Source organism: Zingiber officinale, chromosome 5B, assembly GCF_018446385.1.
Source record: "Zingiber officinale cultivar Zhangliang chromosome 5B, Zo_v1.1, whole genome shotgun sequence".
Lineage (NCBI taxonomy): Eukaryota > Viridiplantae > Streptophyta > Magnoliopsida > Zingiberales > Zingiberaceae > Zingiber > Zingiber officinale.
Genome location: NC_055995.1, coordinates 118,597,197 through 118,669,285, shown reverse-complemented (window position 1 = coordinate 118,669,285; position 72,089 = coordinate 118,597,197). Strand labels below are relative to the sequence as shown.

At 39.3% G+C, this 72,089-nt stretch overlaps 2 protein-coding genes and 1 pseudogene across 2 annotated transcripts; 1 reads left to right on the top strand and 2 right to left on the bottom strand.

Annotated features, from left to right (window-relative positions):
- Positions 1 to 44,839: 44,839 nt before the first annotated feature.
- On the top strand, positions 44,840 to 50,090 carry LOC121986973 (annotated as a pseudogene).
- A 675-nt stretch (positions 50,091 to 50,765) lies between these two features.
- On the bottom strand, positions 50,766 to 51,690 carry LOC121987782. Its single transcript, XM_042541509.1, has 2 exons — positions 51,110 to 51,690; positions 50,766 to 51,001 (listed from the first exon to the last, which is right to left on the bottom strand). Exons 1-2 carry the CDS (start codon positions 51,609 to 51,611, stop codon positions 50,922 to 50,924), a joined length of 582 nt encoding a protein of 193 aa, XP_042397443.1. The 5' UTR covers positions 51,612 to 51,690; the 3' UTR covers positions 50,766 to 50,921.
- An 8,462-nt stretch (positions 51,691 to 60,152) lies between these two features.
- Positions 60,153 to 61,314, bottom strand: LOC121987781 (protein TIFY 3-like). The gene is made up of 5 exons (XM_042541508.1): positions 61,130 to 61,314; positions 60,931 to 61,039; positions 60,665 to 60,845; positions 60,499 to 60,556; positions 60,153 to 60,408 (listed from the first exon to the last, which is right to left on the bottom strand). The coding sequence occupies exons 1-5, from the start codon at positions 61,180 to 61,182 to the stop codon at positions 60,324 to 60,326; spliced, it is 486 nt and encodes a 161-aa protein (XP_042397442.1). The 5' UTR covers positions 61,183 to 61,314; the 3' UTR covers positions 60,153 to 60,323.
- Between the last annotated feature and the right edge of the window lie 10,775 nt (positions 61,315 to 72,089).

Sequence of the window (72,089 nt, the reverse complement as noted above, 5' to 3'; positions counted from 1 at the left end):
CGGTTAGTCGGGGACAGACCCATCAGACTCCTAGAGATCAGGGACGTCAGCCTCAGGAGATCCCTTCAGTCATACCATCTGGTAGAAATCGGGAATTTCAGCCTCAGGGGATTCCCTTCGGGATACCATCAGCATTTCCTACTCCTGCTACTACTGACTGGATGAGGGATAGAGCGCGTATACCACTGTTGGCAAGGTCCGTCAAGGACAGGGTTACTCTATACCAGGGCGGAGCAGACCCCTGGGCTGCTCGTAGCTGGTTGAAGAATTTGGAAATCACTTTCGGATACATGAGTTGTTCAGATAAAGAGAAAGTGGAATTGGTTGTGTATCATCTCCGGGATCAGGCAGTCACATGGTGGGAGATGCAGAAGACAATCTTTGGGGAACAGCGCATCACATGGGTGATGTTCCGGGATGCTTTTGAGCGGCAGTATTTTCCAGCCACATTCTGTTTAGCTCGGCACCAGGAATTCCTGAATCTCAAGCAGGGCGATCGATCGGTGATGGAGTACAATGCTGAATTCTGTAGATTGGCTGAGTTTTGCCCTCATTTGGTGGCACAGGATTATGACCGGATGCAGCAGTTCACCCAGGGTTTAGCAGCATATATTCGGCTCAGGATGTCAGGATTTCCAGGTAGCTCCTACCGAGAAGTTTTGGATCGTGCACTGTTTATCGAGATGACTCAGCAGCAGGTAAATCAGGAGAAAGGCCATGATAAGCAGTTGTCACAAAAGAGAGGGAACAAAGGTCAGAGTTCACAGGCTACCACGGGAGGATCTTCTCGGCCGCAGAAGTCAGGATGGACATCTGATGGAACATCTCGTCCTCCTCAGCATGGTTGGAAGAAAGATAGAACGGGATCCAGATGTTACCAGTGTGGCTCCAAGAGCCATACCAAATTTCATTGCCCCTTGGATCATCCCATCTGTTATTATTGCAAACAACCAGGGCATGAAAGTCGGGATTGTACGTTGAAGGCACAGTTGGAGGCTACTAAGGGTACATCACAGGGGGGACAGCCCTCACAGACACGACCACAGAAAGGATCACAGAAGAGTCAGGGTGCTCCACGTCAACAGCGACCACCGTCTTCTCAGGGACAGATATATCATATTCAGGGTCAGGAACCAGCGACTACACAGTATTCTGCTGCGACGTCTTCTCATCAGGCCCTTCCAGTACAGCCAGATTTTCATCCACCTCAGCTTTATCCAGCATATCAGCCTCAGACTCAGTATTAGCAGTCGGTTCCCGCACCTACGATGCCAGCGCAGACCACTTCAGGGATACCACAGCCGAGCTCAAAGGTGGGTCGTGTTTATGCTGTTACACGGGAAGAGGCACAGCGAGCTAAGGGATCGGTTTTCCGAGGTACTATTTTAGTTTATACATTTACTGTAGATTTGTTGATAGATATTGGTAGTTCCCATTCATTCATATCTCGGGTATTTCTGGGTAAAATCGGAAGATTGCCTAGTCGTCGGACACACGGGCTGACAGTATCTCTACCATCTGGTGAGGTACTAAGTATTAGTCTGGAAGTCAAAGGATGTCCTTTTAGACTTCAATGGTCAGACTATTATGGTGGATCTGCAGGTATTAGAGATGGTGGAGTTTGATATTATAATAGGCATGGATTGGTTGGCCATGAACCATGCCACCGTCGATTGCGGAGCTAGAGTGGTCACTTTCCGACCTCCCGGTCTACCATCTTGGGTATTCTTTGGAACCAGAAGTGATGGGATAGCAGTCATATCAGCAATGCAAGCGAGGAGATTGTTGGCACAGGGTTGTCAGGGATATTTGCTGTCCATGGTTAAAGCTGGTTCAGATGCATTACCACAGCTCTCGGATGTTGCTATCGTCCGAGAATTTCCAGATGTGTTCCCTGACGAACTCCCCGGTTTGCCTCCTAAAAGGTAAGTCGAGTTTACGATTGAGTTGGTTCCGGGAATCGCACCGGTATCCAAGACCCCCTATCGCATAGCACCAAAGGAGTTAGAGGAGCTGAAGACTCAATTGTAGGAGCTGTTGGACAGAGGATTTATCCGTCCCAGTGTTTCTCCGTGGGGAGCACCAGTACTCTTCGTTAAGAAGAAAGACGGATCACTGAGATTATGTATTGATTACCGACAGCTGAATGCGGTCACTGTCAAGAACAAGTATCCATTGCCACGTATAGAGGATTTATTTGATCAGCTGAAGGATACCTGTGTATATTCAAAGATTGATTTGCGCTCAGGTTATCATCAACTCAGGGTTGGAGATGCAGATATTCCGAAGACAGCATTTCGCACTCGTTATGGTCATTACGAGTTCTTGGTAATGCCATTTGGGCTTACCAATGCCCCAGTAGTGTTCATGGATCTGATGAACAGAGTATTCCTCGAGTACTTGGATCAGTTCGTTATTGTGTTTATCGACGATATTCTGATATATTCCCGATCTGAGGAGGAACACAGGCGACATCTTCGCATAGTTTTGGAGACGCTACGGCGAGAACACCTCTATGCGAAGTTTAGTAAATGCGCCTTTTGGCTACCTTCGGTGGGATTTCTTGGACACGTTGTCTCCAACAGAGGGATATCTGTAGATCCACAGAAGATTGAGGCCATCACTAGTTGGGGGCAGCCGAAGACAGTACAGGAGATTCGTAGCTTCTTGGGATTAGCTAGGTATTATCGGAGATTTGTTGAGGGCTTTTCCAGCATAGCCTTGCCATTGACACGATTGACCCGGAAGGGAGAGAAGTTTAGCTGGACAGAATCTTGTGAGCAGAGCTTCCAGGAGCTCAAGTGGAGGCTTGTTACTGCACCAGTGTTAGTACTTCCCTCTGGCATGGATGGATTTGTACTTTTCACGGATGCATCATATCAGGGATTGGGGGCTGTACTTATGCAGCGCGATCGTGTGGTGTCATATGCCTCACGTCAGCTGAAGGATCATGAGAGGAACTATCCAGTTCATGATCTGGAATTGGCAGCTATCATCTTCGCACTGAAGATTTGGCGACATCATTTATATGGGATCACCTTTGAGATTTATACAGATCATAAAAGTCTCAAGTATTTGTTTACCCAGAAGGAACTTAACCTGTGTCAGAGAAGATGGATGGAATTCTTAAAAGACTATGATTGCACGATTAACTATCACCCGGGGAAAGCCAACGTAGTGGTCGATGCATTGAGCAGGAAATCTCGTGGAGTTTTGGCTTGTCACCGAGTGATGGTTACAGAGTTGATGCAGAGCTTCTCTGAGTTGGGGTTGATGGAGCAAGCACAGACAGAGCGAGGCTTGCTAGTCACCATGGTTGCTCAGTCACCTATAGTGGAGCGTATCAAAGAGGCTCAGGCTACGGATCAGCATCTGCAGTTTTTACGTAGCAGAGTTACCTCAGGACAGCAGACAGAGTTTACCTGTGATGATAGGGGAATTTTGTATTTCTGCGGCAGATTATGTGTCCCTGAGTCACATCCTGTTCAAGAGGACTTATTACGGGAAGCACATCGATCTAGATTTGCGATTCATCCGGGAGGTACTCGCATGTACAGGGATCTGAAACGATCATACTGGTGGAATAGTATGAAGAAGGATATTGCGGTATTTGTGGCGCAGTGTTTAGTTTGTTAGCAGATTAAGGCAGAGCATCGGAGACCAGCTAGGTTACTGCAGAAGATAGAAATACCAGAATGGAAATGGGAGCATATCACGATGGACTTTGTGGTAGGACTACCCCGGACCCGAAAGGGTCATGATGCGATTTGGGTAATCGTTGATCGGTTAACCAAATCTGCACACTTCTTACCGATCCGTCGGACGGATTCGTTGGATTGATTGTCAGAGTTATACTGTAGAGAGATCACCAGATTTCATGGTATACCTCTGAGTATTATATTAGATAGAGATCCACGATTTACCTCTCGATTTTGGCGGAGTCTCCAGCAGGCCATGGGTACGGAACTCCGTTTTAGTACTGCATTTCACCCTCAGACGGATGGGCAGTCGGAGCGAACTATCCAGACATTGGAGGATCTATTGAGATCTTGTGTCATGGACTTCGGCAGTAGCTGGGAGGATCATTTGCACTTGGTGGAGTTTGCATACAATAACAGTTACCACTCGGCGATTCAGATGGCACCATTCGAGGCATTATATGGCAGAGCATGTAGATCCCCTACTTTATGGGATGAGGTTGGAGAATCGTCAGTCTTGGGCCCCCAGCATATTCAGCGAGATGCAGAGTTGGTTGGCACCATCAGACGCAGAATATCAGAAGCCCAGGACCGACAGAAAAGCTATGCGGATCGGAGACGGAGACCTTTAGAGTTTTCTATGGACGATCATGTGTTCCTGCGAGTGTCTCCTACCAAGGGAGTGAGGAGGTTTGGATTAAAAGGGAAGTTAGCTCCTCGTTACATCGGACCCTTTCAGATACTTGAGAGGATCGGTGAGGTAGCATATCGACTGGCGCTGCCTCCTTCACTTGTCGGGGTGCATGATGTATTTCACGTATCTATGTTGAGGAAATATGTACCACACCCTACGCATATTTTGACAGATGTCTCGATCACCCTTCAGCCAGATGTAACATATGAGGAGGTTCCAGTGCGGATATTGGATCGCAAGGAACGCCAGCTGCGGAATAAGACCATCCGACTGGTCAAGGTTGGATGGGAGCATCATTCCGATGACGAGGCAACCTGGGAGCTGGAGGATGAGATCCGAGCACGGTACCCACGGTTGTTTGATGAAGGTATGTAAGTTATTTCATTTAATGATTGACTTCGCATGTCGTTGGTCGTTTATTGTATTTATGTCATAAATTTGGGGACCAAATTCTTATTAGAAGGGGAGAATGTGAGATATGACAAAATAAAATAACCTATAATGATTTATGGGAATTTTAGGTATTTTCCGGAATTATTTGGAGGTTGGATGGAGGAGTTTAAGGGGATAAATTATCGAGCTTAAGATGGTAATGAAAATCATCATTAGAGGAGGGTTAAGGGGTGTTTAGGATGTAACCTAACCTAACCCTATAAGTAGCTACAGTGCTTAAAGCCCTAAAAACGTCGTTTCCTCCTCTTGTTCGCCCCTTCTACGATTTCCTCCGACCCAACGCCGCGACGACACTTCGCACCCGAGCTCACGGCGTTGCGGAGCTCGGCGAAGCCTCGCCGAAGCCTCCAGTCCTCTACTCCGGTTCTCTACCCTTTCCTCTCTTCAGTTTGCTGCCTCGTGCTAGGACCGTCGGGCAGGAGGAGCATAGCTGAAGATCGGAGACGCTGAGGGTCGAATCGCCGGAACCCCGAGCTCGATCCTAGCTGAGGGTGCGTTCCAAACAGTGGTCACGACGTTCCCTAGCCCTAACGCCAAGCTGATTTGTCGGATTTCGCCTCGCCGCTGGCTGTCAATGTGGTATTGGAGGTAAGGATTGTTTCAATTAGGGTTTGGTAGCTAGGGGATCTACGATTGGTGGCCAGGATAGGAGTTTGGACTAACTAGGAGTTGATTCTAGCATAAACACACGGTGAGGAGCTCGGCCAAGCTTCTCCAGCAGCAATCCAACACTGGCGGACATCCCCAGCAGATGATTTCCGGCCGTGAGTCATTGGGTAAGCCATTTTCAGCTTTGAATGTAGATCTACAGTTCTGGTTGTTAGGTTTCGGTTGGGGTTATGTGTTGATTGGGTGTGATTGTGTTGTTGGTAGCCCTGTGAGAGCTCAAATCTGTGAATCTGTAGCATCGGGTAGCATCGGTGTGCTAGCGCCGGCGATCTCACCTTCCGGCAGAGAGTCAACAGTGGGGAGCTCACCGTGAGGTAAAGCTTTAGATTTTTCGAATACGTATTTATGTATTGGGGATGAAATGCATGATCTGGGAATTCTAATTGACATAGTTTCGGCTGGGAAATGTTTAATCTGAAGACATAAACTAGGGCTTTTGTTTAGGTTGTGCAAATTAGTGCGGATTCATTTGGTTAATGAATGGAACTCGGATTAAAGTCGTTTGTCTTGTACAGTAGTGTAGTTAATTAGTTCCATATGTATTCAGTTAAAATTGATACGTTGACACAGGACTTTGATCGGGACGAGCGTCGTGACAAGATTGGCGTTGGATTCAGCCTACACTTAGAGGCGGGTACTTTTACTTGTTTCTTTAGTTATTGTTCTTGGTGCATGAGTAGCCCAGATAAAGTAGAGTTTATCTTGACTCCACTCATTTTATTTCTTGTGCTTGACACTTTATCCACTCAATCTTTGAGATGTTCACTTCCGTATCTATACAGTCTCCCGTTGTTATTTTTGATAACTAGCAGATACTATATGCCATGTTTACCTGTTTGATTACTGGTTATTTATGCTTAGTATTGAGCATGCATATTCATGTAGCATACCTGATTTTTTGTATATATGATGACTGTTGCATTATTCGCATCATGTCATGCATGCATCGCTGATGACCTTGGCTCCCTTGTGGTTGAGACGGTCATTAGCCAAAGCCGCACGCTCGGCCACTCATGGGTAGTGGCGGCTGGAGCGTACCGCGTGTCCTGTCGCTCTGCACTCGGTCACTCATGGGTAGTGGCGGCTGGAGTTGTGAGCCGCAGGGACCCTGTTGCTATGTAGCTATTTAGCTACTATGTAAACTGTCCACTCGGTCACTCGAGAGTAGTGGCGGCTGGAGTGTTGTACAGTTGTCATCGATCCGGCCTCTCGACCATACAGGGGTCGTGGTGCAGAGAGGTAGGCGGGGTGACCATCCGTGCATACGTCGTTTCTATTATACCTGTTTCTGCTGTTGTATGTCTACTTATGCTGTTCTATTACTACATATTTGTTATGTATGCTTGGACACCGATTTCTTGGACAGTATACCTTACATGTGGTCTGGGTGATTATGAGTAGTACTCTAGCAGTTTATGTTACCTCAGACCTTATACTAGCTTAGGATATGGTATCAGGTATGAATATATACTTTATTTTACACAGTAGTATCTGCTATTTATCTTTCTGAGACTGTATCCTTTTGTATTCCTGTTCTTTATGATACTCATGCACTGTCTATTCTATTACTCGCTGAGTCTTTATACTCACCACCCACATTGGTAATTTCACCAGGTAGCTGATAGCGATGCTAGTACACTTGGAGGAGGATCCCGACTGCCGGTCCCACGTCGCTTCCGAGGACGGTTTTATGGTTTTTTGTTTTCATTTTATTGTGAGTTAAACCTTTGAATTTCGCATTGTAATAATAGGGATGTGGACTTGTTATTGTGTATTGGGTTATTTTGTCGAGGAGTCAAGCCGGGCCGGCCCGCGGTGAGTTTTCGTTACCTTATACTTGCTATCTTGTTTTCCGCTGTGTTTGATTTTACAGCCGTGTGGGCTGCATATTATCTGCGTGGTTGTGATTTAATTTGCATATGTATTATCTGTTGGTGATGTATACCGGTTCCATTTGTCATTGCTACAGGGGAGGTGTTGTCCGATTTTCGTCGAACAACCTTACTCTCGGGGCGTGACACCATGAGATCTGAAATGGAATCCATGTACACTAACCAAGTATGGACTTTGGTTGATCCACCTGAAGGGATCAAACTCATTGGGTGTAAGTGGATCTTCAAGGTGAAGTCTGACATGGATGGTCATATGCATACCTATAAAGGTAGATTGGTGGCTAAAGGATTCAAGCAGATTCATGGTATAGACTATGATGAAACATTTTCACCAGTTGCGATGCTCAAGTCCATTCGGATCATACTTGCTATTGCTGCTTACTATGATTATGAGATCTGGCATATGGATGTCAAAACCGTAATTTCTTATTGGAAATCTACTCGAGGATGTATACATGATACAACTTGAGGGTTTAGTAAGATCCAGAGCATGCTGGAAAGGTTTGTAAGTCGCAAAGATCCATTTATGGATTGAAGCAAGCTTCTAGAAGTTGGAATCTTTGATTCGATGATGCGATCAAAACGTCTGGTTTCATTAAGAATGAAGATAAACCTTGTGTCTACAAGAAGGTTAGTGGGAGTGCAGCCATCTTTTTCATGTTATATGTAGATGGCATACTACTCATTAGAAATGATATCCCTACTCTTTAGTCAGTGAAGACTTGGCTTTGGAATTGTTTCTCAATGAAGGATTTAGGTGAAGCCGCCTATATTTCGGGCATCAAGATCTATAGAGATAAATCCAAGAAATGGTTTGTTCTAAGCCAGAGTGCATATATTGACAAGGTGCTTAAGCATTTTATCATGCAGAATTCCAAGAAGGGATTCCTGCCAATGTCACATAGTGTGAGTCTTTCGAAGACTTAACGTCCTTCTTCTAAGGAAGAAAGGGACCGCATGGATCAGATTCCTTATGCATCTGCTATAGGGTCTATCATGTATGTCATGCTTTGTACTCGCCCAAATGTCTCATATACTTTAAGCATGACGAGTAGATACCAGTCAGATCCAGGTGAAGGTCATTGGACAACAGTCAAGAATATTCTTGGGTACTTGAGAAGAACTCAAGATTATTTCTTGATCTTTGGAGGCGATGAAGAGCTTGCTGTAAAGGGTTACAGTGGTGTAAGCTTCCAAATTGACAAGGATGATTCTATATCGCAGTTAGGGCATGTACTTTACATAAATGGTGGTCTTGGGTATTGGATACTACAACGATTCGAGGGATCATCGATATATGAGATATAATGATATGCAGAGAACCAAGCAATGCTAACATTACGGATCCTTTGACCAAGGCTTTGGCACAGAGAAAGCATGATGGTCACACTAAGTCAATGGATATTAGATATTTCAGTGATTGACACTAGTGACATAAGGAGATTGTTAGTGTAACCCCTAAGAGGCAATCAAGAGTTGATTGACTTAGGACATTTTGTATCATATTTCGTTATATCATTAGAAGGCAAAGGTTATGGTTATTATATTTACTTCAGTTCAGTGCCAAATGAATAAGTATAATAATGTCCTTGGGTAGTAGGTTCTTATCTACAGTATATTAATTGGTTGAATTGATAGTGAGATATTATAGAGAACACTACTCTTAACTGTTCCTAGTCGAGCATTAATATACAAGGACAATACTAATGCATTGAGACTAGCATGTAGGTCAACGGATGACTTGATCTCACAAGTCATGGATATGAGATATCAGGTTGACACATGGGTATATATTAGAGAATATATGCTGAATGACTCGCCATGAGAATATTTCATGGATCGTTATATGAGTGTCATAAACATTCTCATGTGACTATTGGTATAAATAGTCCTTAGACCTAAAGTCATTACGGTTCCCTACATAAGGAGTTGTATACTTTGGTATCGTCAAATGTCACCCGTAACAGGGTGGACTATAAAGTCAATCACTGGGTATGCAATAAATTATGCGGAGGGATGTGAGTGATGTAGATGGGATCTATCCCTTCCATATGACGGAAGTGATATCTGTGGACCCCTTGATTAGTAGGACACAAGAAAACATGGTCATGCGTAAATGAGTCAATATGAGATATTGAGCTCATTTGTTTGAGTGTGTCTACTTGGAGATCAAGAAACACAAAGATTGATAAGAGGATGACACGGTCTATGCCTCATTGATCAATCTAAATATCAATGATAGAGGGGTCAAGTCATACAAGATATTAGTCACGGATAGGTTAGGTCGGATCTCGACTTTCTCGTCACTTGGGCAGCAATGATGTCTTACTAGATGTCACTCATTGTTTATGTATCGCAAATGTTGATTTGGATACATTGCCAATGTTATGAGAGCCTATAGGGTCACACACAAAAAACATATTGGTTTAGAGATGGGTATTTTAGTTTGACTAAAATACTAAGGATATTAAGAATAATGGATAAATCCAAAGTGTTGGTGTCATCTTAGTGATGATTGGCACTAGTGCTAGTGGAAGATTATTAGTAATTAGCCCTAAGAGCCAATCATACGAAGATTAGGCCTTTTGGGTTACTCATTGAATTACACTCAAATGAACCCACTCATTGGATTGAGTCCAATCCGAATTAGACATATTAGATTAATGGGTTAGACTCAATGGGTAAGACTTATTGGGTTATTGGATTAATGGTTAATCCAACATAATAATCCAACCCATTAAGAGGAATATAAAGAGACAAAAGACTCTTGGTATTCATAGGATGAATATAAATAGCCTTTTGTAATGAATTTTTCATAAGTGTTGAGAAGTGAAGAGAATGGTGTCTCTTCATCTCCCTCTTCTTCCTCTTCCTTCCGTGGTCGAATCTTCCTCCATGGCCGAATCATGTTCTTGCTAGCACAAGAAGATGGTTCTTCTCCGAAGGCTTCGTTCGTGCGACAAACGAAGGATATGTTTGTGTGGATACTGTAGAGGCGCGGATGCTTGAACGCGTTGAGATCTAGATCTAAAAGGTTGTTGTCGAGATTGCGAAGGGCACACATCAAAGGTATAATCCTATCTTGTAACTTAGTATAGATTGTTTCAGAAAATATTTCTTCCCTTCGCATGGATCTCCTGGATAAGAGGATCTAGTAATTTTTCCGCTGCACTTTCGCGTGTTTAGCGCGCTAGATCCCAACAAGTAGCAAAAACCCCTAGGGGGTGGTGACCCTAGGTCCTAGGGGGTGGTAACCCTAGGAAGAAAGTCCAACCGGTCTAGAGGACCGGATTGGCACCAGGTATGCTCTCCTGAGTGGAGTAGGTGAGGGTGCGTTCCTCGCGGAGGGAACAGTAGGCGTCGGTTCGACCTAGGGTTTCAGGTTGGAAATCCGAAGTCAGAACCGGATAGTCCAAAGACTGTCAAACTTATTTTTCTAATATATTATCTATTATGTTCTAACTCTGTTTTGCAGGAGACTAACATTTTGTGCAGGGGTAGAACTGACCGGGATCGGTCGACCGAATGTTTGGATCGGTCGACCGAATGTTTGGATCGGTTGACCGAACCCCCAAGCAACAAGACAGTTTTCCAGCGAGTGGACCGAGCTCGACCAGGGGATCGGTCGATCGAACCTAGTTATCAGTCGATCGAACCGGAGATAAGAGTTGACCAGAGCAAAGTGGAGCGAGTGAATCAGGCGGATCGAATGAGGAGGAGATCATCTGATCGGTCGACCGAACGTGGGGATCAGTCGACCGATCCACCTTGGGTCAAACCTGATCCCGAGCTTTGAGGATCTGGATCAGTCCTGCAGAGCCTATAAAAGGAGTCTCGGGAAGCAGCTTCAGAATCAACTCAAACAAAACATCCTGTGCACTTGTACGCTGCTCTGAACACTCAAACGACGCTCCACTGCTCCGACAACTGACGACTAACTTTCCTCATCTTTTGTGTTGTCGGTATTTTAATTCTTTATTCAGCACTTGTAATTTTAAGTTGTAAAATATTTACGGATTGATAATGATTGCCCACCGAAAGCGGTCAACGATCACGGGCCTTGGAGTAGGAGTCGCCCAAGGCTCCGAACCAAGTAAAAAAATTTGGTGTCTTTGTTCTTTGTGTTTGTCTTTATCTTATTTCCACTGCGAGTTTTCTGAAACACGAGTGAAAGCCACGAGCATTATTCACCCCCCCCCCCTCTAGCGCATCTCGATCCAACAGTCGACTGGTAACGGTAAAATAGTAGGGTTATTTTCTTCCAAGCTCTATAAGAAGGAGCTTGGCATGGCCAACCAAGGTGACGAAATTAGATGTGGTCAACCCTAATTAGTAGTCACCAAAGTTCTCAAGTGCTTGTGTAATCCAAGAGGTCTTGGTGAGTTTTGTGGTGAGGTTTCTCCACCCATAGGGAGTGACTTGAGATAGCCGAAGTTTGTCAGGAGCTAATCCATCGAAGGATTAGGATCATCCACTTCAAAGACAGCCGTGGAGTAGGAGCCCTAATATCCAAACCATGTTACATCGAAGTGCATTGGTTTGCTTGTTCTTTTTCATTGTCTTTAGCTTTCGTATTCATATTAGTTTTGTATCTCTGTGTGCGTACTAACGAATACATAGGAAGCAATCGAATTGGGGGCACTGTCTATCCAACCTCCCTTCAAGCCGGCCATAAGGATCCTTCCCCATCAATTGGTATCAGAGTAGGACACTCTCCTTCAAACTAATTGCCGAGGAAGCAAAAAGATGATCGGCTTGATAGAATCGCTAAAGTATGAAGGAGGAGGCATAGGGATATCACATTTTGGATGATGAAGATGGAGGTCTTCTTCGACACGGATTGGGAACCATGATGGTGATCAAAGAGCCGTTTGAAGTCCCAAGTGTTGGATCGAAAGTGCTAGAGGGGGGGTGAATAGCGCTCGTGGCTTTTTCACACATTTCAGATTCGTAAAAATGTTCAAGAATTAAGCAGCAGAATAAATAGAAATAACAAACACAAAGACCTAAGTATTTTTACTTGGTTCGGAGCCTTGGGCGACTCCTACTCCAAGGTCCATGCTCGTTGAGCGTTTACTTTGGGAAATTAACTATGAGATCGTAAAGTACAAGTGTGTATTACAGAACTGAAATATTAAAGCTATACCGACAACAGAATTAGCGAAAATGAAGCTCCGGGTCATCGGGGACTTGTCGTAGCTTTGTCGAGGTGTCTCGTTAACAGCACGTTGCAGTAGGATCACTTAGAACTTGTTGTCTTGAGTGCTACCTCAAGACCTCCTTTTATGCACTGTTGGAGGTGCCTCCAACACCATCCAAGGCGCCTCCAACCCACCCAAGTCACCCGCGTGGATCAGCACAGAACAGGTCTCACCTCATCCACTCGAAGGCGCCTCCAAGCAACTTCAAGGAACCTCCAAGCTCTGGTCCAAGGTGCCTCCAGCTCAGTCTGAGGCGCCTCCAGGCTTGGTGCACAGCTTCCTTCAACCTTTCACCTGAGGCGCCTCCAAGCTCCATGGAGGCACCTCGAGCACTGTTTATCCGAGGCTTAAGGTTGCTTCTTTATTCCTGCAAAATGTGTTAGTCCCAAACACATACCCTGCAAAAAAAAGTTAGCACATAATAGTCTTAAAATAAAATATTAACAGTCTTCGGACTGTCCGGGTCTGACTTCGAATTTCCGATCGAAAACCCTAGGTCGACCCGACATTTACTGTTCCCTCTGCGGGGAATGCGTCCTCACCTACTCCACTTAGGAGATTTAACCGTTGCCAGCATGATCCTCCAGATCGACTGGACTTTTGCTCAGCGCTCGATGCTTCCGGACTTTCTACTGGACGCCCGCTCCCTGACCCATCCAGTCTTTTACCTGGTTCGTGACACCAGGATTTTCCAACTAGGGTTACCACCCCCTAGGACTTTTGCCTGAAGCTCTCGACCCGCCAAGACTTTCCGCATAGGGTTACCACCCCCTATAACCTAGGGTTACCACCCCCTAGGGTTTTCCACCTACCTAACCGCAACTAGGACTTTTGCCTAAGTTCACTTAAGACTTTCCTGCAAGCTCATTCAAACTGTTAGATCACAAAACCACTTAACTTTGAATCTTTTACCATTATCAAAACTTGGGTTCGATCGTCGGATGCTTCCCGCACCAACAATATCCCCCTTTTTGATTATGGCAACCGAAATTCAAAGTTAAGTAAAAGACAGTAAAGAAAAGTAGAGATATCACACATATAAACAAATTGACAGCACAAGCATAAGAGGAAAAATATATAAGGCTCCCCCTTAATTTTTGAATTTATGCTCCCCCTTAATTTTTGAATTTATGAATTTTCTTTCTTTAGTTTTTCTTTATGAATTATGAACTTTCTACTCTCCCCCTTTGTCATACATCAAAATACAAAAATGAATCATAGTACTTAGATTTGAAACAGTGTTTAATCATGCTTGAACAGTACTTAGCTTGTAAGAATTTTAGCTAAGTAAAAATTTGCAAAACAAGTACTAGAACTATGTAAAAGAAGATTTAGGATAGTTTAGAGTATACCTAGGAGGCATTGTAGGGTATTTGAAGGAGTTGAAGGGTGAAAATCTGTGGTTAAGGCGCCTTGGATCAAGATTTTCGACGAGAGGAGAATGTGCAATGAACATTCTGTTCGCTGCATATTTTGATATTGAAGGCGCCTCCAAATGGCGTTTAGGGTGCCTCGGACCCGGTCCGAGGCGACTTAGTTGTTTTCGGTGGGAGTTTTCCCGCCGACATTCGAGGGCGCTGTTAGGGTTTTTTTTAAATAGGATTTTTAAAACAACTTTTAAATAAGTTTTTTAACTATTTTTAAATAAGTTTTTAAAATATTTTTAAAATAAGTTTTTTTAAAAAAATATTTTTAAATAAGTTTTTAAAAGAATTTTTAAATAAGTTTTTAAAAAAAATTAAATAAGTATTTTTTTTAAATAAGTTTTTTAAAAGATTTTTTAAATAAGTTTTTAAAATATTTTAAATAAGTTTTAAAAGGTTTTTAAAATAAGTTTTTAAAACATTTTTAAAATAAGTTTTTTATTTATTTTTAAATAAGTTTTTTAAAAGATTTTTTAAATAAGTTTGATTAATTTAATTTGATTTTCTTAATTTAATTAGATTTGATTAATTTGATTTTATTTTATTAATTTAATTATATTTGATTAATTTAATTTGATTTTATTAATTTATTTAGATTTGATTAATTTAATTTGATTTTATTAATTTGATTAATTTAATTTGATTAATTTAATCCTTAGTCATCTCACCCAATCTAAATTTCAAATCAGGGAATGCTATAATTTTGTGAGATGAATTCAGTTCGGTTATAGAGTTTGGTTTAACTTTATGTTAGATTCAGGTTTAGCTTTGGGCTCAACAAATAGGCATTTTTCGGATAAACTTCTAGGCTATGGTGAGTCACTTGGGCATCATTAAAGTAACCATGCCTTCGAGGTTTTTCAAATAGTCCTATCCACTGAACTTAATACAAAACCTTGGTATAACTGGTTAAGATCCATAAAGGGTAGCTTCGATTAGTTCCACTTAGCCAAATGCACCAGGTCGAAGCTATATCTTCCTAGACATGCATAGACTAAGCTTCCCTAACGTACTATCATCCAAAATTTCACCAGTACCATAGGTCAAGTTAAACTTGTTCCCTTTCTAATTAATTCTAATGACCCTGCCGGGTAGCTTGGTTTGGATTACCCTGTCGGGTAGCTTAGTTTTGAAGGTGACAGCTATTCCAGAGTCTCCCCCTACTTTATTGATTAATTTTATATTTTTATAGATTAGATTTAAGTTTTTATTTTAATTTTATTTTAATTATGTTCTTTTAATTATTTATTTGTTTATTAATACAGTTTTTCTTTTGGCTCCTCCTGGATCATAGCCTCGATATGGTCTATCAAGGTAATGTACTTGATCCTTGGAAACCCAATATTGACCAAGTCCAACTTGATTAACTAAGTTGGACTTGGGTATTCATGCTTGGACTGTCTTACTATTTGATCTGTTAACTAGGGTTAGATAGGATCGGTATTTCTTTTTGGTCTTAAAACCTAATCTAGATTTGTTGTAAACGGCTCTTTATGTCCCAAGAGTTAGGTCAAGATTCTTGGAACCCAAAGTAAACCGTTCCAACATTTTCTTCAAATCCTTGACTTGAGTTTTCAGGCTGGAATTTTCTTCCTCAAGCTTTTGGACTTGAGTTGAGTTTCCATCCTGAACTAGGTCAGACAAGGATTAGATGTTAGTCACTTCTTTAAGGGTTGTTACCTCCTTTAGAAGTGACTTGATCCTAATGTTTGATTTTTCTAATTTGCGTAATAAATAATTAACTAAATTGTTTAAACGCGGGATACTTACAGCGGGGTCAGGCCCTTTGGAAACGGATACGGATCTGTGGCTTCTCTCAGACTCGACTTCTGATTCATCCTCGCTTCCGAATTCGTTGGTGTAGTTCCGGGCTATCAATGCGAGAAAACTCGTCTGTTCGAGTTCTTCGTCGTCGGACTCTTCCGATGATGACTCGTCCCAGGTTGCCTTCAGGGCCTTCTTTCTTCTTGGTTTCTTCGAATCTTTCTGGTTTGGGCAGTTCGCCTTGATGTGCCCCTTCTGATTGCATCCATAGCATGTTACCTCGAACTTCACCTTTGGTTGAACTTCCTTAGTCTAAATTGCCTTATTTAGGTCCTTCTTGTTGAAACCTTTCTTTTTCTTGTATAGTTGTTTTACCAGGTTGACGAGCTCAGTTGTGATTTCGTCGTCGTCGTCATCCAAAACTGGTTCTTCTTCTTCTGATTCTGGTTCGATTCTGCGCTTTGATTTAGTCTCGCGCGCTCTACCTGTACCTGCAACCAAAGCCAAACCTTTCTCGACCGGACATGAGTTAACCTGTTCATGTAATTCAAACTCGGCAAATAACTCATCTAGTTTTATGGAAGAAAGGTCCTTAGAAACCTTGTAAGCATCTACCATGGATGCCCACAAGGTGTTCCTTGGAAAAGCGTTTAAGGTATACCTCAGAATATCCTAGTTCTCTACCTTCTGTCCGATTACGTGTAGACCGTTGAGTAGGTCTTGTATCCGGGCGTGGAGTTGGGTAGCCGTCTCGCCTTCCTGCAACTTAATATTATACAATTTATTGAATAATAAGTCTCGTTTACTGACCTTGGTATCGGAGGTTCCTTCGTGCAGCTCGATCAGCTTCTCCCACAATTTCTTGGCGCTCGAAAAGGGGCCGACGCGGTTCAGCTCCTCCTTCGTCAGCCCGCATTGTAGGGTGCAGGTTGCCTTTGCATTGGCTTCTACCTTTTTGATGAGTGTCGGTTCCCAATCCTCGTACAGTAGTAGCTTATTGATGGCATCAGTCGGTATTTGGAGTCCGATTTTAACGATCATCCATACTTCAAAATGAGTCTGGAGATACGCCTCCATCCAGCCCTTCCAATATCCGAAATTGTCTCCAGAGAAGAGCGGGGGGCGAACAGTGCTAAAACCTTCTTGGAAGGTCATTTAGATCTAGCACAGAAAAACACGAGAGAGACAATGTCCCAGGACTTGATCCTGGATTAGTAGTGCGGTGTGAAAATAATAAAAACGAACTCGAGTGGTATTGCACCAACTTTGAGAAAAAAATGATTCGAATAGATAAAGAATTAGAATGTAGCAACTATACTAATTCCAATTGACTCCGAAAAATTGAAAACACCACGAAAAAATTACTTAATTGGTGGTTGCACCAAATCAAAGCTACCCCGCTCTGATACCAATTGTTAGATCGAAAGCGCTAGAGGGGTGAATAGCGCTCATGGCTTTTTCACACGTTTCGGATTCGTAAAAACGTTCAAGAATTAAGCAGCGGAATAAATAGAAATAACAAACACAAAGACCCAAGTATTTTTACTTGGTTTGGAGCCTTGGGTGACTCCTACTCCAAGGCCCATGCTCATCGCAAAGTACAAATGTGTATTACAGAACTGAAATATTAAAGTTATACCAACAACAGAATTAGCGAAAATGAAGCTCCGGGTCGTCGGGGACTTATCGTAGCTTTGTCGGAGTGTCTCGTTAACAGCACGTTGTAGTAGGATTACTTAGAACTTATTGTCTTGAGTGCTGCCTCGAGACCTCCTTTTATGCACTATTGGAGGCGCCTCCAACACCATCCAAGGCGCCTCCAACCCACCCAAGTCGCCCGCGCGGATCAGCACAGAACAGGTCACACCTCATCCACTCGAAGGCGCCTCCAAGCAACTCTAAGGCACCTCCAAGCTCTGGTCCAAGGTGCCTCCAGCTCAATCTGAGGTGCCTCCAGGCCTGGTGCGCAGCTTCCTTCAGCCTTGCACCTGAGGCGCCTCCAAGCTCCATGGAGGCACCTCGGGCACTGTTCATCCGAGGGTTAAGGTTGCTTCTTTGTTCCTGCAAAATGTGTTAGTCCCAAACTCATACATTGCAAAACAAAGTTAGCACATAATAGTCTTAAAATAAAATATTAACAGTCTTCGGACTGTTCGGGTCTGACTTCGGATTTCTGACCAAAAACCCTAGGTCGACCCAACGCCTACTGTTCCCTCTACGGAGAATGTGTCCTCACCTACTCCACTCAGGAGATTTACCTATTGCCAACATGATCCTCCAAATCAACTGGACTTTTGCTCGGCGCTCGATGCTTCCGGACTTTCTGTTGGACGCTCGCTCCCCGACCCGTCCAGTCTTTCACCTGGTTCGCAACACCAGGATTTTTCACCTAAGGTTACCATCCCCTAGGACTTTTTCCTGAAGCTCTCGACTCTCCAAGACTTTTCGCATAGGGTTACCACCCCCTAGGGTTTTCCACTTGCCTAACCGCAGCTAGGACTTTTGCCTAAGTTCACTTAGGACTTTCCTGTGAGCTCATTCAAACTGTTAGATCACAAAACCACTTAACTTTGAATCCTTTGCCATTATTAAAACTTGGGTTCGATCGTCGGATGCTTCCCGCACCAACACCAAGAGATAGGAAAAGAAAAAGACTCTAACCGCGATATTAGATGGAAGAGCAAACCACACGATCAAAGGCAAATTCAAAGGTAATATCTATTTTAATTAATATTTGGCCTAATGATATTGTGAGTTGTGTAGGTAAGTATGAGAATGCCCATGACTTGTGGAGCAAGGTGAAGATGATTCTATAAGAAGAACCTAAACCTACACAAGAAGAAAAATAACCCAAGGAGATGAGTTTAATTACTCAAATAGAGGAGAAGCACACGGAAGTTGAGCCATGCTCATCATCCTAGGAGGAGAAGGAAGGTGAAGTATCATCAACATCCTCAATGGGTAAGAAGAAGGTAACTCCTAAACTCATTCAAATTATTTTAGATACTAATATGGGTTGTAGGAATGATGGTGCCAAGAATAAGGAGAAGAAATGGCACATTAGATTCTTCACATGTGGTGGAATGGGTCACTACCACACCAAATGCCCCAAGAAGGGAGAGCTTAAAAAGTTAGAGCATCTAAAGAAATGGGAGAAGAAGAGAAGCAAAAGTCAAGGGGGAACTTCAAGGGTAAGGGAGGTATACCCTAATTTGAAATATAATTCAAATTTAAATTCTTATGTTCCTATGCATGCTAGGAAAAATAATGATTATCATTATGTAGCAATGAAAATTTTTGGATTTAGATATTATTATAGAAATAGGATAAATGTAGATCATAACCCTAGGAGAACCATTCATGATAAACCTAGGCATGATAGACCTAAGGAGAACCTAGGCAAAAATCCCAAGAAGGAGAGACACATGCCTAGGAAGGGTAGGTCTAGGAATGTCTAATGTGGACAAGTCAATTCTAGGGTTAGGAACCTAGAAAGAGAAAATCAAGCTTTGAAGGAAAAGCTTGATAGTTTAGAGAAAATCCTAGCTAGATTCACGATTAGATCTAGAGGGTTAAGTATGATGTTGGGTAGTCAAAGATCCAACAATGATAGATCGGGTTTGGGATACCGATCTAATGTCTCCGAGGCTAAGGGAAAGTCTTATGCTAGGGTTGCATATGACTATAGAAATGAGAAGTCAATAAATAGCAAGGGAAAGTCATTTAAAGGTAAGGAGAAGTTAGCCAAGGATGATGTGTTAAGGTTAAGAAGATAAGGAACTCTTCTAAGGAGCATCATTGTGGTTTAGCCACAATAGATGAGTCACCTAGGGAGGTGACAAAGGTTAAGAGCTCTAGGGGGAGCTCAAAGAGTCAATTTGGGACCCATGGCCAATGAATCTCAAGTGTGTACTACTTGAGAGTCTAGAGGAGCCATGAAGTGTGACAAATAGTTTGGAGACAGATTTGAGTCTCAAACTATGGGAATTAGCACACATTGGGTTGTGTTTCAAGCAAGGAAATATAACATTGGGATCATATTGCATGGTAATTGGTTTTGGATGTGTAGATGTCATATAAACCAATGCTAGGGATGCATTGTGGGTTAGTATGAGAAAATACATCAAGAGGAAGCCAAAACTAAGACTTTAGGTCAGGGTTCAATTGAACCATTTAGTTAGTTTTGGATTTTGTGTCAATCTTGAGATTGGTGATAGATACATTTTGTAATGTATTTTTTCAAAGTAGACACTGTTAAAACATACCTCTCCACAAAATTTGGAAATTTTTAGAGGTCTATGGAATTTCTGGTGCATTTCTGAAATCATGTCAGAAATGCTAAAAAAAGGATGGAAAAAGGGTACCAGTCGACTGGTGCAAATACCAGTCGACTGGTAGCAATGAATTTCAACCACAGAATGCTTCTATGAGTTGAAATCAAAGGGGCAGTCGACTGGTACTTGGGGGCAATCGACTGATACCAGCCTGAAAGTGTTTTTCAACGTTGTTCTTGACCAGGTCAACTCGTTTAGATGTATGAGATCCATGGGGGATAAATACATGAGTTTAGGGTCAGTTTGATGATCAAGTTTTCGAAAATTGGGATATTGTTGGAAAGCTTTTTAGATGTTAGGCAAAGGAGGAGAAGTAAGGTTTAGTTGAGAAAACCTTAAGTGTCTTTGCGTAGGGGGAGTCTTGTGGTAGGTTCTTAAATATTCCTGTGGGAAATTCCTAGCTCAATGGGGAGCTTTGGTGTAAGGGGAGCCTGATGATAGGTTCCAATACATGTTTGCATTTTGTTTCGTCGGTGTAAGTCCAAGTGTGTAGCCTTAGCATTTGTTATTAGCATTGTCATTTGCTATTTGTTTTCCCTAACTTAAACGTATTGCCAAACATCAAAAAGGGGGAGATTGTTGGAGCAATCCCAATGGTCTGTGCGACCATATGTTTTAGTGTTTGGGAAAAGGATTTAAGTTAGGATTACCCTTATTATTTGATATGTGTATGTGAGTGTGCAGGTTTGTAGGATACACATATGACTCAGCTTGATGGCTTCGAGTCTGGTGAAGGATGGAGCATCCGAGGGACCGTGGATAAGATAGCAAGGACAAGAGCTGAGGGAAGCGACTTCGAGGCATACGTAAAGGATGACATTAGGATGAGCCACGGGGCTTGGATGCATCCGAGGGATGAGAACCAAAGGAAGTAAGCTTGAAAGCAAGAGGTCAAAGTTACGAAGAAGAGTCAAGTAAGTCGTGAGGGTCTGAGTACTGAGAGAAATGTATTTGGGATGGGAAACCCTAGGTTTAGGGTTATACCTGTCGACTGGTACTGGGATCAGTCGACTGGGGGTAAGCATAGAGAGCTTCTATGTCCAAAATGGCTGGGATCAATCGACTGGTCCATGGACTAGTCGACTGGTAGAGAGCCGTTGAGAGAGTCGTTGGGCTGGCACCAGTCGACTGGTACAAGGACCAGTCGACTGGTAATGGTAAAATAGTAGGGTTGTTTTCTTCTAAGCTCTATAAGAAGGAGCTTGGGATGGCCGGCCAAGGTGACGAAATTAGAGGTGGTCAACTCTAATTAGTAGTCACCAAAGTTCTCAAGTGCTTGTGTAATCTAAAAGGTCTTGGTGAGTTTTGTGGTGTGGTTTCTCTACCCACAGGGAGATACTTGAGATAGTTGGAGTTTGTTGGGGGTTAATCTATCGAAGGATCAGAATCATCCACTTCAAGGACAGTCATGAAGTAGGAACTCTAATCTCCGAACCACGTTACATCGGCGTGCATTAGTTTGCTTGTTCTTTTTCATTATCTTTAGCTTTCGTATTCATATTAGTTTTGTATTTTCGTGTGCGCACTAACGAATACGTAGGAAGCAATCAAATTGGGGGTGTCGCCTATCCAACCCTCCTTCAAGCCGGCCGTAAGGATCCTTCCCCATCATAACTTACATTCAATATGCTATTTATTACATGTAACAATTGCAGGAAAGCATGTTCGATGGTTCTAGGCAACTGAATGAAGGTCGAGGGTGACTGGCTAGTGTAACTCTCAACGAAAGGATTCCAAAGGGTCCAAGTGACCATATGGCAACCAATGAATACAAGCGACCAGAGCACCATTCAAACAATCGGGAGATGATGTTATCAACAATCTGATCAAGGTTATCAAGGTAAAGTCTGACCCCTACCTAGACATGAGCTAAGTCTTGGTTGAGACTAAGCAAACAAATTCCTAGTTGAAGGCTAGGTGAATCAAGTCCAAGTGATTAAGGCTTGATAAATAAATTCATAGCTAAAGGCTAGGAGACTCAAGTCTAAGTAATTAAGGATCAACAGACAAATTCCTGGCTAGAAGCTAAGTGACTCAAGTCCAAGTGATTAAAGCTTGACAGATAATTTCTAGCTGGACGCTAGGTGATTCAAGGCCAAGTGATTAAGGCTTCACAAATAAATTCCTAGATGAGTGCTAGGTGACTCAAGTCCAAGTATGTGGAATTAGCTGGGAGCTGATTGCTTGTAAAAAAGCCCAAGTGTGTGGAATTAGCTGGGAGCTTATTTCTTGGCACAAGTCTAAGTGTGGAATCAGCTGGGAGCTGATTACTTAGCAAAACCAAACTAGACTAGTCAAATATAGTTAAGTAAGTGTGAGTAACTTTACATTCGATATCCTACTCATTACGTGTAACAATTGCAAGAAAGCATGTTTAATGATTCCAAGCAATCAGATGACGTTAGGGGCGATTGACTGAAGATAACTCTCAACGAACGGATTTTGGAGAGTCCAAGCAACCGTATGGGGTCAAGGCGATCAGAGCATCTTTCAGGCGTCTGGGAGATGACATTATCAGCAATTCGATCAAGGCAGTCAAGATGAAGTTTAACCCATGCCTAGGCCACCGGAGGGTACACGGGTGACCGTAGAGCTTCTTTTACAATATCTTACGAATAGAAGTTGCAGCTACGTCAGTACCTCTCCAGGAGACAGAGAAGGCTCCAGGCGACAAGAGGAGTCCTATATAAAGAGCTTTAAGGTAGAGCTTGAAGATCACTCATGCATTCATCTCTTAATCTCTTGTGCTCATGCTCTAACTACTCATTCACCTTTTGTGTTACGAGAAGTTGTGACTTGCTCTTCATTTTTCATCATCAACACCAAGAGTAACATTTCCATTTTTTTTAGTGTTGCCTTAATTATTTTATTGTGCTTAAATTTTTTAATTCTTTTTTTGTAAGGTTTCTCAACTTAAAAAAAAATAGAAATAAGAATAATATTTTGTAACTTCTACGTGTGTATATTTTATCTTGATTGATCAACTTGCATGCTTAAACTATTAGCTAAATCTATTACATGATTTTTATTGCTTTTGTCTTATTTGATTAAATCAGTCTAATAAATTTTATTTCTGATGTGCTAACTATGATTGATTTAACTATTTTATTTACTATCTGCTCCTTTTAAATTATTAACACAATTCACCCCCCCCCCCCTCTTGCATTGAGTTTAATCCAATAATTTGGTATCAGAGTGGATTGAGATGATAGAAACTAGGAAACTTTGGATAGTTGGATGTCTAGGCTGGGTTTCCCTACCTAGTGCATCTAGTCAAGTGGAATTAGCAAAAATCATCTCACCTCACTCAAAACTAGTTAGACCAAGGTATTGTATTAAAGTTGATTTAACTTCTATGTTTTAAAAAGACTTTATCTAAGGAAGTAGTCATTGCTTCGATACTCAAGAAGACCAATGTATCTCGCCATGACCTAGAAGCTAATTTTGAAACTCTTTCTAAATTCTCCCATAGTAAAACCTGAATTTAACATAGGGTAGACTTTTAATGTGCATAGAATATATATATACTTTAATGTATGCTTTAACGCATATTCACTTTCTTTTCTTACGTATGTTCTATACATTTTCACCCCTCTTTATCATATTTTTAGCATAATTATTCTCTTTGTCAGAGATCTACTTTTGTTTAGTTTTTTGTTGATAGAATACATTTTTAGAGTGAAAATGGTGTTGAAACATGCTTCAAAAAGATAAAAGAAGAAGATAAGAGTCTCGATCGTGTGGCTTCACATGGGCATGACCCTTCACTAGTGGGCAAACAGCACACAGTCGTGCAAAATGGCATGGTTGTGCCACTCATCGAGAGAAGAGAAAAACCTTGGTCGTGTGGTTTCACACAGCTGTGCTAAGCATCTAGAACCAGATCAAACTCCAATTGTGCCATTCCAATATAACAGTGTCATGTCGTGTCACTAGTCAAGAAGAGTAGGATCAGGCCTTGGTCATGCCAAAAGGCACGGCAATGACACGGGCAGTGTGCAGCCCGTGTTCTACTCTAAAAAAGGGGACTTCTCCCCCTTTTCAAGGGGAGGAAGATTCTCCCTCTTGGGGGATCTATCTTGGTCCAGATCTATGCATCTTCCACACTCCAATCGAAGATCCAAAGTCATTTTTATCATCTCCTTCAACTCCAGAAGCAAAGGATTAGATCCGAAAATCACTCGACGTCTTGGATAAGCTTCTTTCCCTCTCTTGTCTTTAGATCGAATTTCAAGCTTATGATTTCAATGTCTTTGGATTCATTTCTCCATGTTATGGAGTAGATCTTCTTGTTCTAGGATTAAGGGAGCAGTTGTTGTTGGATGCAATCTCGAGGTCTAGTGTGACCATGAGTTTTGATGTTTGTGCAAAGGGTTTAAGTTATGTTTACCCTTATAGTTAAGGTGTGTATTTGAGTTTTGTAAGTTTGCAGGATACACATATGACTTAGCTTGATGACTACAAGTCTGATGAAGAATGGAGCATCCGAGGGACCATAGACAAGGTAATAAGGACAAGACGAGAGAAGCACACTTTGAGACATATGTGAAGGATGACATTGGGACAAGTCGCGAGCTTGAATGCATCTGAGGAACGGAGTAAAAGGAAGGAGACTTGAAAGCAAGAGGTCAAGGATGTGAGAAAGAGCCAAGTGGTGAGGGTCTGAGTGCAAGAGAAATGTACTCGAGAAGGAAAATCCTATGTTTAGGATTTTACCAATCGACTAGCGATGGGAGCAATCGACTAAGGCAGGGCATAAAATATTTGTATGCCCGAATGACTGAGTTATAAGTCGACTAGTGAAAGGACTAGTCAACTAGTAAAGAGCCATTGGAAAAATCATGAATTCTATAGAGTACTGTTGGCCAACACCAGTCGACTAGTGCAAGCATCAATCAACTGATAACGGTAAAATAAGGTTGTTGATTTCCCCAAGCTCTGTATAATGGAGCTTGGGGTGGCTAGCCTTGGTGACAGAATTAGATTTGGTTAGAACCTAATTAGAGTCTCCAAGCCTTCTAGCAATATGTGTGTTCTTGGTTGAGTTATAGCGAGGTTTCTCCACCAACAACGAGGATGTGCTAGCCAGAGTTTGTCGAGGACTAATCCACCAACAAATAGGGACTGTCCACCTTACGGACAACCATAGAGTAGGAGCTTTATCTCCGAACTACATAAATCGTTGTGTTGTGGTTTGCATTTCTCTTCTTGTCTTTAGCTTTTATATTCACATTTGTTTGTATTTCTGCTGTGGACTAATGAATATGTAGGAAAGCGAATGTTTGGGGTAAATGTCTATTCAGCCCTCTTCTGGCTGGCCCAAAGTGTTGGAATATATACTATAAGCCTAGCTTTTGTATGAACATCTGTTTTGAAATATTTTTGAAATAAGAATCACTTTAGTCAAATGTCTGTATTTTATATTTATATATATGTCAATGCAGTTGTCCATTTAATTTATATTGTAAATGACATGGTGTGTGGTGCCACATAGAATATCATGTTATCAATTCCTTATAAATTATAAAAAGTAGCTCACAACCAAGATGGATTGGGACAAACTATTGGTACGGTTGTAGTGTAATTTGGTATTAGTTTATCTTGACTATAAAATTATACTAGTACACTATATGTGTATTGAGTAGGATCATTTAAGGTTGTTCGATTTATACTGACTATATAAAAGAACAGAACCTCTGTTATTATGGATGTGCATCCTCTTAATCCCTATATAATAACAAGCACATATACTTAGTATTTATTTCTTTAACTTATCAATGGGTAAGATTTATCCGTTAAATCAATATGCCCAATGGGTTGGAAAATAGTACTATTTATATGGTGTGTTGTTGATTATAGAAGGAATCAGTGTCCTAATTATTTAGGTTGATGATGTCTCCTTGAAAAGCTCATAAGGATTATCATGTAAACCCTGTAGGTGGACTTAATCCGGCATGATAATAAGGTTGAGTGGTACTACTCTTGGAATCAGATGTTAATTAATTGAGTTGTCAGTAACTCATTTAATTAACGGACATACGATATCTTAAACACAGGGAGTTTAATGCACTCATGATAAGAAGGAGCTCATATTGTAATATGGGATTGGTGCGGTAGTTCAATAATAACCCTTTAGTGGTATGGGTTATTATTGATGGACTTGGGTTGGGTGTTCGGCCCGAACACAGGAAGTCCAAGCCCATCAGGAGGCCTAAACCAATTCCTCCTCTATGTCCATGTTGTAACCTTTATATAAAGTCTCGCATCCACCCATCCAGTTTGGTTTTGTTAAACTTAGTTTGGTTTAACTTGACTTGGTTTGGTTTAACTTAACTTGGTTTGGTTTAATTTAACTTGGTTTGGTTTAACTTAACTTGGTTTAGTTTAACTTAACTTGGTTTGGTTTAACTTGGTTAAAGAAAGAGAGATTTTTTCTTAACATAATTAGTTTTAGAAAAAAAATAAAAAAAAAAAATTTCTAAACAAAATTCTATAAATTTTTCTTTCTTTGTAACCAACGGCAAGCCTATAAAAAAGGAGTAGGTGGTGGCCCCAAAACTTAACTTTCTAATCTTCCTAATCTTCCTCAAGCCCCTTCTCCACTTAGGGTCGGCGGCACACATCCTTCCCTTTGTGGTCGGTGCCCCTCATCTCCCCTCTTCCTCCTTGGTGGCTGACGCCACCCACATCTTCCCAAGCTAGGGCCGGTGACCCTCCCCTCATCCTTGAGGGTCGGCGCCCCTCCTACTAGGGCCGATGCCCCTCCCCTCATCTTTGAGGGTCGGCGCCCCTCCTACTAGGGCTGATGCCCCTCCTTGCTAGATCACTTGGTGGTCGGTGGCTTGGGGAAGAGGAAGAAGTTGAAGAAGAGGAAGAAGAGAAGGAAGAAGATTAGAAGGTGCCTCATCCTAAGAGCCTCCTTTTGTAGCCGGTGGTTTGGAAACCGAGAAAAGAAGGAGGGTGGTGTTGTCTTGGTAGATCGTCTCCCACACGACATCCAAGAAGAGGAGAGAAAACGGCAGAAGATCAAGAGGTCTTTGGCTACGAAGAAAGGTACAACTAGTTCTTTAATTCCGCTGCGTAACTAGTTTTGTTTTCTTCATATCGATTTTGAATACCAACATAAGAGGTCGGCGATCTTGTGCTTCAATCAAGGTGTGCTTTGATCATTCAAGATGCTTGATTGATTAAACACATGTTTGATCGAACATGCGGGTTGCTAGGAAAAGTTCTGTTCTTGTACAATTTTTTGTACAGGGAAACTTAAACAGAACGGAATTCCAACAACTTTAAGTGGTATCAGAGCAAGTTTTCTGGTTCTGTGTGATTGGTTTTCAGTTAAATTATGCACTGTTCGTACATAAGTTTAGGCCGGATAATAGTTGGATGTGCTAGATAGATTAACTCTGTGGTTGCAGGCATCCTAGATCCAACTATTATGGCTTTGTGTGTTTGTGTATGATTTGACCCCTCGGGCATGTCGAGGTTATTTATGTGTGCATGATTGTAATAATTAAATACGACCGGTTGCCATATTATTATTATTTTTTTACATTCTGTTCGATCTAGATTACATGTAAATTCCTTTGTGGAATATAGGATCGATGAATGTAAATTTTATTTCTTTTTATCATGGCTTGTATCCTTGTTATGTGTGGTGTTATTTTTGTTGGACCCCGCGAGTGTTTTGATGTGATCAACCAAGTTGGTTAGGTCCTGCTTTATGTTTGACTCATGTGTCTGAGTGTGCAGGAGTTTAGGAGCACAGGAAGTCAAGCGGAAGATGCAGCTAGTGAGAAGGATGGCACGGGAAGGGAGCTGACGGGCCCGGTACGTCCGAAGGATGAGAGAGCTGTGGAAGAGTACATCGGTGGGCGAGAAGAACGTGCGCGGTGTTCGAGGGGCGTTAAGCCGAGAGGAAGGCTGCTCGAGGAGAAGGCCGAAAATTGGGTTCGGGTGAGCCCTATTTCGGTTGGCCGGAATCACCCAAAAGAACGAGACTTCGGAAGACGAAGCAAAGAAGCAAGCAAGCTGGAAAAAGCTGCCAGCCAGCTTGGAGGCGCCTTCAATGCCTGTTGGAGGCGCCTCGGACCTGGCAGAAGTGAACGTTGAGCTTTCGGATAAAGTTTTATCTACTCTCTCGATGGAGGCACCTTGGACCCCTATTGGAAGCGCCTTGGACATCCGAGATAGGATTTCCAGAGGCTATATAAAGGCCTCTGGAACTAGGAATTAGAAATCAACTGTTCCTTCAACTCTGTAATCAATTCCTAGCAATAGTTCTGAGCTGTTAGAGTATAAAAGGTTTCTCCACCTTCAGAGAAGGAGATTTTTCTAGTGCGCGCTTTTCATCGCCCTGGATTAACAACCTTCTTGGTTGTAACCAGGTTAACTCCCGGTCTTCTCTGTCCTTCTGTCTTGTTTTATTGTTTTAGTTATTTTATTATTATTAGTATTGCACTTTCGAGTTGAAAGATCCGAGGAGGTAGTTTTTTTTTTTAGGCAATTCACCCCCCTCTTGCCGGCCTCCGCTGCACCAACAATTTTGAGGACCAGAGACGCGGCGGAGAAGGAAGCGAGATAGACACGACGGCTTGATCCATTGGTGTCATATTGGAGGGCAGTGATCCATTGGTGGCATATTGGAGGACAGCGTTGGATGAGGCCATAATAGTTGGAAATTTTATTTTCATATTTATTGCCTTTATATGTTGTTTTATATGTTGTGATGCTGTTTTACGTGTTGTGATATGTGTGCATGTTAAAATTCCTCAATTTAAATAACTAAGTAGGAGAGAGATTATTTAAATAAATTCCATGGTCTCCATTACTGGTTTGTAAGTGATGTATTCAAACTTGCGCATTGGCTTTAAGTGCCTTCCTCTATATCGGATGAGTTTGTTTGCAGGTCACTTATCAGGCACAAGCATTATTGGTTCGTTGAGTTCCAAGAATTTTTCCTAAAGTTCTTTGGCACAAGCATAGTTATCCATTTTGTTGAGTTCTTGAGCAGGCAGCACACTTAGAAGATAGAATTCAGCCTTACCATTTACCATAAATTTGTCGCCCTGCTTTTTAGTCTAATAATGCTCCTCAAGTTATTTTTCATCTTTGTTTTTAAGCACTTCAAAATCATATTTAATTGTTAATGAAATATTAAAATCATTTTTTAAAAAATACCTCCATACGTCGCTTCCAAAACGTGAACTCCCCCTCGAACACTGGTGGGTAGATGTTAGATCCATCTATCTTTCTTTTACATTAGTTGGCAATTAATTATTCTAAAGCGAACCTCGCTCTGACATCACTTGTTGGTTTAAGTAGGCCTGCTAGAGAATGGTGAATAGCCTACGATAAAATTAGTACTTCTCTTTGTTAGGACCAAAAGTAGCTAGAGGGGGGGGGGGTGAATAGCTCGTCGCGTGCTCGTCGCTCGTCGTGGCTTGTTTCTTCAAGGATATGCAGCGGAAAATAACAGAAACAATCACACAACGCTAACAAGGTTGGTTTACTTGGTATCCACCTCACAAGAGGTGACTAATCCAAGGATCCACACCACGCACGCACCCTCCACTATGAAATCACTCCTTTTCGGTAACTACCGAGGGCGGAGAAGCCCTACAAGACTCTCAGTACAAGAAGAAAGGAAAGGGAAACAAAATACAAGCGCAAAGCTTACAATGAGTACAGCAAACCCTAACCCTAGCTTCTCTTCTTGCCTTTGATCCGCCTCTTGACTTGGAAAGCTTCCAAGATCCTTCAAGAACTGGCGATCTGATCTTTGAGAGCGCTGTGGAGGAGTTGGCGAGAGATCTGGAGTGAATCGGAGAAGAGATTGCCGAAGGAATCGTGCGCCTGCGGCCTTTATCGACGCCAACGGTCGGATCCCGATCGATTCGAATGTTCCCAATCGATCGGGGAGGCTTTGGATCGATCCACGGATCGATCCAGAGCGCCTCTGTGCTCTGGGAAAAACACCTGGATCGATCCAGCGCTTATCGCGCGAAGCAGCCGCGTCCCAATCGATCCACTGATCGATTGGGACATCTGGATCGATCCACGGATCGATCCAGAGGCTCTCTGTTCGCTAGGAAAGGCTTGGATCGATCCACTGATCGATCCAGTACTTGGTTTTTGCCCAAAACCAAGTCCCAAGCCTACCAAACCAACACCCGGTCAACCTTGACCCGTTGGTACATCATGCCTAGCATCTGGTCACTCCTTTGACCTGCTAGGACTTCCCACCAAGTGTCTGGTCAATCCCTTTGACCCACTTGGACTTTTCTAGTCGTGCCAAGTATCCGGTCACTCCCTTGACCTACTTGGACTTCCACCAGATGTCTGGTCAACCTTGACCCATATGGATTTCCTCATGCCAAGTATCCAGTCAATCCTTTGACCTACTTGGACTTCCCAACACCAGATGTCCGATCATCCTTGATCCATCTGAATTTTCCTGGCTTCACTCACCAGGACTTTCACCTAGTTTCACTCACTAGGGTTTTCCATCTGCCTAGCTTCACTCACTAGGACTTTCCATCTGCCTAGCTTCACTCACTAGGACTTTCCATCTGCCTAGCTTCACTCACTAGGACTTCCCAGTCAAGTATCCGGTCACTCCCTTGACCTACTTGACTCTTCTTCAATCAATATCTTATTGTCAAACATCTAAACTCAAACCAAGACTCAGCTTGGTCAACCAGGTCAACCTTGACCTGAGGGATGTTGCACCAACAATCTCTCCCTTTTTGATGTTTGACAATACCACAATAACACTTACAATACCACATGTAAGTTAAGTTAATCCCATAGCCTCATTCTTCATGCCACTAGGTAATGAACACATAAGTTAGACTCTTCATTCTCCCCCTAAGAGGGCAAACTCCCTCTAGGTAATGAAAGCCTAACTTACTCCCATTCACAAGTCCTTTCATTCTCCCCCTATTGGCACACATCAAACCCCCTACTGATAAAACACATCAACCCATCTTTGGGCACACATCAACCCATGCCCCAATTTTGGGTATACATCAACAAATCCATTTGTTGACAACTCTCCCCCTGAAGAGTTGCTCATCGTTGTTCACAACATCACTCGTTGTGATCAACACGACAATGAAGGTCCCATACCCTTCATTTATCCTTAATTTCTCCCTCAATGTAGACAAATACCCAACCTTGAGCATTTTCTAACCACTTGAGTTTCCACTTGAAATAATGAGGATATCCACTCCCCATTTCAAGTTCAAAAGCTCGTCCATGAGCATTTTCTTTAAAGAAGGTTAACCACCTTCCAAGGTTCATGAAAAATAATTTTCATGCCTTTAAAGAGTCCCTCCCCCTAAAGACATGGTGGTAACTTCTGTCATTGCACCAACAATGACTTGGAATCCCTAAACCTTTAGGAAACCCAGATTTAGAAGTTTTGAGGTTCAAATGTTCAAAAATTTGAAACAAACCTCAACCTAAACTTCAATGAAGTCTTCCTTAACCATTCCATCCTTGTTTTCAACACGAAAACACCCTTTTTATGTATACAAATATATTTTAAGGGTTTGGAATGGTTACCTAGACTAAAATAGGTTTAGAGTGCTGAAATCAGACATTCCCAGCCAAAATCAGTGTCCTGGATCGATTGGAGTTGGGTTCCAATCGATTCAACCTATTTGAATCGATTCACTGATCGATTCAGGATGTGTGGATCGATCGGCTGATCGATCCAGCGAGCTTCTGCTCGCAAGAGTTGCCTTCTGAATCGATCCACGGATCGATTCAGGCACTCCAATCGATCCATGGATCGATCGGAGCCTCTGATAGTTGCTGAATTTTAAATTCAGCCAACTTCAGAAACCCCTAGAAAATTCTACAAAAATTCAAAAATCATGAAATTTCGTGTAGACATTATTTAGGGAATACTTAATCATGGAAAAATAGTTTTCTATGAAAATACTTTATATTTTCAAAGATTGACACAAACTTGAAAACTTGCAAAAACTTTAGCGTTTTCTTCAAGTTTGTGTCTAACTATTCAATGGTGATTACTATCAAAAGATAGTCTTCACCAAGGTTTTCCAAAAACATTTTTAAAACATTTTCAAAACCAATATCCCATCATGTTCCTTGGGCATAATGCACATGACTTGTACATTAGCTTTCCCAATGATGGGAAAACACATAACTATGTGTTTTGATGAACTTAAAAACTCAAAAGAATGCACTAAATCAACATCTTGAGCTTTGTTCATCATCCTAACATCTCACTTGTATCTAATGTGCACTAAAGCACATACAAGTCACCTTATAGTCTTTGTGAGATGTAGATTTTGGTTTTTGCCCTAATCTAGGGATCATGCATATCTATCTAGGCATTTTAAAGATATTAGACATCCACCTAAGATGTCACTTGTTAATAAGTGTTGTTAAATGCCATTTGTCCTTAATTACAAGGAATTAAACTAATGCATGATAATGTCATGGCATACATCAAAATAAAATAACTTTCAAAAGAAAGATTCCTATAACTACATGATGTATGAATGTCATGACATGGTATTTTTGGATTTTGCATAATAAAACATGAATGCAAAAATAGACATGATGTCATGGCATATGATAGGCAAACAATCATGGCAAGATTTAGCCTAAATAAAATATACCTAGATTAACTATCTAAGTATCCTTGAAATCTTAGCTAAACTTACAACTTAAACCTAGATTGCCCTAAAGTGCTTCATGAAAATGCCAAAGCCTAAATTGGCATTTCTACTTCCCTCGATTAATTTATGCCAATTGAAATTAAGCATATTCCTCAAATGTTGGCATATTTCATTTTTCCACAAGAGTAGCACAGTTAAATTTAGGGCCGGATTGCCTTAAATTTCCTAAGAGCATACCAAAATCCCAACTTGGTAGTTTTTATGAATTTCCCAATATGTGCCATTTAAGATTAAAATCAATTCTTCCACCATTAGGCACATTTTACTCTTTCAAGGAGTAAATAATAATTTCATTTCATTTTCAAAGGTTAACAAAAACCTTGAAAATGCTCCTTGAGTGTCAATTTCCTCAAAGTTGGGTTAACTACCCTTCTAATCGGAGTTGACACTCTCTAACCCATCTATGGGGTAGAGAAGATGCTCCTAGGAACCCAACACCTATTGGTGCTCCTTGGATGCTCTAGGTACTCACTAGGGATAACTTCCCTAGATACCTTCCTAGTGACCTTGTTGGGCTTCTTAGAAGCCTTGGTCAATTTTTCTAGGTCAACTCTAGGGATAGCCTCCCTTGTGACCTTGTTAGTGACTTTCTTAGACTTCTTAGAGGTCTTAGTCACTTTGGTTGCAAAAATACTTCTAGGGATATCTTCCCTTGTATCTTTGACTTGACCTCTAGACTTAGGGTTTGTTCCATAGCTATATGAAACCCTATGATAACTCGGCACATCCTTTTTAGCTTTGGGTTTGTATCCCAAACCTCTATGGCCATTGGATGACTTTTGTACCCCTAAACCTAGGCTATGCTCATTTTGCCCTAATAGGATATTTTCCATCCTTTTTAGGGTCTTTTCCATATTATCAAGTCTTGACCTTAAGACTTGATTTTCCATCACTAAGTCCTTAGTTTTTGGTTTTCCATTAAGTCCATGAGCATTTTTGTTTCTAGGCTTGTAGCTACAATCCTTAGAGTTCTTGCCTAGACTTTTACTTACATTCCTAGCCTTAGGTGTAGTAGTTTTGGCATGTAGGGCCACATGCTTTTCCTTAAAGCCCTCATGCTTCCTATTCTTATGGTAAATCGCATTAAAATGATAAAAATTAGAACTATCATGCTTTTTACCATAATGTAAAGGAGTAGGCTCAATAAATGTTACATTCTTCTTTACCTTGGAGGCTCCCCCTTGACTAATGCCTCCTTGAGCCTTGACCATCTTCTTCCCCTTGAGGCATTGACTCCGGTAATGCCCCTTTTGATTGCAAGAGAATCATATGATATGCTCCTTGCTCTTCTTTGTTCCGGGAATGGTCTCCTCGGGCTTCTCCTTGCCCTTTTGCGTCACTTGACCCTTCTTCTTGGCCAAGTTGGGACACTTGCTCTTGTAGTGCCCACTTTCCCTACATTCAAAGCATATGATATGATTTTTATTATTAATTGAAATATTTATACCTTTGCTTGTAGGGGTGGCATCTTTTTCTTTGGATCCGGAGGTAGAAGCTTCCTCTTGATCAACCCTTGATCCTCCTCCATTCGATTTTTCTTGACTTGTGGAGGTAGAAGCTTCTTCCTCCTCTTCTTCTCTTGACACGGATGTAGAAGCTTCTCCTTCTTCTTGATCCGGTGTCACCGAGGATTGCTCCCCCTCAATCCTAGAGGTGGAGGCTTCATCATCTTGAATATGAAACAAGGAGTATGCTCCCTCCTTGTTCCCTTCGTTGCATTCCTTTGAGGATGAAGCTTCTTGGTTTTCCTCTTCTTCGGAGGTTGAGCATCTCTCAACCTCGGAGTCCTCCTCTTGGTCTTGCTCCAAAGAGTCACCCTCTCTGGATTCTTCTTGATCTCGTACAGTGGAGGGGATCTCTTCATGAAGCTTGGCCAATTTGCTCCAAAGCTCCTTGGCATCTTCGAATTCTCCAATTTGAGCCAAGATGTAGCTAGGCAATACGTTGACCAAAAGCTTGGTCACTTTGTCATTTGCCTCGCCCCTTTGAATTTGCTCCGAGCTCCATCTGCTTTTCTTTAGAACTTTGCCCTTTGAATTTCTTGGAGCCTTGAAGCCTTCCATTAGAGCAAACCATTGCTCTATCTCCATCATAAGAAAATTTTCGATTCTTGATTTCCAAGAATCGAAACTCGTAGAAGTGTATGGTGGAGCCACCCTTGTGTCAAATCCAAGCCCATCTTGGAATTGCATCTTGAAGTTGAGCTTGATAAAGTCTTGAACTTGAAGAATTTGCTCCAACTTCTTCACCCTCTAGTTTTTCTTGATATGCTTGACCCTTCCGGCGATGATTCCGGTGAAGAGCGGCCTCGCTCTGATACCACTTGTTAGGACCAAAAGTAGCTAGAGGGGGGGTGAATAGCTCGTCGCGTGCTCGTCGCTCGTCGTGGCTTGTTTCTTCAAGGATATGCAGCGGAAAATAACAGAAACAATCACACAACGCTAACAAGGTTGGTTTACTTGGTATCCACCTCACAAGAGGTGACTAATCCAAGGATCCACACCACGCACGCACCCTCCACTATGAAATCACTCCTTTTCGGTAACTACCGAGGGCGGAGAAGCCCTACAAGACTCTCAGTACAAGAAGAAAGGAAAGGAAAACAAAATACAAGCGCAAAGCTTACAATGAGTACAGCAAACCCTAACCCTAGCTTCTCTTCTTGCCTTTGATCCGCCTCTTGACTTGGAAAGCTTCCAAGATCCTTCAAGAACTGGCGATCTGATCTTTGAGAGCGCTGTGGAGGAGTTGGCGAGAGATCTGGAGTGAATCGGAGAAGAGATACCGAAGGAATCGTGCGCCTGCGGCCTTTATCGACGCCAACGGTCGGATCCCGATCGATTCGAATGTTCCCAATCGATCGGGGAGGCTTTGGATCGATCCACGGATCGATCCAGAGCGCCTCTGTGCTCTGGATCGATCCATGGATCGATCCAGCGCTTATCGCGCGAAGCAGTCGCGTACCAATCGATCCACTGATCGATTGGGACATCTGGATCGATCCACGGATCGATCCAGAGGCTCTCTGTTCGCTAGGAAAGGCTTGGATCGATCCACTGATCGATCCAGTACTTGGTTTTTGCCCAAAACCAAGTCCCAAGCCTACCAAACCAACACCCGGTCAACCTTGACCCGTTGGTACATCATGCCTAGCATCTGGTCACTCCTTTGACCTGCTAGGACTTCCCACCAAGTGTCTGGTCAATCCCTTTGACCCACTTGGACTTTTCTAGTCGTGCCAAGTATCCGGTCACTCCCTTGACCTACTTGGACTTCCACCAGATGTCTGGTCAACCTTGACCCATCTGGATTTCCTCATGCCAAGTATCCAGTCAATCCTTTGACCTACTTGGACTTCCCAACACCAGATGTCCGATCATCCTTGATCCATCTGAATTTTCCCTTGCCTGGCTTCACTCACCAGGACTTTCACCTAGTTTCACTCACTAGGGTTTTCCATCTGCCTAGCTTCACTCACTAGGACTTTCCATCTGCCTAGCTTCACTCACTAGGACTTTCCATCTGCCTAGCTTCACTCACTAGGACTTCCCAGTCAAGTATCCGGTCACTCCCTTGACCTACTTGACTCTTCTTCAATCAATATCTTATTGTCAAACATCTAAACTCAAACCAAAACTCAGCTTGGTCAACCAGGTCAACCTTAACCTGAGGGATGTTGCACCAACACTCTTAATTGCTATCAAACTTAGCATGGACGCACAATTAATTAGAAAAAAAATAACTTGCATAATATTAAGTAAGAGATAAAGAGTTACTTAGTTATAACCTGGGTGGATGTTAATCCAAGGTAAATATAAGCTCGCTTAAAATGACTCCTTCGGTAAAGGCAGAGTAGCCTTTTACAAACGTTGAAAGCTCTAGCAACTAAACTGAAGGTTACAGAAGTTAAAAACAAGTGTATTATATTGAACTTAGAGCACCAGGGCTCTATTTATAGCTCATTGGTCGAAGTTAACTATTGGCTGACATGGCACCTACCGAGCACCTAGACTCAGTCCAAGTGCTTGGACTCGGTCGAATTGATCCACTCTACAATGACTTCTTTCCAATCTGATCTCCTCTTCCTAGGTGCTTGGACCCAGTCCGAGCACCTAGAGTTGGCTAACATGGACTCCGCACTAATCTGATCGGCAATGGCTTGCTGAGGTGCCCGAAAGTGTCTAGCACCTGGACTGTTGGTTGCTACTCGGAAAGCCTAGAGGTTCCACTGTACAAAAATTTTGTACAAAGGTCTGAACCTTTTCCTAGCTACCATGTGTTCTTTTAAATTAAATTTTGGATCGCCTGCGGAACTTAACACGTTTGATCCAAAACTTAATCTATTTGTTCTTTTAGGTTTTGACTTGGATCTCCTGCGGAACTTAACACGTTCGACCCAAATCACCTTAAGTTATTAATTTCATTAAATATTAATTTCCATAATTGGTTCCCAGTACTGACGTGGCGAGGCACATGGCCTTCTTGGATATGGGAGCAACCACCACCGACTAGACAAAACCTTTTATAGAAATCTAATATTTAATTTCCTAAAATAACTTTAGGTTAACCGAAAAGAACAATCAAATCACAAGGAAAAATAAAACAAAAGAACACAACTTCGAAAAACATATTCGAAATACTAGAATCGTAAGCCTCTTGTATTTGGTATTATTTCCAAAATAACTAGTATGATGCGGAAAGAAAAAAAATACTAGTTATACCTTTTAGAAAGACCTCTTGATCTTCTACCGTATTCCTCTTCTAACCTCGGACGTTGTGTGGGCAACGATCTTCCGAGATGAGAATCCACCAAAGCACCTTCTTCTCCTTTCTTCAAGTTTCGGCCAAGCACAAAGCTTCCAAAAGATGAAGATCTTTTTCCACCAACCAAGCTCCAAGGGATACAAGCTTTCTCTCCTTCTTCTTCTTCTCCAAGTAGTATCCGGCCACCACAAGAGCTCCAAGCAAATAGAGAAGGTTCGGCCACCACCAAGAGGAAGAGAGGAAGAGAGGTTGGCCGGCCACAACACCAAGGAAAAGAGGGAGAGAAATAATAGAGGTTGTTCACCATGAAGCCTTCTCTACCCCCTCTTTTATAATCCTTGGTCTTGGCAAATAAGGAAATTTAATTAAAAACTTCCTTAATTCTTTTGCCATGAAAAAGAAAAATTTATTTAATTAAAAACAATTTTCCTTTTCTCAATTTACATGGCCGGCCACACCAAAGCTACAAACAAGGAGAATTTTAATTAATTAAAACTTCCTAATTTGTCTCCAGAAATTTATAAAATTTCTCCAATAATTTAATCCCTTCATGATTGGTTTAAAAAGGAAATTTAATAAATTAAAATCTTTCTTTTAAACATGTGGATAAAAAGAAAGTTATATCTAAAAATTAAAATCTCTTTTAATCTACAAATAAGGAAAGATATCAAATCTTTTCTCAATCTTTTGTAGAAACTAATAAAGAGAATTATTAATTTTTAAACTCTCTTTTAAATCATGAACATGGTTAAAAAGGAAAGTTTTCTTAAAATTTAAAATCCTCCTTTAATCAACAAATAAGGAAAGATTTCAAATTTTAAACATGTAGATGATTTACAAATAGGGAAAGTTTTTACCAAAAATTAAAACCATCCTTTTAATCTACAAATAAGGAAAGAGATTAATCTCTTCTCTTAATCTTTTGTAGAAAGCTATAAAAGGAAATTTTTAATTTTTAAACTCTCTTTTAAAATCATGATATCCACATAAGAAATAATTTTAATAAAAATCCTTTTAAATATTCTAGTGGTCGGCCACCTAAGCTTGGGACCCAAGCTTTGGCCGGCCGCCTACATGGCTCATCCACTTGGTCTTGGCCGGCCCTAGATTGGATTCCAAGCTAGCTTGGCCGGCCCCATTGGATGGGTAAGAAGGTGGGTATGCGGTGGGTATAAATCTCTATATACTAGAGGCTACGATAGGGACCGAGAGGAGGAATTGGTTTTGGTCTCCCGATGAAATTAAGCATCCCGTGTTCGCCCCGAACACACAACTAAATTTCATCAATAATAATTCATTCCACTAAAGAACTATTATTGAACTATCGCACCAATCCCAAATTACATTTTGGGCTCCTTCTTATTATGAGTGTGTTAGTCTCCCTGTGTTTAAGATAACAAATGTCCACTAATTAAGTAAGTTACTAACAACTCGCTTAATTAATATCTAGCTCCAAGAGTAGTACCACTCAACTTCATCGTCATGTCGGACTAAGTCCACCTGCAGGGTTTAACATGACAATCCTTATGAGCTCCTCTTGGGGACATTCTCAACCTAGATCACTAGGACACGGTTCCTTCTATAGTCAACAACACACACTATAAGTGATATCATTTCCCAACTTATCGGGCTTATTGATTCATCGAACTAAATCTCACCCATTGATAAATTAAAGAAATAAATATCAAATATATGTGCTTGTTATTATATTAGGATTAAGAGCACACACTTCCATAATAACTGAGGTCTTTGTTTCTTTATAAAGTCAGTATAAAAGAAACGACCTCTAATGGTCCTACTCAATACACTCTAAGTGTACTAGTGTAATTATATAGTTAAGATAAACTAATACCTAATTACACTACGACCTTCCAATGGTTTGTTCCTTTCCATTATGGTCGTGAGCTACTGTTTATAATTTATAAGGTACTGATAACATGATCCTCTGTGTGTGACACCACACACCATGTTATCTACAATATAAATTAATTGAACAACTACATTTATCATAAATGTAGATATTTGACCAATGTGATTCTTATTTCTAGATAAATGTTTATACCAAAAGCTAGGCTTTTAGTATACACTCTAACAATGACTTCTTTCCAATCTGATCTCCTCTTCCTAGGTGCTTGGACCCAGTCCGAGCACCTAGAGTTGGCTAACATGGACTCCGCACTAATCTGATCGGCAATGGCTTGCTGAGGTGCCCGAAAGTGTCTAGCACCTGGACCTGGTCCGAGTGCCTGAACCTGGTCAGGGTGTCCAGACCTAGTCGGGGTGCCCAGACCTGGTCGACGTACCCAGACCTAGTTAATTTCAAAGTTGATTGTTTTCTTGTCTAGTCATTTGGGTGATTCTCTGGTCATCCAAAGTTGAGCTCACCCGAACCCAACTTTGGCCTTCTCCTCGAGCAGTCTTCCTTCTCGGCTTCCCATCCCTTAGAAGCGTCGTGTATGTCCTTCTAGTCCACTGGTGTACTCTTCCATAGCTTCTCGTCCCTCAGATGAACTTAGACAAAATGTATCTTTCACTCAACTCATTTCTTGTATCATCTTTCTCATTCATTGCATCTTCCGTTCAACTTCCTGTATTCCTAAGTTCCTGCACACTTAGACAAAATGGATCAAAACTGTAGAATCTAACTTAACTCAGTTGATCACATCAAAATTAACTCGGGATACTTATAGGTTGTTGATACACTATCATAAATGCTTTTGGATTTATCTGGTGGGTGAAACGTGTGAGGGTCACTCATTTCCAGGACTAGTTGAGCCGGTAAGAGTTTGGACATTTGAATTATAAAAAAAAAAACCTCTGTGAGTTTGGGCTTAGGGCAGTAAATGAACCAAATGTTCGTGAATAATATTGGTGGGCGGTTTGGTAAGAGTTTATTTATGTTTGTTCAATATACATCAGATCAATTAAATAAACAAACTTGAATAACTTGTTAATATTCGTGAATAACGTTCGGTGTCCCCATGGGGGTTCCTAGTTGGCTAGAGGATGATAGCTTTGTTATAATGAGGCAAGGGGCCAATTCTAAGTGGGTGCATGCCCTCAGAAAAAAATCTCTCGCACCCTCTATTGATCCCGTGATTTTTCTCTCTTTACATAATCTGAGGACAGACTATGAAATAATATTCATGAACAATGTTGAATCATATTTATCAATAAAATTCTTATTGATATTTTAAATAAATAAGAAACTTTTAAAATTTAATAAATAAATTTGTATTATCAAATTTATAATCAAATAAATAAATTTAAAATATAAAATTTTTAAACAATCAAACTTTGAAAGCTCCCTGACATGTAAATGAATTAATCTTATAAAAAGACGACTTGATTTAGTTTGGCTTAAGTGGATTGCCTTAGTAAACGTGACAAGTTTGGCTTGAGCTCGTTTACAGCCCCCAATTTGGGCTAACCGGCATTGTCCAATTTACTACCCCTTTCCATCTCCCGCCACTCCTATGAATCTGAGATCACCTTTCGATCGCCATCCGGTCGAGGCGCAGACCCATTTATGATAGGATTCTTTAACGGATCTATTCAAATAAATCCTTTAACTATTTCTTTTTCTAAAATAAGTTTTAGAACTTTTCTTTTTATTTTATTTTTCTTTTAGACGTTTTCTTTTGAAAAATGTCATTTAGGTGTCTATTTAAAGAGATGTTATGTAATTTTGGAAGACAAGTAATTTCCTTTTTAGTTAATCAATTTTATTTGATTATTGGAGGTCGATCCCCTCGAAGTGATCACCCTATTCCCCTTTTCATTTTTCTCCTTCATTTTTTCCACGTGATAGGCCCCTGGGTTCCTATCAACTTGGTATCAGAGCATGATCACTTCATCATCGCCCTATAATATCAAGCATCAACTTCTTCAACACCTCAAGCCCGCATCCATCAACAAGTGCATGGTTTTAACCGGACTTAAAGAGAAGAAAATCCACTCTGACATGATAACTAGAGGATCTCAACCTGACGCCAAATGGACTCTGGAATTTGAAGCTAAGCACAAGACAAGGATGGATAGACTCGAAAAAATGGTGGCATCGTTGGTCATAATAGTACAAGAATTGAAGGATCGTTTAGAGGTGGATTCTAGCTCAAGCATACTAATCAAAAGAGGAACAAATCATCAGTCTCGACAACAACAATATGACCATAGAGCCAACTCAAATGAAAATCAAGAGCACAACTTTCCACGCATGAAGGTGGAATTTCTTCGCTTGGAGAACAATGATCCGAGTGGATGTATTTCAAGGGCTAAAAAATATTTTCACTTCCATAGCACATCGGATAATGCAAAGGTAGAACTAGCATCTATAAACCTCGAAGGTGATGCCATCCAATGATATGACTGGCTTGAAGCATGCCACGGTCCTTCAAATTGAGGAGAATTCAAAGGAGAACTCCTCAATCGATTTGGTCCTTCCGGTTATGCGAATGTGAATGGAAAATTGGCTAAAATTCAACACACTACAATCGTACTAGAGTACCAAAGACGATTCGAGCGACTCTCTAATCGAACTTGTGATTGGTCACAAAAGTAATTACTAGGCCCTTTTATTGAAGGACTTCGCCTTGATATACGACGAGAAGTAAAAATGAATCAACCCCGCACCATGAAGGCTGCCTTATCCTTTACACGACTACAAGAAGAAAAGATCAATGAGGAAGGATGAAGAAATAACAAAGTAATTTGTGAAAACACATCGCATTATTCAACACCCCGTAGTTTGACAAAAGAAGAGATCAAGGAAAGAATGGCAAGGGATTATGCTGGCATTGCGATGAAAAGTGGCACTGTGGTCATCAATGCAAGCAAAAGAGGATACTAATGATTGGCCCAATAGAGAACTCTCATAAAGAAGATGATTTCGATGAAGGTGAAACACGGGATAATTTCAATGAAATACAAGTTGACTCTATGGCAATAGCAGTTCATGCCTTAGAAGGACTACAAACTCCGCAAATGATGAAGGTAAAAGAATTCATTAAAAAATAACCAGTAATGATACTTATAGATTCAAGAAGCACCAACAATTTTATATACTCAACCTTGGCAAGAAAGCTTAAACAAGAAATACAGCAAGCATCTACATTTGATGTTAAGGTGGCAGATGGAAGATCACTTACAAGTCCAAGAAAATGTGATAGTATTCAAATTTTCTTACTAAATTATGAATTAATCACATATTTCTTTCTTCTACTCCTAGATGTATGTGATGTTGTACTTGGAGCACAATGATTTGTTTGGGTTGCAAGGTTGCAAACATAGTCCCACATTAAAAACACATGGGAAATATCATGGGTTTATAAGAGAAAGATATCTCCATTGGTATGAGACCTTTTGGGTAGAGCCCAAGGGCAAAACCATGAGGACTTAGGCCCAAAGTAGACAATATCATACCATTATGGAGATATCTAAATTTTTTTCGATCCTACAATTGGTATCAGAGCCCGGACTGTCGGAAGGTTTAACCGCCGACTGTACATAAAAGCTATGGTCTGATTGAGCCATGTGGGTACAATATTGACCTCGAACAAAAAAAAAAGGGCTCCTATATTCGGATCAAGAGGACCAGATATCAGACAGGAAGTTCTAGTTGCGGCTAGGCAAGGAAGTCCTAGTAGATCGGGTGGACCGAGGGGCAGGAAGACCTGGTGGATCGGACGTGGGAAACCTGTGGTGTTTTGTTTGAGGGGGGAATGTTGGGGTTGCAAGGTTGTAAACATAGTCCCACATTGAAAACACATGGGAAAGATCATGGGTTTATAAGAGAAAGATATCTCCATTGGCATTAGGCCTTTTGGATATAGCCCAAGGGCAAAAGCATGAGGACTTAGGCACAAAGTGGACAATATCATACCATTATGGAGATATCTAAATTCTTTCGATCATACATGGTTGAGAACATTAGGAGACATAATATGGAATTTCTCTCAACTAACAATGCGCTTCCAAGATCAAGGAAAAGAAGTTTACATCATAGGCAAGAGACAAGATAGAGAAGTTTACATCATAGGCAAGAGACAAGATACTATCACATCGTTCGGTGAAAAACAACTTAAGCAATGCACAAGCAAGAATGAAGCAACTGGCCGACAGGCATCGTTCGATGACAGAATTTGCAATAGGAGATTGGGTTTTTCTAAAACTTCAAACATACAACAAGTTTCAATTCGTTATTTAACTTCTACGAAGTTGTCACCGAAATTTTATGGTCCTTATAAAGTGATAGAGCGTATTGGACTTATTGCTTATCGTTTGGAGCTTCCACAAGATTCTAAAATACACCCTGTATTTCATGTGCCTTATTTAAAGAAGAAATTAGGTGACAAATTTACTCCTCAACAACACCTTCCTGAGGTGAATTCAAATGATAAAGTTAAGTTTCAACCTTATGTTATTTTAGAAAGGAGACTAATGAAGAAGAACAATCAATAAATAACAAGGAGACTAATGAAGAAGAACAATCAAGAGACAGTTGAACTATTAATGATGCAACATGAGAATTGTATGATGTCATTCGAGAAAAATTTTCAGAGTTTATTGCTAAACAACTTTAAGGACAAGGTTGTTTTGAAGGGTGGTGGAATGATAGGATCCTTTAATGGACCTATTTAAATAAATCATTTAACCATTTTTTTCTAAAATAAGTTTTAGAACTTTTTTTTTTCTTTTAGGCCTTCTTTTGAAAAATATCGTTTAAGTGTCTATTTAAAGAGATGTTATGTAATTTTGGAAGACAAGTAATTTTCTTTTTAATTAATCAATTTTATTTGATTATTGGAGGTCAATCCCATCAAAGTGATCATCATATTCCCTTTTTCATTTTTCTCCTTCGTTTTTTCCATATAATAGATCCCCGGGTTCCTATCAATTTGTGACAACCCTCCTCATCTTGGACCTTAGGTTTGTTCTTTTCCTTTCGCTAATCGTATTTCGGGCTACCGTTTGACCATTTGATCCCCAGATCGATCTCGTAATCAAGGATTCCATTTTTCGACGATCGCTTGCTCAAATTGCAGTTTCCCTCGATATGGTGTGTGGATATTGTTTCCTCACCTGTGTTGTGGCATTAGATTCGGAAAGCTCTTTATTTGCTTTTCGCCAGGTCAACCTTCTATGCATAGGTCTAAATATTGACAGGATTTGCCTGGAGAATTGTGCTAGGGGTAGCGGTGGAGTCAATTCAACTGGGTTCAACTGTAGTGGATGGCAGAGAGTGTCAAGCGCCTTCTGAAAGAATATCGTGCAATTTGTAAGGTGAGCTAGTTTTTGTTTACAACATGTGATTGGCCAGTTTCCGTAGTGCTTACTCTATTTAAAGTTCCGGTCATGAATATCTTAAAAAAAAAAAAAAAAAATGGGCTCAGTCTTACGAAATTTTTTAACCGACCAAGGTAAATTGAAAAGGACGCGGCGTCAGCCCAAAAATTCAATGATTATATATCTCATTTGAAAAAAAAAATCTCACAAATATATATTAACTAGGGATAAGTCATGAATGGCTAGATGACAATGGCACCATAGCCCTGGGACCTGTCACTGAATATCGAGATCTTTAAGGTGGTCGATATTTTTAAACTGTGCTGTATTTCTTTTGGTGTGGTACCGGCAGGTGTATGTACCATGGTGACTGAAGTTTGTTATTCTATGAATAGTCACCTTCGTTCCTATTTACTAATCTAAATGGAATCCATGCGTTGGGACTAACGTGGCTATGGTGTCACACCTATAAGTTGCATTGACGTTCCCCAGCATGAACTTCTTGCTCACTTCATCTTTTATATGCTTAGATAAGTGAGTTTTTGACTAATTATATTGCTAGTGATTCAATTAGGAACATTTTCTTCTGATCACTCCTTCAGATGCTATCATTTTGGAAAAATGACTGTTTTTTCATCCTTTTCAAAGTTTCTTTATGCGGTATCTTACAATGTGCATGTAGTTTCATTATCATGAGGCTAAACATCACCTATTCTTGTTGAAACTTATCAAATATTTCACAACTAAATCGCAGGAACCTCCTCCACAGATTGCAGCTCGACCGTCTCCTTCAGATATTCTTGATTGGCGTAAGTAAACAGTTAAAGGTCATATCTCGATAAAAAAAGGGTCACAATTGTTAAAATTACATATTTTGAAGTAACTTCATCGTCCTTTCTTTTTCTCTCCTGATTCAAATTTCACCGCCATTATTTCATTTCCCATTTGTTCTTTTATTGATGATTTAAGATCAGGTTATCTATTGTTTGTTTCTTCCAACATCTCTGTCAGTTGTAACTTCAAAAAGATAGATTTTTCTTTGTCTCTCTTCGAATATCCTATTTCTCTTTGTTTTTTTTTCTCTCTAGCAGATGTTAGAATTTTACTTAATATGCTATTATTGTTAATGCTTGCGTACATCCTTGTCCCACGGATTAACATCAAGCTTTACCCTATCTTTGATGCCTAATTTTTTTTTTCCCCTCACTCTTCACTAGGCAATTTTTCACTAGTTAATCCCATAGTATGCTCAATTTAGGTTTTTTTTTTAATATAAAGTTTCATTTAAAGATTGTCACCAACTTAATCCTTTGAAAGTCTGTCTTGTAGATTGTGGTCAACGTTACTTGAACTGTCAACTGTTTGAAGATCAGTTGAGTATTGTTTCTGTCAAGCTTCTCAATTGCTGCACTAGCTTTTCTACTTTCTCATTTTCCTTTACATGCTTGGTAATTGTTTAGTGTATAAATTTGGAAAATGCGCTTGTTAGATTCATTCTTTTTTCATTGGTCACCTTATCCTTAAATTGACTATTATACAATTTCCGATCTAGTTACATGCTGACAATAATTTAATATGCAGGTGGATATTACTATGGAAAGCTTAAATTCCCACGCAATTACCCATTCAAGCCTTCCAGTATTCGGTAGCTAAGTTCTTCATAAGATTTGTTTACTTTCAAAGCTGCAGGGTTACTCTAGATTCCATTGTCTAAGGTGCAATTAACTGAGAATTTCTCTTCTCTCCAGCATGATAACTCCTAATGGTCGATTTGCCCCCAATGTTAGAATATGCTAATCCATGAGTGATTGTGAGTTCATAGTACAGTCCTATAATAAATTTGCTTCCTATTGTCGTTCTCATTTGAGTTTGAGTTGTGATTATTGTTTTTCCTTTCAGTTCATCCGGAGTCTTGGAATCCTATGTGGTCTGTATCGAGGTGAGATATAAAACATAATGGGAGTGACAATTTATAATCTTATGTTTTCCATTTTCTGTCTCCTTGACTTTTGTTCCTGTATTACTTGAGGCTTCATTGCATACCAGGAAATAGAAAGTTGAACAATATATACATTATTAACCACTGTTATCATTATTCTGTTTTAGTTATGTTCTTTGCACGTGGGTGATTAAATTGCTTAGGGTAATTTCTTGTTCATCGAATAATAGATTTCTGATGTTTATTATTTCCTGGTGCAGTATCTTGACAGGACTACTTTCCTTCATGGTAAGTTGCTATTACACTTCTATTCTGAATAGCTCTAAAATGAACATTTTAGTTACGTTTTGTACATTACGTTTTGCTTGTGTACTTCTAGCAAACATTATATGAAATGTTGTTTAGAAATTAAAGATATTAACTAAAGTGAATATATGAAATGCAGTTTCAGTAGTAAAAAAAAAATAGGGAATAGCATGAAGAGTTGAGTAAAAATTTCAATGTCTTCCCATATATGGACATTGAAATTTTTGTAAGATATCTTTGATCTATTAATCATCAAGAAGATGTTGGTAAAGATATAATTAATAGCATGAAGAGTGAGTAGTGATATAAGAGCTTCTAAGCTCAACCAACTAACATTACAAGTTTATAAACTAGTGTACTACCAATCATGCTTTATGGATTTGAATATTGGAATTTAGGGAATAGCACAAAAAACTTACATATATTGGAGATGATAATCCTACTATGGATGTGTGGGATTTTAAGAAAATTTAAAAATATTAGTATAACAAATGATGAAAGAGAGCTTTGGTGCAACGATAAAGTTGCCACCGTGTGATCTTGTGGTTACGAGTTTGAGTAGCAAAAATAATCTCTTGCAATGCAAGGTCCGTCTCTTCCTCAGGAATCCGTATTCGCAGGAGTTATAAATGTGATAATATAATTTAAGATGATATGACATGTTCAAAGAAAATAAATATATTTGAACTTAAAACTTGGGACTTACATGACTAAATGATGACAGTGACTACTTCTAGCATCATAATGAAATAATTAATTGATTTCTTTAGTATTGTTAAGAGATATCTAAAGAATTATAGTGCATATGATCTGAGCGAATCTTTAACTGACCTTCATTTCCCTTCAGTTTGAATTGTATTTTTAAATTCTTTGAAAGTATTATATAGAAGTAAACTTTTCTAAAATGCCACTTTGAACTTATAAATGGCACAATCTGTGTAAATGTTAAAATTGACCCATTAACTCATCAGATCCATCCACTAACTCAAAATGCTCAAGTTCAAGCTAACACTAATCCATTCATCTAAACTGTCTTTGTCACCCTGCAAGTGTGGACTATATTTGTGTCTCATTGAAGTAGTTTAATTCATTTATAATACTCAAAATCTAATAATACAACATTTTGATCAGAAAAGCTAATAGTATGACATATGAGGTGAGAATTTTGAAAAGAATTAGTGATTCATTGGTGTAACATTAATTTGAAATGATTAGTTATTCAAAGAATGTGGCCTCAGTCTTCAATTTTAATATACACCACAAGGCATTTGCAAAAGGCATAAGATGCTCATTTATCTATCATTAAAATTGGAATACCATTCTAGATTAGACCACCAGCAAGCTTTGAACTTAAGTTAAGCATCTTTTGTTTTATTATTTTATATGATGATTAAGTTTTTGGTTCCATAGTTCAGCAAAGTTGTCCTGAGAAGTCATCGACGGAGAAAACAATCCGCCTTTTGCTATAAGTATGAAAGAAATCTTAAGCTACACATTCTTTCTTGCAATACACACAGACGCAAGATACTCAACTGGTGGAACATAATCAGTTTGACAGAAATCTTAAGCTATATATTCTATATTGGTGGAACATAATCAGTTTGACATAAATCTTAAGCCATATATTCTATATTTCTTGCAATAAACTAATAGAAAGACACTCAACTATTGAGTAAAATCAGTACGTGATATCTGGTATGGAATTGATGCACTGTAATGTTTCTGCACAGTATGTCTCTACTTAATTTATCCAACTTGATGTACCTGCAGTTGGACAATCACCAGACCGCTGGAAGCATTAGATCTTCTGATGATGAAAAGCGAAAATTAGCCAAAGCTTCAATTGTGAAAAGTAATTTTCTGACTTGGCGTGCTACAAAACATTTCCTTTTATTGCTTATTTAGTCAGTCATCAGATACTATCTGAAGTTTTCAAGATTTGGGAACTAAAACCTTAGGCCTTACGCAACCCAACAGTAACCCCCATCATTACCACACTAATTTCGCCATCAACAACAATCTATGCTATAATATCTCAGTTATTTGTGCTGGCCACCTATATGGGTCTTCTAGCTACACCAAGATCAGTTTATGATATGTTTGGTTAGATGAAGAGCACTCAAGTATAATCTTTCTTCCTTTGCACAAGTTTTTCTTAGAATCTCCCTCTGCGTCTTCTTGGATCTTAATCAAATCCTCATTTGAAGAGGTTTTATCATATTCTGATTTCCCAGTCTATGCCGCTTTTGACACTACATTTCATGTAAACAGTGATACATACACACTGATGGCTCAAGTTTGACTACGAAGACTTGATCACTGAAATAAGATTGCACTTTGTTATTACTAAGTTGCATGCAGGACTCGGTTCATATCAAGATGCTAGTATATCGTCATAAAAAAATCTCAAAACTCACAACCATTTTCATTTTAACTACCTTATGCCTTGAAATCTTACACTAAGTTGTAAGATGCGAGTACATGTATGTAATCGGAGGACGTAATAAATTGATCAATTTTGCTGACGGTCACATGTTTTAACCACATATTGCATAGTCAAAATATGTGCCATGTTTATATTTGTTTGTTTTCTTTCAGATTGGTTGGTTTTGTATTTTTATGTATTCATAAACATATAATTTTGTTTGCATGAAACAGCAAAAATTGTCTGAACTTTAAGAAGCTCTTCCCAGAATTTATAGAGAAGTACTACCAACGACAGAATGTGGAACGGCCTGTTGCTCAACAGCCAGAGAATAATTGGCATCCTCGCTCCACCTCTATCGAACAGCCTTTTCTGCAAGATGATGCGGCGAGGATAAGGCAAAGGAAACCAGTGCCATTCTGGTTAGTGCTGCTGTTATTGTCAGTGTTTGGTATTATGATAGCTTTACCACTTCTTCAAATTTGAAGTCTCAAGATAAATATACATGCCTTTCACTCTGGTGTATAGTCGACACCAAAAGACTGTAATTGCTAGATTGTGCATTGTAGATTTTTCTTCATAATTAATTGTAGCTGGAATGTGGTACGACTTAAACCACTAGCTACTGCTCAAGTTGATGGAATGCGCTCGGCCATTGTCACGACCAGCGTTGCTTGTTTGAAATTTTATGTTTGTAGTTCTTTCTTCTTTGTTCGGTGAAATTGTGGAATGACTGCACAGAATCTACGAAGTGTTGGATGGCGATTCACGTGAGTATTGATTATAGAATGGTAAATTCATATCGACATTTTGTATGAGTTCTATTATTTATTTCTTTTGTTCAAAAATATCTGTTAGTGCATAAATGAGTTATTTAACTATGGCTACATACGTCCCATGTATATTAGTATTATTCCATCTACCCTGTTTATTTTATTTTTTTCCACCTGTGGAACACTATTAGGATGCATACATTATCTATTAGACTCGGTCCCCAATTTGTTGCCAGGCGAATTTAAATTTGAGTTAGTTCTGAAGTAAAAAAAAATATATCAAAGCTAAAATTTCCAATTTTAATTGTTCTAGACGAATTGAACAATTTACTATTTCATTTTGATTTTGGTATAATTTTTTTAAAACTAAAATTTTAATTGTTTTGATTATTTTTTTCCCCCTCTCAAACTGACAAATAGCAAATCGAGTAGATCAAAAAAAGAAAGTAGTGACATTGCTGGATCCTTGAATGTACAGCGAGAGAAAGTGGAGGCGAGACACGAAGATGGATGACGACGATGAGGGGAGGAGATGGAGTTTACAGTGGCTGATAATGGAGACGTGAATGCCAATTGGAAGAAGGTTTAGCAGCTTTGGCGGAGGGAGCAAGCGACGGCCTGCGCCCAGTGTCTCAGCCTCGTCTTCACAAGCTGCGGATCGTCCCCTGTTTTCGATTCATCAAAAAAAGAAAAGAAATACAGGAATTGGAATTGTCTCCGGTCTCTCGGACAATTTGCACGATGGATTTACAATTTTTAATGAAAGTGTGTACCTGGATTGCAAATCTTCCAGGATTCGCCTGAAGTGGAGCTTCCGTCGGCGCTCCGGGGGCTCAGCGTGGTCGGCGTGGAGGCGCTGGAGGTGGAACCCGAGCTCAACGAATAGTTCCGTAGGCGGTTGACGGCGAAGTAGAGGTCGAGAGCAGGCAGCGTGTGGCGGAGGTCGTGGCCGCCCCCTTCCTCGCTGAACCCAAACCCTAGCTCGATGCACCCCTTCAGCTCGTCCAGGTCCTCGTCCGTTAGGCTCCTCACCTTCCTTCCCTCCTCCTCCACCTCTTCCGCCTGCTGCTCCTCCTCCTCCTGCTCCTCCACGGCAAGCAGCATCCGCCGCCGCTTCTCCCACTTGGCCTCCCTTGTCGTCTCCTGCATCGACAGCTTCTTCCTCTTGTTCCACCCGCCGTCGGCCGCCGCGCCGCCTATGGTGGAGATCTGCCATGCCATCGAGGGGCGGTCACGGGGCAAATCAACCACCAGATCCGCACTCTTTTTCTTCATCCTCGCCAGAAAAAAAAGGCAATCCAAGCAATCTTATTCTCCTCCTCGCTTCTGCTTCACGGGATGATTTAGGAGCTCTGCATAGCGGCCTGTAGAATATATTGTTCTAAATGCATGATAGACGAATTAATTAAATGCGGTAAAAACTTACAGCGATCTCCCGCAGATCTGCAATCGACAATGACGAAGCTCGCTATCGGAAGAGCGATCACATGATCGGAAAGCCCTCCGCAATTCCACAAACCAAATCTCGCCGCTTTGGATGTTCTCCTCTTACTCTCGTCGCACGATCGCGATTTCTCACCCCCTGAGCCTTGGACGGACCCCCTTTATATAGGGAAATACCCTAAGGGCATAATGGACATTTCCATTATGTGTAGTGGGGAACATGGGCCACGTTCCCCACTATCCCCATTTCTAACATCTCCCACTCGTCCAAGGTAAGTCACTAAGACTAGTTCATTCAGGTAAGTCACAAAGACTTAATAAGTCACATAGACTATTAGAGAGTTTGGTCACATAGACCATATGAGAACATCCAATCCATACTTAGAGAAAATGGTTCGTGCGACAGCAAGCACACTGAGCGATAGTTGCTAAGAAGATTGTTACACCTTGACTTAGCCGCTCGTTGAGCAATCAATGCTAATAAAGTTGTTACACTTTGCTTCAATAAATTAGAGACACACTCTTCATGGCACATAGCCTCTTTCCTGGTGGCACATAGCCTTTATCCAGGATCCATCCAATCTTCAAGTGACACACAGCCATTATCTTGAAGATATCCATGTCTTGCTATTTACCCAGATTAAATAATTTTCATTTACATCGATATGAACATCTCTAATCCCTTATAATGACCACTATGTCATGAGCATGTTCCATATCCTATATTCACATTCATTTCTGTACATAACAGAAATGGGTCGACCAGTGAATAACAACAAAAGATGTAAATCTATTTAATCTTCCTTTTTAGCTAGAATCAATTCATTTTAATCAGTCGCTTTCCTAGTTATGCTCCATAGACCGAATCATCCATAGTCATAGGATACACGCTAAAGTAGCAGACACTGATCAAAACTTCAAGTAGACAGCTAAATAGTCACTAAGGCAAAAATTGAGATTAACATATAATCTCAAAGGTCTCACATAGTAGAGAAACAGGGATTCATTCTCCTACATCCTTTATTGTCGCAATAGCACATGTGGTATGAATCACATGCTACGATGTTATTCTCTTTACGAAAAAGAGTCATGTTTCTAAATTTATGTATATATTTCGATCTAGACATTCACAATACCTAATCCAGAATTCAACCTATGAATTTTCATCTGTCTTCTAAACAGGCATAGTAAATGGTGGATTCATTTTCTTTGATCATCTATCTTTAAACGAACTCATCTTGATACAGATATCAAGACGACCCCAGCTTATAGGAATGCAACAATTTTAATAGCTAAATAAGCCAACAACCACATAAGTTGTCTTATAAGCACTGGTCTTACCTCTATTCATACCCAACAAATAGAAATGATTGCCCATATGAGAGGACTAATCACTACTTACCAACATATTCATCGAGATCTTAAATGCATTTAACAAAACAACATATACACATAATAGATTATGACAAATCATGCAATTGAATCATAATATCTTATTGTCATTACAATATTATAACACTCTACGAAGTCTCAAAGACTTTACATGCTCATTAAATGACTCTCTAGTCATTGACTTAGTAAAAGGATCTGCAAGCATAAAATACATAGGGATATACTCAAGAACCACACTCCTTTTAGCCATAACATCTCTCACAAAGTTATATTTTATAACTATATGCTTATCCTTACTATGATATTTGAGATTCTTCGAGAAGGTTATTGTAGCTTGACCGTCACAATAGATAGTTACTGAACTCCCACTGTCCTTAGCAATTTTCGGATGCTTCGAAACCTTCTCAACCAGACTGTTTCTTGCACACTGCTGAACATGCCACATATTCAGCTTCCATAGTCGACAAAGCTACACAAGCTTGTTTCTTACTGTTCCATGAGATAGCGCCACCATTCAGCAAGAACACATAGTCTGATGTAAATTTTCTATCATCCATGTCTCCAGCACAATCTGCATCTGAATAACCTTTCGGACTCATATCTGATCCTTGAAAATAGAGACAATAATCATTGTCGCCTAGATATCTGAATATCCTTTTTGCCTCTTCCAGTGTTTCGGTGCGACTGACCAAGCCCACAACATAGCTGATATCGGGACGTGTACACAACATAGTGTACATCAAACTACCAATAGCACTGGCATATGGTTTTTATTCATCTCAGCTATTTCCTCTGGAGTTTTAGGACACATACTCTTGCTCAACACAGTACCTTTCACAATAGGTGTATGTTCTATGTTGCAATTAGACATGCTGAAATGATGTAACATCTTATTTATATAAGACTCTTGTGACAAACCCAAAAGTCTTTTAGAACGATCTCTTATGATCTTCACCCCTAAGATGTATTCAGCTTCTCCCATATCTGTTGTATCAAATTGTGATGACAGCCACTTCTTGACTTCAATCACATATCCTATGTCATTTCCAGCTATCACCATACCAACAAAATATAATGATAAACCGACTTACGTTCGAAAAAAATGTTTCAGGAAAACACAATGATCCTCATTGATCATCTCAAAACCATAAGATAAAATGACTTCGTTAAATCTTATGTTCCATTGTCTTGACGCTTGCTTTAGCCCATATATAGACTTTTTAAGTCTACATACTTTCTGCTCTTGGCCTTCAACAATGAAACCTTCTGGTTGAACCATATAGATTTCTTCGTCAAGATCACCATTAAGGAAAGCAGTTTTTACATCCATTTGATGTAATTCCAAGTCATAATGTGCCACAAAGGCCAAAATAACTCTTATTGATACAAATTTCACTACAGGAGAAAATGTCTCTTCAAAGTCAATACCCTCCATTTGGGTATATCCTTTTGCAACTAAACGAGCTTTGTATCTATTAATCGATCCATCTGCTTTCCTCTTTATTTTGAGAATCAATTTATTCCCAATAGCCCTTCGGCCCGGAGGAAGATCGACTAAGTCCCAAACATGATTTTGAATCATGGACTCCATCTCTTCAACCATTGCAGCTTTCCATTTTTCTCTAACTCTACATCCCAATGCTTCCTCAATGGATTGAGGTTCGTCATCGTCAATTGGAAGTGTAACCAATGCCTCATTCTCAATATCAAACCTCTTCTTAGGTTTGATCTTACGAACACTTCTCCGTAAGTTGGGCTGTTGAGAAGTCAACTCATGACTCGGAATATCACTTCCACTCGGTTGACTAGACTCAGGTATCCCTTTTGACACCTCTCTTGTTGATAATATCTCATCCTCCTCAAATAGAGGAACATTTTTATCAACATCACCTCTGATTGGGAACTCTGTTTCGAGAAAAGTCGCATCTCTCGAGTCTATTTCGGAGATGGTTCCATCTAGTTGCTCACCTATGAAAACATAACCTTTGGAGGTCTCATGATATCTTATAAAGATACATTTCTTACCTCTAGGCCCTAGTTTTCCATACTTGTGAGAACTATCATCAACATTACTCAAATCTGGTTTTCTGCCTGTCCAACGTTCATGTGGGGTAGATGGAACTGACTTTGAAGGCACTTTGTTAAGTATATAGGCTGCAGTTAATAATGCATCTCCCCAATAGGAAATTGGCAAATTAGCTTGCGCCATCATAGACCTAACCATTTCAAGAAGAGTCCTATTTCTTCTTTCAGCTACCCCATTTTGCTGTGGAGTTCCAGGGATTGTCAGCTGTCTAATAATCCCTCTATCATTACATATTGTCTTGAACATATCAGACAAATACTCCCCACCACGGTCAGTGCGTAAAGTCTTAACTTTACGTTCCGTTTGATTCTCAACTTCGTTCATATAATGAATGAAACAATCTAATGCTTCAGATTTGTGAGAAATCAAATACACATGACCGAACCTAGAGAAATCATCAATAAATGTAATGAAATAGGAAGCTCCATGTCTAGCCTTCACATTCATTGGACCACAAATGTCCGAATGAATTAACTGCAATGTTGATTCAGATCTAATAGCCTTACCAAATGGTTTCCTAGTTGTTTTTCCAGCAAGACAATGCTCACATATAGACAATTGAATCTTAGCTCGAGTGCCCAATAGACCCTCTTTAGCTAATCGATTCATACGTTCTTGTCCTATGTGTCCTAATCTAGCATGTCAAACCTCATCAGTTATATCTGCATCACTAGTTAAAGCAATGTTTGAAAAACAACCATCAATAGCATAATTGACATCTGGTTCTATATCAAGAATCATAAAACCATTTGTTAAAAAACCATATCCGATTGACACTGAGTCAATCTTAAGTTCAACAGACCGACTATAAAAATTAATACAATACCCTAAATCAAGAAGACACGTAACGGAAACAAGATTCCATCGAATTTCAGGAGCATACAGGACATCATGTAGAAATAAAACTCTACCACCACGTAAGTTGAGTTTGCAAGTGCCGACTCCTTTGACTTCAACTCTTGCATTATTTCCTACATAGATCCACTTGTTGCCAGCTGGTACCCGACGATACTCAACAAATGTAACTCATTCCCGAGCTACATGGTTGGTTGCTCCCGAATCTATAATCCACAAAGGATAAGAATCAGCTAACAACACTGAACTAGCAACAAAATGCTCTTGAAAAGAAGACACACTTGGATTTACCTTTTTCGGCTCAGTGCACTCCCGAGCAAAGTGGCCCTTTTTGCCACAATTAAAACAAGTCAACTTGTTTTTAGGTTTCTTTCCAGTCTTCTTGATTATCTTCTTGATTGGGCCTTGTCCCACAACAGCAGCTTCCCTCTTCTTTCCCTTCCCTTTCTTGAACCATTTCTTCTTGGATCCATATGATCCTGCAGAACCTACAGCCACATAGGCTTGTCCAGAAATCCTTGCGGATTCAACTCTCTCCGCCTCCAATTCTACATGGCGTGAGACATCAGTGAAAGTCTTGATACTCTCACTGTGAGTTAAGGTCTGCTTCATGGTCTCCCAAGAATCTGGAAGTGAACGAATAACTGCTTGAACCTGTTGTTCATCAGTCAACTCATGACCAGCAGTTCTAAGCTCCCGAATCATGTTCGACATCTCCCTGAGGTGTTGAACCATTGATATATTCGGACGCTTTTTGTAGCTGTCAAATTTAATTATCAGCTGTCGAAGCTTACTCAGACTTACTCCACTGTATTTTTCTTTAAGGGCAACCCAGACTTCATGAGCCGTAAGATATGACTCATATTCAAAAGCTAGGTCGTCTACCATTGAACTAATCAATATACCCTTTGCAGTGGAGTCCTTTTTCATCCATGCCTTATAGGCATCAAGATCTCGTCTGTGTTGTGCAGTGGGACCATCTACAGGTACTTCCATAACCTGATTTACAGCCTCTAGAACTTCTTGTTCCTCAAGTACATATTGTATCTTGAGGTGCCAGATCTTGTAGTTATCCCCATTAAGTTTTTCACCTTTGTTGAGTTCAGCTATTATGTTTTTGGTTGCCATAATCTATCATAAATAAACAAATTATTTAGTATTCAGTGTATATCATATGTATGCAATTTATGATTGACTTAATATTACTTTGAGTTGGTTTACAAAATCAAGTGACAACTGTATTTTCACTCATCATCAGTATGACCAATCAAATTAATATTAATCAATTCTATTACATACATCCCAACAAATGAACTAATCATTTATAATATCATGAATTCATTAATTAAATGAACTAATCATTTAACATATCATGTATTTTTTTTTAATTAAATGAACTAATCATTTAATATATCATGAACTAATCATGCATCATGTCAAGCAAACAGCATAAATAAATGAATATATCATTAATATAAAATTATGCTGCAAATTGTTAACATATAACCAACTGACATGAATGAAATAGACTAACTATTGTTCATACAAAACGATAATAAAAATAACAGAACTCTAATAAACTAAATAGGCAACTACCACTCCCACTAGGACAGACACTAGTGCAGTGGCCAAAATAATCTCTCAGCCTGGACTCATTTGGGGTAATCCCAGGCAGGACAGCTTCAAGGCTCTCTATTGGATCCACAATTGGATCCTTTTCTGGTTCCTCCTCGATCATTTCCGGGTCCTCTTCGAACTCTTCCGGATCCTCTTCAGTCATCTGATAAAGCAGTTCCTCACATAATACAGAATATGTGACGCGTCCTTGATGACGCCCCCAAATATAGTCTGCTATCATCCTAGGATTTGTTGGCAATGAACGCATCAAAGCCCAAATCCTATAACTGTCCAGGACTGGAAACTCTTCTCGCTCAAGTTTCCAAAACAGATCATCAAGCCGTCCAATGTGTCCGTCGATTCCATAAGTAGAGTTATACTCTATCTCCTGAATCTGCTCCCTGAGCTGATTTCGTCGCACTTCGCGACGAGTCAATGTGGTAATCGTCCGTGCCATCTGAAAAATTGAAAATAAATAAGTCAGTACAAAACTGACTAACCAGTACAAAACCGGCTTATTTCAATTTATACAGGCATAGTACCAACAACATAATCAATCAAGAAAAACGAATCTTCTCGATTTTCAGGAGTTAAGTCAACAATTAGAACTAATCTAATTGGTCAAACCCATCGGATCGGTTGATTAGGGATCCAGATCCTAAGCTCAGTCCATTGTCCTTAATTAGAACTAATCTAATTGGACAGGGATTTTTTTTTTACCTATGTTCTGTTAATTTTTTTAAGTCCATTTCAACCAATTTCAGACTTATTGATCAAACTCTGATCCGTTTGATCAAATCAATGCCCATTGGTTTAAGTCCAACCAATTAGAACAAATCTAATTGTTTTGATCAAATCTGACTCAATTGAACAAATCTGGTCATTTGATCATATTTGGTCCAAGTCCAATTAATCAACCCAAATTAATTTCGGGTTTAGATCAAATTGGTTCGGTTAAATCAACTAATGATTTATACTTGAACCAGATCTAAATTGACCAAAATTTATTTTGATCATTTATTATAAATAGAAATTAATTGAAACTAACATTCAATTAATTATTACATGCATCAATATAAAAAATACTGCTACTGTACTGCATTAACATATTTCAATGATGCATTATTCGGCAAACATAACATGTATGCAATAATTCATAATGAAACATTTCATTTTATATATTTAATTGCATGCAGCATGTTCGCTCACGTTTTTTTTATATTTTAAATCAAACTTTTTCTCACGTGAAGCACTGTGCTTCGTTATTTCTTCGCATCACCGTTTTTCTGCCGTATGCACCCCACGTTCGCACGTTGCTCAAGTCACGCACGCCACGCAACCGATCAGCCACGAAGGCCACTGGCGCATCATCGATCAGCCAGAATTTCTTCACTGACCTTTGCCGGCTCCAGTAAAAATCACGAAATCATAACGACTCAATCGCTGAAATTGCAACCCAGTTGCAAGTCTTCCTGTGACCTTATTGTCGGCAACCATCGGAGACAAACTCCGTTCCACATCCCTTCTATCGAGATGGTGATTCTTACCAGCGACCCCGTCGCCGGTGAGCAACGTTGTATGCTACGACACATTAGTCGTGAAAAATAGCGACGACATGAGAAAAAACATCCGAACGACGATTTCATAATTCGTCTCTTAGCATTTAGAAATAACTACGTGCTCTGATACCAATGTAGAATATATTGTTCTAAATGCATGATAGACGAATTAATTAAATGCGGTAAAAACTTACAGCGATCTCCCGCAGATCTGCAATCGACAATGACGAAGCTCGCTATCGGAAGAGCGATCACATGATCGGAAAGCCCTCCGCAATTCCACAAACCAAATCTCGCCGCTTTGGATGTTCTCCTCTTACTCTCGTCGCACGATCGCGATTTCTCACCCCCTGAGCCTTGGACGGACCCCCTTTATATAGGGAAATACCCTAAGGGCATAATGGACATTTCCATTATGTGTAGTGGGGAACATGGGCCACGTTCCCCACTATCCCCATTTCTAACACGGCCGGGGTCGGCGCGGCCGCGACTGGAGGCGGAAGGGGACGCCGAGCGACGATAGATGATGATGGAGCGGCGAACGAATCAGAAAGCGCGGTGAAGGGTTGGATTTGAAGGTGGCGGTGGCGGTTGCGACAGCGAAGGCGGCGCTGTTGTCCTTTTAAGCGGCCAGCAATGGCCGCGGATGCTCCGACCTGCGATGCCCACCGCTCAACGCCACCGCGGTGCCCGTTGGGGATCCAAAACAAACTTCTGTTTTTGTAACAATAAGCTTTTTAATTTTAATCAATTTCGAAAAGCTAATTTTCAGTTTAAACACTCGTCTGCTAATTTTACAACCATCGTTAGGCTGTCTGCCAGACTTGCGAGGCTTCAATTAATCAACCCATGAACATATAGATATATTAACAATTAGTTTAAGCAAAGCTTAGCTAGTTAGTTATGACAAAGACGAGAGTAACAAGTTCATAATCATATCCAAACAGGGTGAGACTCAACACGCAGTCTATACTAGGATTTTTAGGATCAAGTTTCTTCCTTAGACAATAGAGACTTAGTAATAGCTGATAGGGATTATGTGAGTTTAGGACTGCCCTCCGAGACCACTTCCATGTTGTTGGGCGACATTGCTGAAGCATATGGAGTTTTGTTTGCCAGCCTGCAGAGAAGTGGCCGTATCCAAGTAATTTAATTGCATTTGTTTTGAAGGCATGGAGTATAATTGTTTGTGCTACGGAAGAAACATCACCTGTCCCGGCGCTTCTCCAGAAAACGCTGAAGCGAGTGCCTCCTTGCAATGGGCAACTCTGCGACCAAGTAAACAGACAAATCATCCTGATCATGTTTTCGATCATTATACGGGAATGAACGCCAGTTCAATCATCCTAATTCAACAAAAGAATACCAAAAGATACCTGTTTGGAGCATAAAGAGAGCGTTGGGAGTAGTAGATTGCCCTCCTTCCGCCGTCGAGCTTTGAAGTGATAGAGATCTGGTGAGCGCCAGCCCAAGGACCTCAGCTGCGTTGTGCTCAGCCGGAGCCCCGACCTTTGCGGCCTCTGCGGCGGCGGCCGCGATGACCATTATCGCTTGCGCCTGCTTCAGCATCCACCCAAATCGATTAAAACTTCGATTCATCAATAAAGACAAAAACAAAACAAATAAAACTAAAGCGAGCAACCTTTTCTGGGGGAATCGCGTTGTAAACCCTAGCCTTGCCGCCGTAGAAAATGGTGAGCGGCGAATCCGAAGCGGCGAACGATGGCCTCGCCATTGGCATCGTCAAACACCTAACGATCGTTCACAGTCAAACGCCGAGGGCCAAATCAAAGCTATAAAATCTTCGGACCACGAGCAGAAAAACCGAGAGGAAATAGTACCTTCTGAGAGAGTTCAACCTCGATTCCTTCTTCACGGCTTCGGATCTCTCCATCCGACCTGTTCTTCTAGGAGAAGCAAACGCCAGTGGAGCTCTGAAGAGCGACAGCCGATTCTTAAATCGGAACGAGAACCTTTTTCCCGCGGAGTTGCGGTTCTCTCTTCATCGCTCCGCACGGCAAGGAGACCCAAGTTTTGATGGGAACCACAATTCCATTTAACTCTCAAAGTTTACAAAATTTTTCAAAACACCATACTCGCCGCGTGATTACTTTACCCTCTGTCTGGGAGGAGGTGAGTAAAGAGGAAAAAAAGATAAACATGGGTAAAATAAATTTTTACTCTTGTTTGGGAGAGAGTGAGCTATGAAGGGGAAGGGGAGAGAAGAGTAAAACCTCCCCTTGCATGCTCGGGAATAAGCAAAATTCCTTACACCCCAAATTGGGTTGTAAGAAAGGGTAAGGAGAAATTTTTACAATTATATCCTTATTTATTTTTTTCACATATAAATTTATTTTAAAAAATAAGAGGATATTTTTATAAATTTATATATTTAACCTTCATTCCATCCCTTTTCTCTCACATAAACTTTCTCTCCCTTCTAAACAAGGATAAAATAAATATATTACTTTCTTTTTCTTTCCCTCCCATCATCTTCCATTGATGAACCTTCTCTCATCTCATCTCATCCCATCCAAACACAGACTTATTAACTTGCGTAGATTACAGTAGGGACTGAGGATTGAATGACATGAATGTGGAAACTTCTAAGGACTTTTTGACGGTATCAAAGCTCTGAGGTTCAAGATGAGACGCGTGTAAACTTTGAAAGGGTGGAATAAAAGATTTCCCAAAAAAATATCAATGAAGTAGATATTTTTTAAAAATAATATAAAATTAAGAATTAGCACTGTTTTTCACGTGCTACTTTCACTTTATTTTTATGCTTTGCCTTTGGTACTTGTGTCCTTCGACGCCCACGGTTTTATCGCCGATACCGCTGGAATAATTTATTTTTATTTTTTTATAAAAAGACCAGAAAAGTCACAGGATAATTGAACCTTTTGTTGTCATGAATCAAATAACATCACAAAAATTAATTATTTTTTCTTTGTTTTATTTTTACAAGAATCATCTTAATAAAAAAATCGATTGACTTGTTAAGGGTATGTTTACTTGCGTGAGAAATAGGTTCCAGAGAAAGAAACAAATGATTTCAGATAACTTTCATTCTTCCAACCTGATCTTATCTGAAAGCCAAATAAATTACGCGCGGGGCAAGTGACGATGATATAGGCCAGAAGAAAACTTTTGAATTGAAGAGACAAAGCTCCTTCTCCTCTTTGAGCACATGGAAGAACAAGTTAACACAATATTAAAGTGAGAATCAGGGAAAATATATTGGGTGTAGATACTTCAATTTTCAAGTCAGTACGATGACCAAATGAAAATTAGAGAAGGTGAACAGTAGATACATGCGAGTAAGTGAAACTATTGTAAAAGTCTACCTAACCAGCGGAGAGGATCCCTTTTATATACACCTCTCATAACTTCCGTAATCATGAAGTGGCAGAGATTATCGAGTGTCAAAAGTTGTGAGTAAAGAAAAATGTATAGCCTTGAAGATGTATAATCACTATCCGAGGAATCTTCCAATATCCATATGTGCACTCTTTTTGAAACTTTTGTTTTAATCAGACAGTTAAGGGAATATACTATCATAATGTGTTGGATGATGGAAGGGGTATAATCAGTCACCTGCAAAAAAGGTTTCATTGAATGTTCATATTATAATAGAAGAATATTCTCTGATAAATAATTATTACCATTTGACAGGTTATTATGATTCTCTGACAATATTATTCTTTGGAGATATTTCGACCGGATATTTGACCGACTAGATGTATACTATACATAGGAGGCAAGACACTGAATCTCGTAAAGTCATTCGGCTCTTGGGTTGCTTAGCTATATATTGTGATGCTAAGAATATGATGTTAAAGTAACAGAGAGTCAAGTCCCCTAGGTTTGGTCGATTATATGACCAAGGTCATATGCTGAGATATTTGTCTTCGAATAACGGAGAATTAAAGCTCGAGAGATCCAAACGATACTTTTAGCCGATCGTCCATATTTTGAAAGGTTCATTCCTAAAATGATAACCTGAGATCTAGAAGTTCTGTTGGATCCACATTATATTGAGAGTTGCCTTGCATATTTATTCTACATAAGAGGTAAGGATACTCAGCCACGTAAATCTAACTAGCACTATAATTGATCAGCTATATGAAAAAGAACGAGCACATGAGAATGAAGACCCGCAAGTTCGACCGGTTGTTGGATTGACCAACTGTATACTGAGACGACCGGCTATATACTAAAAATCATACTGTAGTGATGGACTGTCTCATACACCCATCAGACTATAGGGTCGTTAAGGTTTAATTCGTATATCTTCGCATTGAACCATTTAAGTTTGATTGGCTTTAGGACCGACCAATAACATGCTAAGAGTACTCTGATAATGGAAAGCTAGGTTTCCTGAACCCGGCCGAATATATGACCGATCGACCTTATGGTAGATCGGTCATTTTTTAAACTCGATCGGCTATCAATAACTGGATATATATTAGATGTCTTAACACAGAAATTAATCATTAGGTCCTTCGAATCTGATCAACTCTTGATCCGATCGTCCTTCTATTGAATGTCTTAGTGCCGAATGAAAAACAAAGTTATATTGGGAATGATATTTTCACTGTCATCTTTTTTAATTTTAACCGTCACCTTCCTTTAACGGTAAATTAGAGAAAAATCCCTAATCACAATGTTAACTTTGCATGCAATCCCCATGTCCAAAAAATTTTGTTTCCACTCCCTGCATGCAAAGTATTACTTGTTTCAACTCCCTCATGCAAATATTGATACCTAAATTGCCCCTCAGATTTTTTAGATACAAAAATTTCAAAATTGAGTACAAAAAGTCTAAAAATGAGTATAATTCTTCTTAAAGTCAGTACTTTATATTAAAAATCAAGTATATTTTCTATCAAAATTGTTCCTCTTATTTTTTAGGTATAAAAGTCTAAAAATAAGTATAATTCATGTTAAATTCAGTACTTTACACTATAATCTAGTACTCTATACTAGGATCGAGTATATTTCCTATCGAAATTAATCCTCATATTTTTCGATACAAATAGTCTAAAAATGAGTATAATTCTTATTAAATTCAGCACATTAAACTAAAATCGAGTATATTTTGAGGTGAAAAAAGAATCGTACTCAATTTGATAGAAAATATATTAGATTCTAAGTTAATATACTCAATTTAAGAGGATTTATACTGATTTTTAGACCTTTTGTATCTAAAAATATCATGGGCAATTAGATAAAGATATTTAATTAAGGAGTGAAAATAAAAATTTTCATGAATAAAAATTACATATAAAAATTTATTTACCAATAAAGACTACATGTAAAATTATCCTTCCTTTAACTTTAGCTGTCAATCTCTTCTTAATTTTGACGGTCACTTCTCTTTAATTTTGATTGACACGGCTTCCCTGACTCCATTCGTAACGTCCTGTATCACAACCTTTTTTTTTTTTTTTTTTTTTTTTTTTTTACTTTTCTCTTTCTCCTTCCGTTCTTTTTATCTGTTCCACTTCTATCCATTTTCTTTTAAGCAGCTAGTAAAAAACAAAGTAACTGATATGCCACGATCAGTTATAGAATGACCACTGTGTTCAAGATATGGTTCTTTCTTATTGTTTAGTAGCAAAATAGTGGCAAGGAAGAGTCCTCCTCTCTAGTTTCTGAGCTTAATGGCCATGCAACAGTAGCCATAATGGTCGAGATGACCCGTTCTTCATGTTTGGGACATGAAGTAATCTTTTATATCTTCGTGGTTAAAATGACTCGAGGTTCACCTGTTGTTGGCACGGTAATTTGTAGGAAGGAAAAGGACGCTTATACCTCTGAGTCGAAGCACATGGAGAGGCACATCCACAAGTTTCTCTAATATCTACTGCCTTTCACGTCGAGACACAAGATCCTCATCTTGAAAGATACTTGAGGATCTTGTGTCTGATTAGAATAAAGGTAGTGTGGAAAATCGAAAGATCTTCTGTGTTGCAATATAATTCTATCTACATCACAATCTTTCGCCAGATCATCTTACAGGGATGTAAATCAAATTTAGCTGCATTAGAAGCTGTGCTCTAGCAACACAAAGTGGCCCGCGAACAATTTGATTTTGGTTAGAAATCTCAAGTAGCCAAGAAGAAGTATGAATTTCTTTATTGCTCCCAGAGGATTATGTCATGTTGCCTTTAGCTTGCTGAGATGCATGAAATTCTACATGTTTTCTCCATTTGCTGAAATGGTATATGCTTTTGTTTCTTGGTTAGAAGTTTCAGTACTCAAAAGTTAAAACAAGAAACTGGTCTGTTGCGAGAAGTTGATCATCATGTAGAAATAGAAGAAGAGAGGAGGAAACTGCATGGGAAAGGGAAGAAAGCCTGGTAAAGAAACGGCACCTAAACCCTAGAACAAAACTGAGCTCTATCTCATTTTTGTTTTTGCCTTTTCAAATGAAGAGAGGACAACAGTGCGTATGAACAAACTTCAGAAAAACAGAGTTGGTATTTTTGCTACACCTAATCACGGTTCGAAATCGATGGCTCGACGGTTTAGAATCGTCGGTTCAACAATTTTAGACAGGTCATCCCTTAACTTTAACCGTCCAAGATAAACATGGTTCACGGTTCGTCACGATTCGTAACGGTTCAAGATTATTATGTTAAAAATATTAAAAATTAAAAATTAAAAATTAAACATTACAAATTATAAATTATAAATTAAAATTTATTGGCAAAAAAGGTTGCACTTATTTAAGTTGTATACGTATTTCCTTAGGGGAATCAAAGCCCACATAGTTTTTTTACATTTTTATTCTTTTACATTTTCACTCACTTCCATTTCCCGTTTCTGTCGTATTCGTTCATTCAGTATCAAAATCTTCAACTTTATCATCTGAAAGTTGCATTCCTTGGATTCTTTTCTCCGCTCTGGTCTAATCATCTAGTAATGCTTGGGCTTCCAATGAGTCGGGAGACAAAGTTGATCGTCATTCATCTAATATGTTGCTGTCAGCACTGAACGTCTGTTCCACAGCAACAGTTGACACTGGACAAGCTAAAATTTCTTTGGCGATCACGGAGAGGACGGGAAAGCTTTGAGCCTTCTGTGACCACTACTTTAAGATATCGAAATTTTCGTTATCTGCTTCATTAAAATCAAAAGAAGTCGTAAAATAATTTTCAAATTCTTGTGTGGAACTTAAGGATCCTCATGGACGTTTTACGTTTTAAATTATATTAGTAATTTGTTGTATTTCAGAAATATTAATTTGTATTTCATATTTTGCATAATATTGATTATAAATATCATATAAATAAATTCTAACATTATATATAATATTAACTAAATCAGGTTAACATTTCTTATAGATTCATTATTAATACTAATAAATTCATTTTTTCTCGGTTCGTTCCGCCATCCCACCCAATGAATTATTCGGATTTGTTTTCAGTAGAATCCTATGCAATCACAGGTTTCATCGTTCCTATAGCTTCTCTATTAATGGTTAAGTCTGAACTCTGCAATGGAGCTCCCAAAAAAATTTCTCTTCTCGAGTCAATCTACTTAATTTTTATTAACTCGAGGCTCTTTATTATTCATATCACTTTATTTTATTATTATTTTATATTTATTTTTATTATTTATTCAGTTTTGATGCTTTATTACATTGCCTTTTATGAATCCCATCAACAAACTACTGTAACGGGCTTCCCTATGCAAAAAATTATTTTAATTTAATATTATACTTGTCTTAGTAAAAAAAACTAAGAAAAGTATATTTTTTAACATCGTCGGCCTAAAATATTTATAGAAGCTTCTTTGATCATAGTGTTGTCAATTTTAAGATATGGGACTAAAGAGAACTATATTTTTTTATATAAAACAACCAAAGAAAATTAATGATGAGAAAAATTCATAATAATACGCTGTAGCTGAGTCTCAAACTCTAGATCACTGATTATTTCACTTGTGGAATTACTAATAAAACTTGAAATTATTTTTAGTGTAAATAGAAAAAATGACATTAACGTAAATGCATTTTAGGCTTCGCCAAAGTTAGTTAGTAAAGGGGGAAGATTTTTAATAAAATAGTACGATGTTCATTTAAAACTAATACTATATTAAAAAAATTCTAAAACTAATTGAGCAGTAGTACGATAATAAACACCGAAAAGTTGTTCAGTTGCATCATTAAATACATTTAAAATTTCACAAATACTATTATAAATATTCCATTGTTGTGAAAATAAATATATATTAGTATTAGTATTTTGTGAAAAAAAATGAACATAATAATTCTTCTTGTAATAATTGGTATGTTGAATTCTAACGTGTTGGTACATCACATGGAAATTTTTTAGATCTCATTCCATTAATTTTACAAAACATATCCCATTGTTTCATTATAGATGGATGAGACCATAAATAAGAAATTACAATTCTAATTGGTTTAATATAACTTTCTAAAATTTTTAGACCATCTTGAACACATAAATTTAAAACATGACATACACAACGAATATGAAAAATTAACCGTCAATAATAGGTTTACAAACAAATTTTAAATCATTTATACAAGCGGTATTGGAACTGGCATTATCTGGCATTATCTAATGATATTGAAAATATTTTATGAGTTAAGTCATATTCTTCTAAAATTAAACAAAATAATTGTGTGATGTTATAAACATTATGTAATTCATCAAAAACTCTATAAGATAACAATTTTTTTTTTGAGGTTCCAAGAGTTATCGATCTAAAGGCAAGTCACACCCATATACAAATATGTTTGCCAATGATCACTTCAAATATTGGAACATAAAGAAACTTTATTATCTAATTTACTAAATTTATCAATTAAATTTTTTTCCTTGTTTTACTAATTTTTTAATTTTACGAGTAAGTGTAGTTTTAGGAACACGTTTAGCACATGGATTAAGCGATTCTTTACCGTTATCAGATCTAATTTTTGTAACCGTTTAGCATATGCCATTTCAACGACCCATAGCCGTCGCCAGCTTGGAATTTGTAGGAAGCATTGCAATGCTTACATTTTGCACGCATTTCTCTCGATGGAAGAGTGACATTCTCAAAATGTTTAGTGAAAATAGAAGACTTTAGAGGAGGAAGTTCCCGAACCTTAGAAGTAATTACATCGATACTTCTTTGTGTTTCGGGTGTCGGATTCAGAAGATGCTCGATCTCATCATCGGTGGATTGAATGTTGGGTTCCTCCTCCCGCGGATTCATTATTTCCTTTCCCTTCCAAGCTTGAGATGACGTACCTCCGCAGTTTCCTTCCATTGTAATTGAAAATTGGAAACGAAAGCGTGTAGAGAATACGAAATTGCGATTAAAAGTAGAGAAGATGTAAAATGATGAAATAAGCTTTCTATTTATAGAGTTTTGATAATAACGGATACTAAATCATAGTCATTGATTAAAAAACGGTCAAATGATCTTAACCGTTGAAAAAAATACCCAAACTCCCCCCTCTCCCAACGGCTATGAACTGCCGGTTAACATGGATTAGATCCGATCTCGGGCGGTTCATAGCCATTGGGACCGCCAGTTAACTGGCGGTTCAAGTCGGTAAAAAAAAAATCAAATGTTGAATCGGCGATTAATCGGCGGTCCGTCGGTTTTGCACCAACGGAACCGGAACCGACCCAACAACTTGTCGGACCTGTTCTGGTTCGACCCGACGAACCGAGTCAACAGGGCAGTTGCCTTGTTGATCTAGTTACGGACCCGAGCTGGGTCCGGGTCAAACCCGGCCCGAGATCGGATCTAATTTTTGTAATCGTTATTGCATTTGGATGATCAAAATCATGATGAGTACTGAAACAAATCAGCTAGTTTGATGACTGACAGTGTGACAGTGATATTTATTTTAAAATTTATTTTAGCTATTTTATTCGCGGTATAAATTTAGATTTTATAATTAATATTTTTAAAATTTTAGAGAATAAAATTTATTTTTTAAATATTAAAATATTATTTGATTTTGAAGAAAGATAAAAAGTAAAGGATGAAAATAAATATTATATAAGAAAAAAGAAAAAAAAATTTAAAAAAAATTAATGCATTGTATAGTGAAAAAATAAATATTAATTTTTTTATTCTAAATTTTAAATTTTATATTTTATATTGAGAATCTGATTGTGGATTAACGATCTATATTCAGGATTAGAAAACCTGTGGTCACTTGCTTTATTAAATTCTAATTTCTCGAACACGTGATTGAGATCACGAAGATACCAAAGAAATTCCTAGAATTTAACGTGGGGATCACTTCTCACTACTAAGGAAGTGGCACCGGATATCTACGGCATTAAATGCATGATGCCTTGATGATTTGACATTTGCTTCGAGTCAAATCTCCATATTTATAGTTTGTTTAGTAATTTATCGAAGTCTGGAATAGGGCTGTAAACGAATCGAGTCGGCTTGCGAGTTTTTCGAGCCGACTCGAAAAATATTCGATTCGTATTCGAATTTATCGAATTCGAGCCGAACTCGAACATGTTCGAATTTTTTTTCGAGCCGAATTCGAGTCCAAATTATATTGTTCGAGCCGCTCGCGAGCCGCTCCCGAGCTTTAATATTTATTAATATAAGTTAAATATATATTAAATAAATAAATTTCGAGCCTTTCGAACCTATTTTCGAGTAATAATTCGAATAGTTTGCGAACATGTTCGAATATTTCGAGCCGAATTCAAACCCGAACCCTAATTCGAACCGAACTCGAACCAAACATTTTAAATTTTTCGAGTTTCGAATCGAGCTCGAACTCAAATATACCTATTTCGAGCCGAATTCGAGCCTTAAATTTTTCAGCATATTCGACTCGATTCGATTCGTTTACACCCCTAGTCTGGAATCAATAAATCTTGTTAGTTAAAATTTAACCAGTTAAAAATGAATTATAATATATACATATAATTAATATATAAATATAATAATATAAAAATATTTTTGATAATGATTTATAAAATATATTTTAACGGATCAGATACTAACTATTTACTATTACCCATCTAGAATTTAATAATAGCCACGCTAGGATTTGTGAGTTAGTATGAAGTCAATGACAAAAAAAAAAAAAAAAAACTCTGCCAAACACATTTACAACTTTCAAAAACATTTTAAAACCGAGCTTTGGTATGATTCTAAAGAAATTCAAGTTCAATTTAAGACACAATGCACACACAAAGTTGTAACAGACAGGAACTTATCTAAAGAATCAACATGAAACCGTCCTTGTACCACACATTTTGATTAAATTGGAGAGCTGAGGTCAGGACTCAAATTCAACAATGGCTCTCCATCAGAGCTGAGGTCATGGGATTTGTTCGAAGGGGACTCGGATAGTTGAGCCTCCAGTTCATATATCCAAGCAAGCATTTATCGATAATTTTATCGAACTTTAAGGAATCATTGATCAAATATCATCAACTTAGATATGTGTTCGGCTCCATTCAGTACAAGTTCTTCCATCAATGCCCTAAAAGATATGCCCTTAGCTGTCTCTTAAGTGTCCGTCCATCTGGTTGACACCGAATCATAGAGAGTGACATCTAACTTATATTCTCCTAGAACTTCTTGTTCTTGGAGTCACTACAAGAAAAAAGCTTAACAATAACGGTTTTTCACCGTTGTCGTAGCCCATTTTGAACTGTTGTTAAAGACCGTGTTGTTAAAAAGGGTGCCCAAAGACAACAGTTTTTAACCGTTGTCTTTGAAGGCAAAGACAACATTTTTACAATAGTGAAAAACTGTTGTCTTTTCCTTCAAAGACAACAGTTTTTCACCGTTGTCTTTGAGCGTCTACCTTTAATAACAGGGTCTTCAACAACAGTTTTAAACTATCTACGACAACGGTGAAAAATCGTTGTCTTTTTTAGAAAAAAAATAAAAAAATTAATACACAATTTTTCAATATTATAAATCATTCAAAATACTAAATTTCAAAATAAAATTTAATATACAATTTTCTAACATTCAAAAATAATATCTATAACATTATGAAGAAATTTCATAAGCAACCAACAAAATTTCATAAGCAACCAACAAAATGATAACACTATTAAAACAAAGGTAGAACAATATAACACAAGATTTTCTACTTAGATGTCGGTGAAGAGGAGGGATTGCAGCTCCTAGTGCTCCTTAATTTGTTAAAGTCTCTTCATTTTTTTAGCTTGTCGGCATTCTTCCCAATACTCTTGAGGACACCTAAAAAGAGCAGAATGAAATTATGCAATCATGTGCACAAGAACTATGTAATTCTAAGTGGTGGATCATGTCTGTCACAAGTTCGTCACTAATTTTTTTGACCATTATGCACAGATTGTAGACAAGCATGAAAATAAGCAGAACCATAAATATAAGCGAATAAAGGATACCTTTCAATCTTCTAAATCTTCTTTTCTGGTTGACCCGTCTCCTTTTCCTCTCTTCTTTTGTTAACTCTGCCTCTTCTTTGATGTTTCCTTTTCCATGAAAAATCTCCTCAGGGGCAAGCATAGCCGCATCTGAGACGGCCAATGGAGCAACCTGCAAAACCATTGTATTTCAGTGACTCGAAACTGTTTTTACCATAAACTAAAAGACAACTCCAAAAGATATTTTTACCTCTTCCATTGCTAGAGCAGGTACGTTGACTTGTATAGACATGCCCTCAATAACCTACATCATAATTTATGGTCAATCAAGAAATAAATACTAAAAGAATTAAACACTTGATAAGCTTTATTGCTAACTGGCTTTGGAGCAAAATGGAAGTGAGACAGCGCATCCAACTTTAAGGAA

Bases quoted from the DNA above. Each gene is read 5' to 3' on its own strand.
- LOC121987782 (XM_042541509.1), bottom strand. From the start codon at position 51,611: ATGAAGAAAAAGAGTGCGGATCTGGTGGTTGATTTGCCCCGTGACCGC. The intron at 51,002-51,109 runs GTACACACTTTC...AATCGAAAACAG, and splicing joins CTGGAAGATTTGCAATCCAG to GGGACGATCCGCAGCTTGTG.
- LOC121987781 (XM_042541508.1), bottom strand. From the start codon at position 61,182: ATGGAGAGATCCGAAGCCGTGAAGAAGGAATCGAGGTTGAACTCTCTC. The intron at 61,040-61,129 runs GTACTATTTCCT...AACGATCGTTAG, and splicing joins AGGTTGAACTCTCTCAGAAG to GTGTTTGACGATGCCAATGG. The intron at 60,557-60,664 runs GTATCTTTTGGT...ACTTGGTCGCAG, and splicing joins TCTCTTTATGCTCCAAACAG to AGTTGCCCATTGCAAGGAGG.